Source organism: Boleophthalmus pectinirostris, unplaced genomic scaffold, assembly GCF_026225935.1.
Source record: "Boleophthalmus pectinirostris isolate CB_2022bp ecotype Guang Dong unplaced genomic scaffold, ASM2622593v1 HiC_scaffold_22, whole genome shotgun sequence".
In the NCBI taxonomy this organism is placed as follows: Eukaryota; Metazoa; Chordata; class Actinopteri; order Gobiiformes; family Gobiidae; genus Boleophthalmus; species Boleophthalmus pectinirostris.
In genome coordinates this window covers 27,216,099-27,285,517 of record NW_026571190.1, presented here as the reverse complement: position 1 = coordinate 27,285,517, position 69,419 = coordinate 27,216,099, and the positions used below count along the sequence as shown (strand labels likewise).

The 69,419-nt window shown below is 37.5% G+C and overlaps 8 protein-coding genes and 1 long non-coding RNA gene across 11 annotated transcripts; 5 read left to right on the top strand and 4 right to left on the bottom strand.

Annotated features, from left to right (window-relative positions):
- Positions 1-22,468: 22,468 nt before the first annotated feature.
- On the top strand, positions 22,469-24,414 carry LOC110172567 (uncharacterized). Its single transcript, XR_002319128.2, has 3 exons — positions 22,469-22,539; positions 23,575-23,618; positions 23,687-24,414. It is a non-coding gene; the product is annotated as an uncharacterized LOC110172567 (long non-coding RNA).
- Positions 24,415-25,173: 759 nt separating this feature from the next.
- LOC110172570 (uncharacterized) lies at positions 25,174-27,517 on the top strand. The gene is made up of 5 exons (XM_055158552.1): positions 25,174-25,332; positions 25,717-26,133; positions 26,339-26,470; positions 26,653-26,696; positions 26,767-27,517. The coding sequence occupies exons 1-5, from the start codon at positions 25,296-25,298 to the stop codon at positions 26,887-26,889; spliced, it is 753 nt and encodes a 250-aa protein (XP_055014527.1). The 5' UTR covers positions 25,174-25,295; the 3' UTR covers positions 26,890-27,517.
- A 2,514-nt stretch (positions 27,518-30,031) lies between these two features.
- LOC110172603 (uncharacterized) lies at positions 30,032-31,802 on the top strand. 2 transcript variants are annotated; one of them, XM_020938493.2, is made up of 6 exons: positions 30,032-30,421; positions 30,550-30,620; positions 30,702-31,118; positions 31,370-31,516; positions 31,588-31,616; positions 31,684-31,802. In XM_020938493.2, exons 1-6 carry the CDS (start codon positions 30,330-30,332, stop codon positions 31,741-31,743), a joined length of 816 nt encoding a protein of 271 aa, XP_020794152.2. In that variant the 5' UTR covers positions 30,032-30,329; the 3' UTR covers positions 31,744-31,802. The 2 variants fall into 2 exon arrangements, with proteins under 2 accessions (XP_020794152.2, XP_055014027.1); XM_055158052.1 differs by having other exon boundaries at positions 30,490-30,620.
- Positions 31,803-32,761: 959 nt separating this feature from the next.
- Positions 32,762-41,998, bottom strand: LOC110172602 (stromal interaction molecule 2-like). Its single transcript, XM_055158053.1, has 12 exons — positions 41,479-41,998; positions 40,406-40,536; positions 38,620-38,731; positions 38,434-38,524; positions 38,191-38,306; positions 37,704-37,878; positions 37,450-37,627; positions 36,536-36,697; positions 36,358-36,458; positions 36,028-36,275; positions 35,769-35,955; positions 32,762-35,234 (listed from the first exon to the last, which is right to left on the bottom strand). Exons 1-12 carry the CDS (start codon positions 41,594-41,596, stop codon positions 33,800-33,802), a joined length of 3,054 nt encoding a protein of 1,017 aa, XP_055014028.1. The 5' UTR covers positions 41,597-41,998; the 3' UTR covers positions 32,762-33,799.
- A 2,374-nt stretch (positions 41,999-44,372) lies between these two features.
- On the bottom strand, positions 44,373-48,607 carry LOC110172621 (recombining binding protein suppressor of hairless-like). The gene is made up of 11 exons (XM_020938521.2): positions 48,471-48,607; positions 47,911-47,949; positions 47,704-47,799; positions 47,458-47,623; positions 47,199-47,373; positions 46,966-47,103; positions 46,781-46,893; positions 46,555-46,695; positions 46,324-46,479; positions 45,677-45,780; positions 44,373-45,426 (listed from the first exon to the last, which is right to left on the bottom strand). The coding sequence occupies exons 1-11, from the start codon at positions 48,488-48,490 to the stop codon at positions 45,084-45,086; spliced, it is 1,491 nt and encodes a 496-aa protein (XP_020794180.1). The 5' UTR covers positions 48,491-48,607; the 3' UTR covers positions 44,373-45,083.
- Positions 48,608-49,651: 1,044 nt separating this feature from the next.
- On the bottom strand, positions 49,652-55,690 carry hgsnat (heparan-alpha-glucosaminide N-acetyltransferase). The gene is made up of 18 exons (XM_020938519.2): positions 55,461-55,690; positions 54,542-54,657; positions 54,339-54,472; positions 53,370-53,491; positions 53,206-53,275; positions 53,061-53,130; positions 52,853-52,956; positions 52,700-52,776; positions 52,569-52,599; positions 52,327-52,487; positions 52,130-52,245; positions 51,923-52,044; positions 51,446-51,572; positions 50,930-51,016; positions 50,777-50,854; positions 50,608-50,678; positions 50,390-50,502; positions 49,652-50,274 (listed from the first exon to the last, which is right to left on the bottom strand). Exons 1-18 carry the CDS (start codon positions 55,639-55,641, stop codon positions 50,093-50,095), a joined length of 1,962 nt encoding a protein of 653 aa, XP_020794178.2. The 5' UTR covers positions 55,642-55,690; the 3' UTR covers positions 49,652-50,092.
- A 1,294-nt stretch (positions 55,691-56,984) lies between these two features.
- On the top strand, positions 56,985-59,558 carry LOC110172643 (dynactin subunit 6). 2 transcript variants are annotated; one of them, XM_020938548.2, is made up of 7 exons: positions 56,985-57,084; positions 57,266-57,330; positions 58,343-58,448; positions 58,524-58,609; positions 58,694-58,741; positions 58,829-58,971; positions 59,242-59,558. In XM_020938548.2, exons 1-7 carry the CDS (start codon positions 57,059-57,061, stop codon positions 59,332-59,334), a joined length of 567 nt encoding a protein of 188 aa, XP_020794207.1. In that variant the 5' UTR covers positions 56,985-57,058; the 3' UTR covers positions 59,335-59,558. The 2 variants fall into 2 exon arrangements, with proteins under 2 accessions (XP_020794207.1, XP_055014303.1); XM_055158328.1 differs by having other exon boundaries at positions 58,694-58,971.
- Positions 59,559-59,599: 41 nt separating this feature from the next.
- On the bottom strand, positions 59,600-67,537 carry gtf2e2 (general transcription factor IIE, polypeptide 2, beta). The gene is made up of 8 exons (XM_020938538.2): positions 67,349-67,537; positions 66,858-67,018; positions 61,705-61,784; positions 61,137-61,244; positions 60,881-61,063; positions 60,661-60,754; positions 60,450-60,565; positions 59,600-60,160 (listed from the first exon to the last, which is right to left on the bottom strand). Exons 2-8 carry the CDS (start codon positions 67,015-67,017, stop codon positions 60,041-60,043), a joined length of 861 nt encoding a protein of 286 aa, XP_020794197.1. The 5' UTR covers position 67,018; positions 67,349-67,537; the 3' UTR covers positions 59,600-60,040.
- On the top strand, positions 64,601-64,973 carry smim18 (small integral membrane protein 18). The gene has a single exon (XM_020938578.2). The coding sequence runs from the start codon at positions 64,640-64,642 to the stop codon at positions 64,949-64,951; it is 312 nt and encodes a 103-aa protein (XP_020794237.1). The 5' UTR covers positions 64,601-64,639; the 3' UTR covers positions 64,952-64,973.
- Positions 67,538-69,419: the final 1,882 nt, after the last annotated feature.

Genomic DNA, 69,419 nt, shown 5'->3' with positions numbered 1-69,419 from the left:
CTTGCTCAAGATCTGAAGATAGTCCCCAAGATTGCCCCAGTGGCATAATGCAGGGGACAGTTTTACCTACATGGATAATAAAGTGCACGTATAGGATCTTTGCTTGAGGTAATTTCTTTAATGCAATCTTATTCTTCACTTTTGGCCCACTGTGAAGAAAATTTCATGGAGAGGATGAGGAGGCTGATAGTTCTACTGCTACACAAAGGGCATATGAAGGGAGAGAGAGGACATCAGGCATAGTAGAGGGACATTTTTTTCGGTGCTCCCTAATCAAAAACACAAATTTAGTACGCTATATATGTTTCTGTATTTATTCTTATTATTCATGTATTTATTTCCAGTCTCATCTTCTTGCTTGCATGCCTTGGTTTGGTTGGCACTCTCCTCGCACTCATGACCCCAGCCCTGGCATGCCGTGAGAGCGAGCTGTGGTGGCTGAGACCATTGGCATGTGGGCGGACTCCTGTGTGCCCACTAACACTGCCGTCCATTGTGTTAGCGATTGTGCGTTTGTGTGGGGTTTTGCATGAAAGGAGTTGAGTGGAAATCACCCCAGAGAACGATTTCTGGGGGCAATTTGTCTTGTGCGTCTGTGGCTCGCGGATGACGTAGCCCCGGCAGTGAGCTTTTCTGTCCCTTCTCCACTCAAATCTTACAAACAGCAGGATCAAAAAAGTGAATGTGTCTTCCTGGAAGGCTGGTTCCCCGTTGATATAATGTGCATTTTGAAGATGAGGTGGCGAATGCTCTTGAGGCGGAATGAAAAATGGTTACAAATTGACCTTGATGGGAGGGCCTGGTGAGAGGAGTGGCTTTTGGCCTTTCTCCCTGGTCCTCAGAGATTTTTGGCATTGCTGAAAGTTTGATTTGTAGCTTATACCTTATATACTTCTTATGAAATCTTAGATCAAATTGTACCTTAGAATACGTCTGTACAGCAGTTAGTACTTTTATAGTGTGGCTTCATAGTGCATAACTATGTGTGTTGAAGAGTGCTGAATAATTCCAAGTGAGTTTGGAAGTGCCAATTGACCAATAAGAGAGAGAGATACTTTATTGATCCCAAGGGAAATTCAAGTTTTGCTGCAGGAACATTTACACTGTGTGTCTCAGTGGTCTTCATGTCTCAGTCAAAGGTTTCAGTGCAGTTTAACAGGAAGACTGGTCAGTTAGGGTCAGCAGATCCTGTGTCTGTCATAAGGTGAGTTATGATATTGATATGATACCTTGATATTAGATGTCTTCAACATGCATTTCTTTCTGGATTAAGATACAGAAAAAAGTATGTGCCGTGAAAGAGGAAAATCAATATGTAGGTGCATTCAATTTAAGGTCATCAAGTCAAACAACCACAAGTCAAACAATGGTGTCAGTTCATAAAGCATGAATACAGTGATAGGGTTTATGCAGCTTTAATGGTCTAACTGCACATAGTAAACTGAGGATTTCCATACATAAGCCAAAGGAGAAAGTGATCTATAAATTACAATTGTTATTTCAGTTAATAGTCTTAAATAAATGGCATAAAGCACTTATTGTTGTTGAAATCATGGTTATCTCCCTTTCAGAGAAAATGTCTGTTCCAAAGATCCAATGACATTGTTTGAGTTACTCGTAAACCCATGGCCAAAGCATACGCAAATTGCACTGAGGGTTTTCCACTCATGAGTGACCTCAGGTGCCTCAAATCAAACCGTATTCTGCTGCTTTTGTGAGCGGCAGAATTCAGCCATGGAACAACCTCCAGATGCAGTGCATTCAGAGCAGAGCCTATTCAAATCGCTTGAATCTTACAAGGACAAAGAAGCTCTTTCTAACTGTGCATAGTAAAAGGCATTTTTAGCCCTCAAAAGCCATATTGGTAAGACCTTGGTTGCTGGAATGTCATTGTAAAGTAAATAAAAGGGAAAGTAAAAGAGGCCTTTAATCTGAATTGAACGACAGAAAAGCTGAAGGTGACTTTATCCAAAAACTTTTTGGCACCAATTATCAACCCTAGTTTTTGAATTTTAAACACTTTCAGAGTTCTCAGTGTTGATTTTGTATGTTAGACCTGTCGTTTAAGTCAATCAGGTATTTTAACAGTTTTGCTGTTATTTTGAATGGACTCATTTTAGTCAATCAAGGACGATATTTTGACATCAAACTATTTTGTGATGTGGTGCAGTGTAAGAATTATGTTTGTAATTACTTTTGACCGCACAGTTTCACAAAGACTAGCTCTCTGAAGAGCTCATGACACTAAATTTGATGTGTTCCTAACGTATTGTATTGCTACATGAATTGCCACAGCTTGAGCAGAGAATGAATGGAAAGAGCCAAATAACATGACTGCAGTTTGAGACGGTGGCCAGCGCTGCTCTGAATGTAGAAATTAGCCTGGCTTTAATGGAGCTTAACGATGCATTTATGCTGCAGTGTTTTTCTCAGCAGAGGCCACGATTCACGCGTCAAGCCATTTCCGAGGCTGCTGCTTGTTATGTCAATTGTATTGTATTGTAAGGCTTTTCTTTTCTCGCCCCATCTTTCACCGTCAGCACCTGGGAAGGCATCAAGGAGAACTGGATGATTCAAGTTTGTGAAAGGCAGATTTTTCCCCCTTCACAGCAGCTGAATGAGGATTGCATCATTCAATACAGCTATGCACAATATCAAGTCCGTCCCTTTTAGTTAGACATCGTCTCTGTGAGTGATAAGTCATCCCAGTTTTGGATGAAACTCAATGTTCAGATATACCAGATGTTCGAATTTTGCAATGTTTGCATCCACACTTCTCTACAGTATACTCTCTGTGCTTTTTCTGTATATACAACTATACCTTTAAGTTGAATTACAATAATATTTGGTAAATGTGGTGTGCACAGCTTAGTTTCTTAAATCAGTTATTCATCACCAATTTATAGTTCAGAGGTTTTCTCAAGACAGTCAATTGGCACTTAAGGTAATGTTAATCATTTGAATGAAATATGGATATAGAAAATAAGGAGCATGTTATAGCCACATCTGCCCTGGGGCTGAAAGAGCCTGTAGCCAACAACATAACACATCCATATGGGCAAGATTATAGTGATGTTTCTTGCCCAAGGAAAGTTAACATCATAAGGCCTTTTGTTTTTTAGGGTTTTCTCCATTTCTTAGTTTTGTTTTGTTTTTTTGTTTATTTTATTTTATTTTTTTATCAAAAGAATTTTCAATTCTATCAACTGGAGAAAGCTGGAGTGACACTTCACTGGACTGACACTTCACCAAAAACTTTTGTCAAGTTAACAGAATTTAAATTTCTTTTGATGTGGATGCTACCTGACTGAGAGATTACACAGAAGTCTTTTAATATTTATTTCCCTCTCCTTTGGAAGCTCCAGCAAGAATATATATGTGAAATGTACATTAAGTGTACTAGATATGTGTATACTTTCCTTAATCTGTGCAAAATAAATAAATAATGAAATGAAAATGAAATGTATTTAGATTTTGGCTGCATCTTTGTTCTCCTGCTGTTTTTGAATTTAGTGTGGTAACAGTGTAATTTCCCCAATGTGGAACAAATAAAAGTCTATCTTATCATATCATAAGGAACCCAGTATATAATCTAATGAGATCATACTATATGGAAGTGGAAAATGATTAAAAACTAGTATTATAAATATTATTATTATATAATTATGAGTCCGATTATAACAAGTATTCATTGATTGTAGTTTTAGCTAATCTTTGTCGAACAATGCTGGCAATCAGAATTACCAGCTCAGATTCTGCAAAACTTTCTATTGGTTGTGTGTGTTGTTATAATACTGTGTTGGTGCAGTGAAACCATGGCGAATTAAATTTATGGAGCAGAAAGGAGATGAGAAAGATAATAGACAGTGACAAAGTGGAACCAGTAATCAAGCATGACTTATTTTGCCATAACTCTCTCAAACAACTGACTGCTGTGTTTATACAACTCAGAGAGGGCTGTTTTTGACATACAAATATAATTAATACACAACACTTGCTATAGGGCTTTAAATGACATCACCAATGAGGCTTTTATGTGATGGAGTAAACAGGCAAGGGTGAGGACATAGAAGCAGCCACATCGCCATCTAGTGGACGAAGGGGAGAACTGGCTGCTCGAGGATTTGTGTTAGTGTTAGTGTGTAAGTACAATGCAGCTGAAGCACTGACCTTGTGTATGTCATTGGAGATGTAAACATAAATTCAAGATGGAAAAACGGTACCACAAATCTAGTCAGAAAATAGACACTTCCCCTCCTGGCAGTGTGAACAGAAAAAAGTCTACCGAAACCATATTAAAGGTGCTACTTAGAAAATTACACATTGTCAAGTGGAAACAGGCTGTCTATAATTGACAGTATAATTACAGTTAGTAATAGACAAGATTGTTCAAAGTTAACATATGTATGAATCTTTATATTATTTACAATAAGTACACTAATGAATGTCTATTGTGTCTTTACTGACCTCTTGTGGCTATTTAGTATTTTGATTAATGCTGTCATAGGCAATAAATATACATAAATCATAGAATATTATAGTACTGTTTTTTGATTCTGCAGTTTGTCTGGACTGGTGACAAAACATGTGATAAAAATGTAAAACCGCTGTGTGAAGTGAATACAGTTACATCTCAATGCTTTTCATCATTAATATTTAACTGAAGGGGGGGAAAACTTGTCTGGGATCTAGAATACACACTTCTCAAAAACTTTAGAGAGAGAACTTTGATTTAGGTCTAAATGATGGTGACCAGTGAGCTTCTTGCACCACTGAAATAATCTTTTAGCTTTGTACTGTTTGAATTTGGCTTGAGGCACAACAAAGGAAGAGGTGAGTGAGCATCAGACAGACATGAAAAACAGGAAGTGCTCGAGCAAATGCAAGTCAGGGTCAGAGTAAACAATTACAATTAATGATAATAATAATAATAATAATAATAATAATAATAATAATAATAATAATAATAATAATAATAATAATAATAATAATAATAATAATGAATCAAATTTATATTGCGCTTTTTAGACCCTCTTACATATGAAGAAGATCAGATCTGTGGTATCTTGAGCAATAAAAACACGTGTAACTGAATGATTTATAGATCCATCTTATGCCATGGTGCCAAACACTCTAGACACAGTAATAATATAGACCCCCACCCCCTCACCACCACCAGAAAAGTTACATAGTGCACCTTAAAGGCTAAAGTGGTATCACAACTTGTATCAGCTGTAGCAAGGCAAGGCATTTTTATTTATACCTTGCATTTAGGTAACTCAATGTGTCTCACTGAATATAAAAAACAAGATACACAACAAGATAAAACACATAAATTAAATGAAAATTTGTTTTAAATAGTTTGCAAATACATATGTAAACAGGGTTGTTTTTAATCTTGATTTCAAAATACTTGGGGCTGGTCGTATTTCAAAATGCAATGTATTCCTAGTTGCTTGGTAGGTACATTAGACCCTCCACAAAGACATACTTTATTAAATCATGAAATACTTTATACTTTATTAAGTAATGCCATGATTTATCTGTATATTTGTTTTAAGTAATCTTGTATTAACTTTTGCTACTTTTACATCCCCCTAATCCATACTTGCTTGGACTGAGAAAGCGACTTGAATGAGTAGCGAAACTTTGGTCCATTTGACATAATTCAATTTAGTGGATGAGAGATTATACAAACATTACAAGGTGTAGTTGGTTTTAGTTCACAGGTTACAAACAAATAGATAGATGCAATGCCTACTTTTCCCTTTAGCATATACTTTAAATGTGCAACCACCACAGCGGTCTGATGAAGCCATTTCCTGTGTAGTTTCTAGAACAACAGGGTTACATGCGAATAGGTGGTCTGTGGTGGTTGACCAGACATTCAAGGTTTGACTATTACATGGAAACTGTTGCGGTGTGGAGCTGCAAATCATCACCTGGTATCATTTGAGAATATGTCTGAGAATGCATTAAATAGGCACCATGTAACTTTGTCTTTGGAGGCCCTGCTTGATTTTTATGGATGTCATTGCTCTGCCTGGAATGTTCCACAATATGACATTAAACAACTCTACCATGGTTTATTAAATTACATCTGGTTTTATAGCTCAAAAATACCTAGAAAAACAAGCACTCTGAAAGTAAGCAGGATTGCCTCTCCTCAGAACTTGGTCTGGTTTGGCCTCCATGAAAATAGAATGGTTCAATACAATAGTGTGAAAGAGTCTGGACAAACAATAACATCTCCATGGAGAAAACCCTCTACTAGAAAAGTTACACAAAGCACCTTTAACAGTCACAACAACGAATCTCATGCCACTTGTCTATTTTTTAATATATGCTTGTCAAATTTCCAGGCTCTGCTCACTATTAATCACTTTTTGGACTCAGGATGACATAGTGGACTTGGGAAAACTCATTTAGCATATTTAGTTCATTTATTGCATGTAGTAAACAAGTTAATTAAGATCCTATATAATGCTTCAACAGAGCATAAATGAAATGAGTGGCTAAATGTGGGGTGTTTGTGAGTGTGCAAGAAAAAATACAAGTGACTTTTTCTGTCCAAAACTGTGCAATGCCTCACTCTGAACACTTGGTCAAACAATAAAGGACCTGTAAGCAAAGGCTTGACTGCAGGGTATAAGCTGTTAAAGATTAGATGTTCTATAAAGATAGCGCTTCCACTCAGTGAAGAAAACAAAAAGTACACAGGAAACCACGACTGAAGAGTCGAGCTCAGTACCATGAAAGCAACTTCCTAGGCTACTTGAACTTCTTGTCTAAACTTAGAAAAATATATTGTATTGAATTGATGTACACACAAACTGCACTATAGCATTGATACTGGAAGTGTTTCACTACACTTTAATGTAGCTATGTATTCTATTTTGGAAAACTCTGTCAAAAAACAGAGCATATGCTAACCTGACTTTTTACCAGCAGGTCTGTGATTATGTCAGAAATAAAAGTCAACTTGTGCTATGAATCGTTCTGCACAGGAATCTGTATCCATTTTGTTTCATAAAGAATGACTCCAGTGTTCCAATGAACAAACTGGATCTGACAGTCAAATCTCAGATGGATAATCCTGGTTAAATAAAATATAAGGAAACAGCACAAGTGGAGAACTAACACCTGAATCTGATGTAAGTAGACCCTTTGTATCTATGAGTTATGTGCTGTTAGATGGCTGACAGGGCGGAAGTGTGGTTTGATCTGCAAATGGTGTTGCATTGACATGCACATGTAGGTACTGTCATCTACCAGACGGATGCAATAGGCTGTTTCTACTAAAGGAGGACTACTGTGTAGCTGCACACATGAGCTATAGATTACTCAGCAAACTGTCAAACTGTTTGTTGCATTTGGACCAATGATACAAAAACACAGTAACAAAATACTATGAAAATTACTCACTAAGCTCATCTTTGCAAAAGCATCCTTTTTATTCACTTTTCTCTGTTTCCATTTCTACTTCAGATCAGGAGTTTTGAACAAAATATATATTATTACATATACAATAGTGTAAAGGGAATAAATAAATAAATAAATAAAAGCTATTTTGGTTATGAAATGGATGCCTCATGAACTGTTTGTGAAAAGAAATGTTGAGCTGAGACTGCACAAAGATTTTCAGAAATTATTATTAAATACTGAAACTGTATTTTTTCCATGTGAAAACTTGGTCCCATAGCACAATAGAATGAACAATATTAATCCTTATTTTACATTATACAAATAATTACCAGCAACAACTTTATTTTGAGCGATGGAGATGCAGTCAGATAAATAATAAAGAGTTACTCAAACATCTGTAAATGAAACAAAACACAACACCAGGTATGTTTTTGATGAAGTTACAATATTATAACATGGATTAAAGCTCACAAGGGCATTTTGTGTGTAATATAGGATCTTTAACTTGTATTATTACACAGAAATATTTATTGAAATATTTTAGTGTAATAATCAGTTGAATGGAAATTGGCTCAAATGCACATTAGCAAGTTGTACATCTCAAGTGGAGTAAAGCAGTCTGACTGAGAATCTTGATGTAATAACTGTGTCATGGTTCATATTTTGTAGTCGTTGTTTTTGCGTATTTTGATATCTTTTTCCTGTAGTGTGCCTTTAGTGTTTTATTTTGACATTTGTCCAGTCTGCTTGTAGTTTTGAGTTTTACTTCCCGTCTTGATTGTTTGCCCTGTCCTAATGTGTTTCACCTGTGTCTATGTGCTTTTATACCCTGTGTTCTCGTCTGCCCTTTGTTGGTCCATTGTCTCTGTCCGAGTTTCTCCGTGTCTCTTGTCATTGAGTCTTGAGTTTTGGATTTTTTTGATTTGTCATTAAATATTTTGAAGCAGTCCTGCGTTTTGGGTCCTCCCTCTGTTTCCACATGACAAACTGTCAGCTATATAAAGTATACTCCTTGTGACAGGGTGACACTGGGTTGTCTGAGGTGGTTTGACAGGATGGAGACTGTTTTGGTCTGTTCTGCAAATGGTGATACGTTTACAAACATGTGAAACTATGGCCATTTATGTGGATTTCATTTACTTTACTCATAATACCAGATTTATTGATGCAGCCGACTGCTCAGTTCATCCAGTTACTCAATAGAACACAGAAGACTAAAATTGTGTCAGTCCTTCAATACATATGAAGATGTAAATCTGGTCAATGGTGAATCTCCCTGACTTTAGACAGGTGTGACTGACAGGTGGATTAGCCAATCAGGGACATGCATGGTTTGTTTTTATCAAAACAAATATGGCTACATAGGAGAAAAGGGGAAAAAATATCACAGCGGACTGATAAACACTGCAGATTTCTGCAGAAAGCACTAAACTTTGTTAATCTGAGGTGAGAGGAATGTGGTTTTGTTTGTAAATGATGGATGACCAATGAGATCCTTCCATTCACATGCGTCAAAGACAAATTTACTTTCCCATGAGGACAGCTGTGATTGTATCTGCACAAACCCAAATGATCATCATACTAAAAATAGAATCAGGAAACCACTGAAGAAATGCAGACAAGTGTGCAAACTGTGAAGGTGCATAAACATTGAGACTGACAGCTATTGCAATGGAAAGAATATGATGTGCAGTTTTAAATGCAGTCTTTTCAAAACTCACTTGAATCAGGCAGTTATGGACATTATTGTGCAACATGACAATGGGGAATTTTCTTCTTCAATTCAGTTTTCTACTAGTCTACTGGTGACTATAAAAATGAAAAATAGGCTTTTTTTAATAACATATTACTGATGTTAATTAATTTGCACTGCTCCTAAAATTCTAATTTATATTGTTCCTGTCAATGTATGTGGTAAAAGTGACTTTCATTTTGTCATGCCATACTTGTATCATCTGAATTCTTTCAAACTGATAATAACCATCATATTAAGTTCTCTGTACATTGGTTTATACCACCACAGGTTTAACTGTTCCATTCAGATAACCAATCACATTTGTGTTTGGTGAACACAGATAACCTGGCCTCTTATAAGATGGTGACATCTGAGCGTGGAGGGGCATGTGTGTCTTCTGTTTGTGATATGCGGTAAGTTTACATTCAATTTTGTGATATTAGACCTGTGCAATGAATCCAGGTTTTAGTCAAGATAAAGCTTTAGTTATTTGTAATTCTTAGTGATAGGCTTGGATTTTACAGTCAGACTTTTGTTACTACAATCTTGAAATATATCTGTTAAACAGTAATAATTAAAAGTCTGTATTGTGCTGTATTCAGGAAATTAATGCTGGAAAACAACTGTATTTGTTTTAATGACACTCCTGCCCTAATGTGTGTGCTTTAACTCTACCGTGTGACTGTCCTTCAGGAGCGGCTGTTCTTGGTCCGTGGGTTTCTGGGTCAGTTTTGGATGTGACAGGTGAAACCTGGAGAGAACATCACTTTGTACTGTGACTGCACATGTTCTACTGGAGTCTACACAGTGTGGTACCGCAACTGTTCTGACCCAAACCATCTCCCACTGGTTCTGAAAACTAGGAAAGACCCAAGCATTGACCCAAATTATGCATCAAACTGGAAGAATCCACTGCCTCGGTTTGAGTTTGTGAAGGACTCCAAATCTAACTGCTTTAACCTGCACATCACTAATGTCACAGAAAATGATGGAGGCTCATACTATTGTGGAACTGAGACCACTCAAAGTTTTGGATACAAATGAAACGGGTATAACACCTGAAACTGTGTTCACCTATGGAAATACCACAACAAGAATATTATGTAGTAAGTATGTGAAGTATGAACACATTTTAAAGAAAGAACTTAACAGTGAAATATTCCAAGCATAAAAATATTTTCAAAAAAATGGCTTGTATACGTGACTTAATCTTAAAATTCAAATAACGAAGCACTACAGTACTAATTCACTAATTTCAGTATTCTATAACAGTGTGCCTCCTTTAAATAGTTATATAGTACTGAATATAGTTTTTGCCTAATCCAGAGTCCAGTGAACCTACGAAGCCTGAGGAGTGTGGAGTGTGCTGGATTCTGCTGTTTTCTCTGTGTCCAGCCCTGACCCTTCTGTCCACTCTGCTGCTCGTGTTTGTGCTTTATTCAGAATGCTGTAAACAAGGTACATTAATACTACATTTACATACTACAATTTAGTTGTAATTTAAAAAAACACCAACTATATTGTTATTTACACTTCAGTCTGTTATCATGGAACAAATGTATTGTGTTTTGAAGTGTTTTGTGAAAATGTTGTGTATTTTGTAGACATGAAAAGAGCAGAACCCAGAGTTCAGATGAGCCAGAGCGAGGTAACACTTGGACATTTTGACTCTGTTTGGTGTTATAAGTTTTAATACATTTGGTGAATGTCATTTTTAGGATGGAGATGTGTGTTACGCTGCTTTAGAAATCCGCCAAGCATCACAAAGACCAAAGAGAAAGAAAAAGACCCCCGACTCTGATTTCAGCACATATTCTGCCATCAAAACCTCTCAAGAATGAAAAGCAAAGAATTACTGAAAAACAGATTTGTTTCAAACTATATTTCCTCGACCTAATTTTACATTTGTTCATCTGAACCAACCTACACTTTTTTGCATCTTAAAAAAAAATCTATTTCAAACTTTGTAAGCAAAAATGACAATAGTGATGCCACAGTCCAGTATTTATAAACAGTTTTTGTCTAAAAGTGAGGCTATGCAGAGCTTCTTATTTACATTTTTTATATCTGTTATTTCAACTAAACAGTGTGGAGTTTGCAAAGGGTAAATTTTAAAAACATTTTTCAACCTGGATGTCATTTAACCTTAAAATGATTGCTCATTCTGTAATTTTTTTATTTTTTTTTTTTTTTTCAGTTGCAGTATCCATGCAACAAAAGTAATTGTATTGTGCACCCATATCAGCATGGGGCAGCAGCTGGTTGAGCATTTGAGCGCTCGTGCCTGTCCTGGATCCATATTATATTTTACATCATGTCTTCTCCATTGAGACTTGAGGCTTTCTCTATAACCCGATGTATGCATGTTCTATGTTTTAATAAATATATTAGTAATTGTGTGGCTCATTTGTAAAAAAAAAAAAAAAAGAATATTATATAATAAGAATAACAATAAGAATAATTATAATTACATTCATCAGCTGTTTTTGATGAATGTACTAATAGCATCTAAATTTAGCTTTGATAAAAGATAAATACAGACTTCATTCATTATGAACTAACCTAGTTTAGTAGTTAGAGTTAGGGTAATAATTAAGTAGTTATTAATCCTGAGTCTTAATAAACTCTTGTCTTTCTTCATGCTTTATTAAGGCTAATTATGTGTAGTTATTGTAAAGTGTTACTGTTATGGGCCAGCTTTTACTTTGTGAAGAATTTCTCTTCAAAATGCTATGACCTGCTCAAATCGGAGTGAGTGACATAGAATTACAGGCCCTAATCACACATCAAACCAACTTTTACACACTGGAAACATGATGTGCTGTTATAAGCATCAGTATAATCCTGTTGTAAGTATAATCCTTATGATTTGGTAAAATTATATGCTTTCACAGTGTAAACTAACATATGTTAACATTTTAACGTGTTTTTGTATTTGAGTTTTTCCAAATTAAAACATTGACTTTGTACCACTAGAAATAAGCAGATGAATAGCTTGATTCTTGTAAGTTATTTGCTCTAACTACTGGACCAGTCTAACACCTTTTGCTTCATTGTTTTAATGTTCTAAAAAAGACATCCACTGTTCGAATAGACATGTATCAGGTCCAACTTTCCACATTCCAGTAATCATCAGCATCAACATTTGCCACCAAATCCTGTTATTGACCCATTTCATTGAAATTTGTTACTGTGTATATTTTCAATGCATTTAATATATTTTCTGGAAGAATAAAGGGTTAGGGGAAATGTGTGCAATGTCACATGTTTACTGTACATTGTCACATGACCAGAGATGATTGTAAAACTTAAAATTTAAAGAGAAGATGATGCTCAGAATTATCTCAAATAGAGGAGTAGTAAAGTTATTTAAATTTAAGTCAGGACCATGATTTTTGGTACATATCATCTTAAGGGTCTCTAGTAATGATAGATGCATTTACAATGACTCCACTTTATTTTGCTCTGAGTGTAGGAGTGAAAACATGTTGGTGGTCACAGTTTTGACCAGTGGGACTGAACCATGGTATAGGCCAGTATACTATATATGAGCACATAATTGTTTATAGAATAAATGTGTTATGGCTATTTCACCTTTTTGAATTGGTTTATATCCACCTTCTTGTTGTTGATTGGCCTAATATAGTCTGTAAGTACAGATGTCCAGCAGATTATTCAATACACCATACTGTCCTGGTGGAATCAGGTGAGGACAGTGATAATGTGCATCGTTGCTACCTGCTATTGGGACAAGTCTGAGGAACATCCAAGGTCCTCTAGCTGCTACAGTTGCAACTTACAAGTTCATGTACTTTTTGACAGTTTTCATTTTTTTTTTTTTTTTTTAAATGCTTGATCATGCCATCCTAAAAGTACCTTTTCCTACAAGTTACCATCTTTTCCTCCCTGATTTTTTTTTTTAAATCAACCAAACCTGTTTTACCTGAAATTTATACCAGGAGCTTCAGCAACATATAATTTTTAAAAGCATCATTTGCTCCTGCAATGCTAGCCTCTGTTTCTCAAATGAAGCTTGTAGAGGTTACAAAGGTAAATTTGGAGATGGCTGAGTATTGGCAATATCAGACAAACTCACAAAATAAAAACTCTAGGATCATGTAGAGTGGCTTAATATGAACATTTTAAGACCAAACTGACGAGACTCACTGCAGCAGTTACAGAGAGAGGAGCAAGGGTCAAAAGGAGCCGGAAGTGCCCGCATGTTACCCTCCTTTATGGAACGCGGCATGTCCATTCATATAAACACTCTATGGAATATTCTTGTGTTTAGACACAAAGCTTTTTTATATAATCACTTATATTATGTCTCTCATTGTTGATTGGATGAATTACATTTTAAATCACAATACAAACGCTGACAGGAGTGACAATGCTTTGCAAAGCAATAACAAGCCATGGCTGCGATAACTCGCATTAATTAGGCTACTTACCCCATACATTTGGCTGTCTGCAAGCGTTTTTTCCTTCATAAGTTGTTCTTCTAAAGTTGCTGTTTGATGTTGTAAAGTGTATTATATTTATTCTCCGTGGCTATAAACTCAGGTCATCCCCTGAGCTCCTGGATGTGACGCACATTGTTTACACGACTAGTGGTTTTAGAGAACATATTTTGAAAAGGCAGCTTAACTTTGTTTTGACACCACGTGCTTATTGCCTGTGTTTCCCCTACTAAAAAGCTGGAGATGCTCCTTTGATGCTGTAAATGTAGAACTCCTGCCTATCCACATGCGCTAACTTTCTGTCCCAGTATGGACTGTAGTGCTGAGTGCAGGTCGGCCTGTTTGTGCAGAGGAGCAGGGGCTCTGTATGCAGCCGCCTCTCATGCCAATAGAGAGCATAGGAGTTTCTCTATATGTGCTCACGAGGCTGTGATGAGAGCACAGTGGTGGTGCCAGGTTAACGAGTGCATGAAAGCTGTTGCTCTTTAAGTGCGTGCATGAGGGCGAGAAGGGTTTGTGTGTCACCGGGTGGGCACAGGTGCATTAGTCATTTTTATTGCTTATATTGCGTGTTGTGTTTTATTGTGCTTTTAGTTTTCCCGCAGTTCCCAGCTCGTTGCCCTAGCGACCTGGCTATGTGACTTGCAGCCAATCCAAGCCAGCCACAATCAGTGCACCTAGTCAGTAGTGCAAAACAAGGAATAAAGAGACGGAGAGTAACAGAAGAGGACAAGACGATCGGGAAAAAGAGGCAACGGCGGCATGACGTGGGTCCAGTGGGACTGGGACAAGAATGGAGGTAGGTGACTGAGGAGGGATCTCAGCAGAAGTACCCTCTCCAGGTATACACGGTGAGGAGCACCAACTATATGAACCCAGGAGAGCACCACAATGCTGAACACAAGCAGCGACATAGTGGAGGAATGTACTTTGTACATTGTAGTGGTGCTGCCTAGGTGAAGGCCTACAGCCACGGGGTTGGGGTGCGTGCAGGATATGCTGGCCTTGTGCTGGGTGTGTGTTGTGTGGCCATAGGGATGGTAGCGGTGGCGGTCTGCCCGAAAAGAGCTGAATGGCGCGGCAGCCAGGTCTGGAGACGAGAAAGGACCCACTGTAGAGTGTCCAAGGGTGCGAGGTCATAGTTTGCTAATGTTACTGAATGAAATATAATGCGTTAGAAAAATGGGACTGGTTAGTCTCACATTAGTCTCCCTAATCAAACCCCTGACTGTTTTTTACTGGGTGCTGCCTTGAGAGCCTGATATATAAAAATGGATGGATCTGACTCTCACAGAGCATGGAAAGAGGAAGTAAAGCGTTTTGGAAACCAGCAGCAGAGGACACAGAGACAAGAGGCGCTGATTGAGACAGACAACGTACGCTGACAGATAAGTGAAGGGACGTTTGAATTGTCCTCTTTGTGGGCCTACTGCCTGTGCGTGTGTGTATGTGGCGCTGGCTACTGGTTCTGCTTCCTCGTTCACAGCGTTACATGTGACGAGTGGAGTACAGCGTGACTAGACCAGGGGATTTGCGGCGAGTGGCTGCGAGGAGCCAGCCTATTGTAGACCGAACCCACCGTTCAATTGAGACAAGTTAAAGGGACGTCAAATACTCGTCTTAAACAGAGCATGTCGTTGTTGTTGTTTTTTTTGTGTTGGCCGGACAGTGAGTGCATTCTCCTCCCTCACTCTCACAGGGTCATGTTGCGCCAGAGCCCGGAAGTGTGCGAGCCCAGAGAGGACCCCTCCAACACACGAGCTAGCTGGAGAGTGGATACAAGGCCACTAGAACTAAGTAAAAAAGGGACATCCACAGCCTGCTTCCCTACTGTGGGGGAATAATCTTCATTGCAGTGTGGTCGTGTGTCATTCATTTTTTCCCCACCGCTGTTGCAGAGGCCGGAGCAGACTCAAGTACTGCAGAGCCGGTCTGGCACATGGGGAGTGGAGCGGCCTGAGATAGAGAGGACTGAACTGTAGGCCAGCCGGGCGTTCCACTTAGAGGCCACCCCAGCCCACAGAAAAGGACCTCGCTGGGAGGGCCATTGTATTGTTTTTTTTTTAACGAGGCACAAGCACTTTACCGGAAGAATCCATTGGCGACCTTGAGGGACCTTTCATTCTGGACTTGTTTTAGTCAACTTTTTATATCCAAAATCAATAACTGACTCATTAAATAAACTAAAACCTTGTTTTAGATCTAAAAATTCATTATAAAAAAAGGCCTAAAATTCACTGTTCTCTCCATTCTTGAAAGAAAAATACTGGTGATCTGAACCTGTCTACAGTATGACAAGAGCACCATGAAGCAAACCACAAGCAACAGCAGGATGAGGAATCTTGTCCCTTGTGTGAGTAGGCTTACTCTGTAGCCTAGTAGTGGTGCTCCTTAATTGTTAGTAGGGGAATGGTGGCCTGTGGTCGTGCGGTACTGGCTCTGCATTTTGTGTTGCCTTGGTGAACTACGTGCATGGACTGCGGATGCCCCATGTCACACCAGTTTGAGACTTCTCGATCACCCTGAATACTTTACACACGAAAGAATGGATATGCTTTTAGTCACGTGGCTTAGGTATTTTTTATTTTATTTTATTAAATTATTTTATCCTTTTTTAACTTGGCAATTTTTATAGACCATTCTTAGCTTTCATCATTAATCACGTGAATTTCATGTCGGGAACATTCATAGGAGTCAAAGGCAAAAGGCCCCATCCCAAATATAGCGTAAACAGCTCTTTTTCAGCTGGGAGGATGGGATTAGCAGACTTTAAGCTTTCCAAGGCAGTACAGCACTTACCTGGTCAGGTCAGAAAGCACTATTCTAAAATCTTGGTTTACAAACCTCTAAAACTGCCAGCTGATGAAAATAATGCTACCTGATTTAGCTTACCATGATATTTACAACTATCTGGTTAACCGACAGTCGCACTTCATGGAGGCACTACTGAAAGCTTATAAATCTTTAGAGGCTAAATATTTTCATGGCTGGGTGGGTTTCAGACCTTGAACTGTGGAAAGTTAGCCAGGCTGGCGCCATCGAATGCCTCCGTTCAATTTCATTTCTCTACAGCAACTAGGTCAGGAATCAGAATACACTAAACGGTTCACAAAAACCCCAGAAGTTCAAGTTCAGGCACCAGCCAATCAGCAAAGAGCCATATATTCTGTGTCATCAACGATTCCCGAAATCGAGGATTTAAAGCCGGAATAAAGGAATGTTTGGTGAATTTTATCAAGGGGAAAGACATTATTGCCTTTCTTCCTACGGGATTTGGGAAAAGCTTAATATATCAGTTAGCCCGGTTAGCGGCGCATTACATACGTCACAACCACATAGCAGTGATTGGTTAAATGAAAAAAAGTACCTCCCTGCCGTCAAGTGAACAAATTGTAACGCTGCGAGGTCAGATAGTTTCCACGAAGTGACACCAGTTGATTAATCAGGCAAGTGGAAAGTGCCCCAAACTAAGTATTTCATCTACATGTCAAAGGTGAATAGAAAACAGCATAAGCAGCTTATGTTAAAACAATGTAAAAACAAGGGATGTCTCGATATTTTATTTAGGAGTTAACAATACAGTTACTATGAAAAAAAATCACTTTTTTTTTTTTTTTTTTAAATACATAGCCACAAAAAGGGCACAGATGAGGATTGAAATGAAGAGAATCCTGAGATAGTATCCCGCTATCATAAGTATTGCATTGAGTGAATGAGAATAGTGTATTCTGTGCCGGACTAATTTTACTAATATTGTTTTGTTTTTTAAATAATAAATAGTCACTTTAATATTTATCATTTGTTTGTTTGTTTTTATTGGTCACTTCATTCCACCTGTGATATATGCAGCTGCATCTTGTGCCAATGGAGTGCCACAAGATGCTGTGCGTAAAGCTCTGCGCTTTCCACCTTTATTTATGTGATCTTCCCACATGTGCTCACAGGGCTGTGATGAGAGCATAGTGGCATTAGTGGCATTAGTAACACTGTTAGATTGACCTGTAATGACCTAAATAATTACTTTCCCCTCTGCAGTAACACCATTATAATTACAGATTACACATACATAATTACAGATCAGATACTGCTTATTCAGAGGAGCTGCAAAGTTTTTCTGTTGTTTTGGGAAGTAAACAAGAACGAGACGAGGGATTAGAGACTTGAGTGATTTGGTCACATACAGAGCCACTCCCCCTCTGGACAAACCAGTAAAGACAATCTTTTGAAGCACAACAACGGACAGTGGACAGCGGCCCAATTATAAAAAGGAAAAGTTTAAAAATGTATTTTACAAAAAGAAGGAGGTGGGCTGGGCCAGGTAGGTATCAGGCTGGAGACAGCAGGGAGAGGTCAGGATGACACTGGCTTAAGGAGAGACACGTGAAATAATGCCTTAATGCCTGGACTGACGGAACCGCCACATCCTCCTCTTGATCTGGAAAAAGAGGAGGTTGAAAACCCAAAGAAACCATGAACGGGGTTATACCTGTGGCAGAGGATATTAGGGAGTTGTGATTGTATTCAGTCAAAAGCAGATAAGTGCTCCATGTGGCTGGGTTACGGGCGGTGACATAGTGCAGGGCTGTTTCTGGGTCTCACCATTGGATTGAGGGTGGTACCCAGACGAGAGGCTGACAGAAGCTCCCAGGGCTTGACAAAATGCCCTCCACACTGTAAATTGTTGTCCCCTGTCTGAAACAATATCTAGATTAGCAATTTCAGTAGAAGTTGGCAAAAATAGACGGAGGATCAATTACAAAAAGGAAAAAATCATTTATTTTACAGAAAGTAGGATGCAGGCTGGAGCGGGGCTGGACCAGGTAGGTATCAGGCTGGAGAAGGCAGGGATCACTGCAGAGCAGAAAAACAGGTAAATAAAAATATTCAGTTGAAAAATGTAGGTCAAAAAAACTCACTTGTGAGGAGCCAAGAGGTTCACTGTGTGTAGAGCAAAAACAATCTGGTAGAGTCTCACTATTGGGCAGGTGAGCAGGTAAGTAGTCAGGGATCTTGATTGCCAGCAGGTGAGAAAAATCACAGGTCCCAGGAGACCCCCCACCCCCTCCCCACACACACACAAAAGAGAGAGGAGCACCAGTCATAACAAAATCTGCAGCTAGAACAAGGAACTCTGACATTGAATCAATTAAAGGAATGTGGCAGAGGTGTAGTTACTATGCTTTCTATTTCCTTCCTTCCTCTTCATTCATCCAGCGCAATAAAGTTTCTCAGGATCACGAGATACTTTCGCAGGATCATGAGATTTTCTTTATTTAAATCCTCACCCACAGCCCTTGCGGGACTCCGTATTTGTCTGTTCTGGAGGAAACTGTGGACAGTTTGTGTCCTGGTTAATGCTGAGTAAAGTTTTCTCCTCAATGAGGCCTACCACATGTCTTTTAGATTAGAAGAAGAGCTATTTAGATTTTCATGATTTCAACAACTACCGAAGGGTGCCTTACCACAGCTTCACAGCCTTTTACTAAACAAACACCCTGGCCTCTCCGGTACTGTTCACAGATGGTTTACACCGGGGTGGGCAAACTACTGCCCGGAGGCCGTATGCGGCCCTTTAAACCTTTTAATCCGGCCCGCCGAACTGGAATAAATTACAATAATAAACCTTGTTGATGTTTTATTTGTCATGCATTTCCAGCGTTTCCCAGTAGATGGCGCACTATATATACATTTAGTTGCGGCGTATTATGTTGGCCGCAATGATTAATGGGAAAGTGTTCTTACAGGAGTTATTCGGACCATGAGTGAAGTAGTTGGTGTTTAAGATATAAGACTGCACTGCTTCCATTTTGAGTTGGTAGAAATCAATCAAGGAAATCTACGGGCTCTGAGTTGTAATTATTAATGTGTACAACATTTTGGAGTCAGGGTTTTACCACACTCACAGGTGTAAATTTGTAGTTGTTTGGCGTGAGCATTGTTGTTGAGCTGTTACCAGTCATATTCAAAAACGGTGAGCTCACGATATATAGTCACTTGTGGTGTGCAGTGGAACAGGTCTCAACAGTTTTATGTGTTCTGAATCTTTCACAGCAGTGATGAAACGTGTAGCGCGTGTCTGAAGTCCTAGTTAAATGTGAATAAGAATGTTATGAATCTGAGCTCTTAACACGTTAAGTCCTGTCTTCTGTCCGGCCCTTCAGTCAAACTTTAGGACCCTATGTGGCCCGTGAGCCAGAAAGTTTGCCCACCCCTGGTTTACACCCTATCTCACAGATAGAACATTTATCCTCCCAGTTCTATAAAATCACATGTGGTGTGCCCTAGGGTTCCATTTTAGGGTTTGTACTTTTTAACGTGTATGTGGTCTCTCTTGGCAGTGTCATCAGAAGGCATGGAATTAACTTCGTCAGTAATACAGATTATATGCAGCTTTAAATCTCTGCATCTCTTTTTAAATTCCATGAACACCTAAGGACCCCACATGGCTTCTGCAGGCTCCTAGTCATCTCCAAAATCAGGACACACTCACACCATCTTTCTAGTACTTTGGCCCTCATCTGTGGTACAGATGTCGGAAGACCTACAAAGAAATGACTGAACTGAAGGGGCATGTGGGATTGGTTTTAATGACTGTAAAACAATTTGTATCACATTTTTCTATGAAAACCACTTATGACATAAGGGGCGACTTGGGTGAGGTGTTTTGACAATGTGGGAACTGTTGTGGTCTGTTCTGCAAATAGTGATACATTTACAAACATGTGCATTATCGCCATCTATGAGGATTTCATCAGGTTGTTCACAGAGTAAACTTGTCACAACCAACGTTTACTTTACTTACAATATCAGATTTCTTGAAACAACTTGTTCTGATTGTCCAGTTAATCAAGTCTTTCATTAAAACACAGAGTGCTAAATGAAAATATGTTATAGACTTGTAAGTTTGAAAACAAATAGCCATAAGTGATCTAACTAAAGTGGCAATGATAGACAAACTGCTGTCCCATATTGGGGTGGTATTTGCAGAAAACCAAAATGATCAAAGTGTAAAATAGGACCAGGAAATGACTGAAGAAATGCAGACTGCAGGTACACAAAGATTGAGATTGACTGTTAAGACAACTATTGCAATAGAAACTATATAATGTGCAATTTGTAATTACATTTTTGAAGGCTCACTTGAACCATTTCATTATCCATGTTATTCTTCCATGTATGTATCCATGTATTTTCATTATAATTATTTTACAGTTCAGTTTTCTACAGGTGATTTGATAATTTTATTCAGGATTTGAATTTTCTCATTCAATCTTTTCATTCATGTCCCTGGGGGCTCCTTGTCCAATGTGTCTGCGTGTTATTGTCTCCTTATTTTTCCTACTCCTAATATTTTGACAATTTCACTATGTAATTGCTTATTACTGTTTGCATTGTATTCTTCATCAACATCTGTCATTGGATTATGGATAAAAAAAATTGTCTTCTTGGCTAATTCTGGCATACAGAAAACCTAGAGAAATGTTTAATGGTAATTAGTACACAGTGTTCCTAAAATTAAAATTAAAATTGTTCTTGTCAACATGCATTTGTTAAGAGTGTCTTCAATTTAGTTATGCCTTATTTCTATGGTCTGAATTGTTTCAATTTCAGTTGTTTCCACTAGAAAGTGTCTCAAACCACCACAAATCTAAATGTTCCATTGAAATAGCCAATCACATTTGTGTTTGGGTAACACACTTGGCTTCTTATAAGATGGTGACAAGCGAGGGTGGGGTGGCTGAGCGAGTCTGATGGAGGGACACGTGTGTCTTCTGTTTGTGATATGCGGTAAGTTTACATTCAGTTTTGAGTATTAGAACTGTGCAGTGAATCCAGGTTTAGTGAAGATCAAGGTTTAGTCATTTGTAATTATCAGTTTTAGGCTTGTGTCTTTTTAGAGGTCTACAGCCACCTTCACCTACATCTTTTGTCACTAAAATCTTGTTTGGAGCAGATTTCAGACTTTGGAGTAAGAACTATGACTTCTATGTATCAAATGTTTCTTGTGTTAAATAGTAATAATTAAAAGTATGTGTTGTGCTGTGTTCAGCAAATTAATGTTGAAATCTATTTTTAATTTTAATGTTTTAATAAGGCAAAAAAAAATAATTTTGACTAATCTTCCAGCCCTAATGTGTGTGCTTTAACTCTCTGTGTGACTGTCCTTCAGGAGCGGCTGTTCTTGGTCCGTGGGTTTCTGGGTCAGTTTTGGATGTGACAGTGAAACCTGGAGAGAACATCACTTTGTACTGTGACTGCACATGTTCTACTGGAGTCTACACAGTGTGGTACCGCAACTGTTCTGACCCAAACCATCCCCCAATGGTTCTGAAAACTAGAAAGAACTATGGGTCAAACTGGAAGGATCCACTGCCTCAGTTTGAGTTTGTGAAGGACTCCAAATCTAACTGCTTTAACCTGCACATCAGTAAAATCACAGAAAATGATGGAGGCTCATACTATTGTGGAACTGAGACCACTAAAGTTTTGGACAAAAATGAAACCGGTGTAACACCTGAAATTGTGTACACCTATGGACATACCATAACAAGAATAGTATTTAGTAAGTATGTGCAATATTAATTTATATTTTAAAGAAAGAACTTAATAGTGAAATATTCCAAGCATAAAAATATTTTCAGAAAAATGGCTTGTTTACATGACTTAATATTCAAATTAAAATACAGTACGTACTACCCACACTAACTTATTTCAGTATTCCATAATAACATATCTCCTTTAAATAGTTATATATAGTACTGAATATAGTTTTTGCCTAATCCAGAGTCCAGTGAACCTATGAAGTCTGAGGAGTGTGGAGTGTGCTGGATTCTGCTGTTTTCTCTCTGTGTCCAGCCCTGACCCTTCTGTCCACTCTGCTGCTCGTGTTTGTGCTTTATTCAGAATGCTGTAAACAAGGTACATTAATACTACATAGTCTGAAATGCATATGAAGAAATGACTCAACCAAAAAGTATGATTTAAAGTTTATGTTTATTTATTAAATATGGAACAGTGCACATTGATCAACATGTCTTAGTACAGCATGTAAATGTGCCAGAGGTAGCCATGCTGGCTAATTTTCATCTGTAGTACCATTGGCAGGTTGATAGGATATAGGCACAATAACTTTCAGACCATCACACATGACAAAGATATTAAGATCTGTGAATATTACGGAATATTATTGAACTGTATGTAACTCTTTTAATGGGGGTGAAGCAAGATCATGGAGGGTCTTACAGAGCAGAATAATGTCTGAATAAATCATTACGTTTTCCCAATTTAAAAAATTATATTTGCTCAGTATTGTTGTTGATGTTTCCAGAGTTTACTTGTAGAGCCTTTTTATAGGCAGCTGTGTGGTTTTGTTTGCCTGGCTCCAGCTCATCAGACAGTAGTTTATATGAGACAGAATGGTGGCATTTACATACTATTTTTAAACAGCTGTAGTTAAATTTCTTCTAATGTGTTTAAAATTAATTTTGTTTCTCACATTTTGATATGCCTTTTAAATGATAATTGAGAGTCCATTGTGACTCTTGTATTACCACTTGTATGGCTGCCCATCTACCATAACTATTGGATCTCTCTCTCTCTCTCCGTTTACAGATTTCAAGAAAAACATACACATAGTTTTAGTCACATTGAGATGTAAACATTAGTTTTTTAACCAATCACAGACTGTCACCATTACAGATGACAGGTTTTCGGCAGCCTGCTTTGTTTTTGCATACACATACACTATGGCGTCATAAGCGTATAACTGACATGATGCTGTAAAACTCACATCAGGCAGATCATAATAACAGATAAATGATGTAAAAAGTAAGTAAAAAACACATCCAAGTTGTTATTAGTTAATTACAATAGTTAAGTACACTTCAATCTGTTATCATACAAATAACTTGTATGTATTTGAAGTGTTTTGTGAAAATGTTCTATATTTTGTAGACATGAAAAGAGCAGAACCCAGAGTTCAGATGAGCCAGAGCGAGGTAACGTGTACATTTTGACTTTGTTTGGTGTTATAAGTTTTAATACATGTGGTGAATGTCATTTTTAGGATGGAGATGTGTGTTACGCTGCTTTAGAAATCCGCCAAGCATCACAAAGACCAAAGAGAAAGAAAAAGACCCCCAACTCTGATTTCAGCACATATTCTGCCATCAAAACCTCTCAAGAATGAAATGCAAAGAATTACTGAAAAATAGATTTGTCATGTCTTGTTGATGTCTCAAACTGTATATTTCCTTGACATAACTTCATAACTTTACATTAGTTCATTTGAACCAACCTACATTTTTTGCATCTTTTTAACAAATGAATGTAAAACTTATTTGCCACTGCCCAGAAGTTGTGAACAATTGTTTCTAAAAGTGAGGCCATGCAGAGCTTCTTATTTGGATTCTTTATATCTGCTATTTGAACTAAACAATGTAGAGTTTGCTATCAGGGTATATTTTTTTAAACGGATAGTCATCCTGGATGTCAATTTAACCTTAAAATGTTTACTCATTCTGTAAAACTTTTTTTTTTTAATATTCATGTAACAAAAGCAATTGTACTATATTGTGCATCCGTATCAGCATGGGGAAGCAGCTGGTTGAGCATTTGAGCGCTCGTGCCTGTCCTGGACCCATGTTATATTTTACATCATGTCTTCTCCATTAAGGCACATTAGTTCCTGTTTTGTCACCTTGCTTTCTCTGTAACCTGATGTATGCATGTTATTTGAAAATTATGCTATGTTTTAAATACATTAGTAATTGTGTGGCTCATTTATAAAAACAAGGAGGCAAAATACTTGTCATTATAATTACATTCATTAAATGCTTTTGATGAATGTACTAATAGCATTAGCCTTAATAAAGGATAAAGACAGAGATCATTCATTATGAACTAACTTAGTTTAGTAGTTAGGGTATTAATTAAGTAGTTATTAATCCTGAGTCTTAATAAAAACTTGTTCTTCATAAATGAAGTCTTTTTTCATGCTTTATTAAAGCTAATTAAGTTTTAGTATAAGTTTAAGTATATAGAAACTATATAATGTGCAATTTGTAATTACATTTTTGAAGGCTCACTTGAACCATTTCATTATCCATGTTATTCTTCCATGTATGTATCCATGTATTTTCATTATAATTTATTTACAGTTCAGTTTTTTACAGGTGATTTGATACTTTTTTTTCAGAATTTGAATCTTCTCATTCAATCTTTTCATTCATGTCCCTGGGGGCTCCTTGTCCAATATGTCTGTCTGTTATTGTCTCCTTATTGTCTCCTTCTTCTAATATTTTGACTATTTCAATATGTAATTGCTTATTACTGTTTGCATTGTATTCTTCATCATCATCATCTGTCATTGGACTACGGATAAAAAATTTTCTTCTTGGCTAATTCTGGCATACAGAAAACCTAGAGAAATGTTTAATGGTAATTAATACACAGTGTTCCTAAAATTAAAATTAAAATAGTTCTTGTCAACATGCATTTGTTAAAAGTGTCATCATCTGAATTGTTTCAACTTCAGTTGTTTCCACTAGAAGGTGTCTCAAACCACCACAGGTCTAAATGTTCCATTCAGATAACCAATCACATTTGTGTTTGGGTAACACAAATAACCTGGCCGCAAGCGTGGCGTGGCTTTATCCGTAGACACTGATGGCCTGATGGAGGGGCATGTGTGTCTTCTGTTTGTGATATGCGGTAAGTTTACATTCAGTTTTGTGAGTATTAGAGCTGTGCAATGAATCCAGCTTTAGTGAAGATCAAGCTTTAGTCATTTGTAATTATCAGTTGTAGGCTTGAGTCTTTTTAGAGGTCGACAGCCACCTTCACCTACATTTTTTGTCACTAAAATCTTGTTTGGAGCAGATTTCAGATTTTGGAGAGAGACACATTTTTTTCTATTTTCAATGTACATTATGTTTCTTGTGTTAAATAGTAATAATTAAAAGTCTCTATTGTGTTACATTCAGGAAATTAATATTGAAAGTCATTTGTATCTGTTTTAATAAGGCAAAACATTTTTTTGTCCAATCCTCCAGCCCTAATGTGTGTGCTTTAACTCTCTGTGTGACTGTCTTTCAGGAGCGGCTGTTCTTGGTCCGTGGGTTTCTGGGTCAGTTTTGGATGTGACAGTGAAACCTGGACAGAACATCACTTTGTACTGTGACTGCACATGTTCTACTGGAGTCTACACAGTGTGGTACCGCAACTGTTCTGACCCAAACCATCCCCCAATGGTTCTGAAAACTAGGAAAGACAGTTTTGCCCTAAAAGATCAAAATTACATTTCAAACTGGAAGAATCCACTGCCTCGGTTTGAGTTTGTGAAGGACTCCAAATCTAACTGCTATAACCTTCACATCACTAATATCACAGAAAATGATGGAGGCTCATACTATTGTGGAACTGAGACCACTCAAGTTTTGGACACAAAGACAAATGGTATGAAATACACATTTGTGTATGCCAATGGAACTGTCACAAGAAGAATATTATTTAGTAAGTGAAATATTGAATATATTATAACTTAACTTAATATAAGTTAACAGTGAAATATTCAATCATCAAAATTTTCAGAAAAATTCCTGGTTGGTGTAATATTAAATGAATACACTATGTAATAATGTACAGACAGTAAATAATTATACCTTGTACCTCCTTTAAATAGTTATATAGTACTGAATATAGTTTTTGCCTAATCCAGAGTCCAGTGAATCTATGAAGTCTGAGGAGTGTGGGGTGTGCTGGATTCTGCTGTTTTCTCTGTGTCCAGCCCTGACCCTTCTGTCCACTCTGCTGCTTGTGTTTGTGCTTTATTCAGAATGCTGTAAACAAGGTACATTAATACTACATAGTTTGAAATGCATATAAATAAATTACTCAACCAAGTATACTTTAATGTAAAAAGTAATTTTAAAAAACACATCCAAATTGTTATTTACACTTCAATCTGATATCATACAAATAACTTTGTATTGTGTTTTGACGTGTTTTGTGAAAATGTTCTATATTTTGTAGCCATAAAAAGAGCAGAACCCAGAGTTCAGATGAGCCAGAGCGAGGTAACACTTGGACATTTTGACTCTGTTTGGTGTTATAAGTTTTAATACATTTGGTGAATGTCATTTCTAGGATGGAGATGTGTGTTACGCTGCTTTAGAAATCCGCCAAGCATCACAAAGACCAAAGAGAAAGAAAAAGACCCCCGACTCTGATTTCAGCACATATTCTGCCATTAAAACTTCTCAAGACTGAAAAGCAGAATAAAATACTGAAAAATAGTTGTGTCCAACTATATATTTTCTTCCACACTTTTTGGCATCTCTTTAACAAATGAATACAAAACTTGTTGGCCACTGCCCAGTATTTGTAAAGAGTTTTGTCTAAAAATTAGGCCGTGCAGAGCTTCTTATTTGGATTCTTTATATCTGCCATTTCAACTAAACAGTGTGGAGTTTGCTATCAACGTATATTTTTAAAATGTTCAGACTTAAAATCAGCTACCTTAAAAATGTTTACTCATTTTGTAAATGCTTTTCTATTATTCACATTCAGTATCCATGAAACAAAAGCAATTATATTATATTGTGCGTCCGTATCAGCATGGGGCAACAGCTCTTTGAGCATTTGAGCGCTCGTGCCTGTCCTGGACCCATATCATATTTTACATCATGTCTTCTCCATTGAGACACTTTAGTTATGTCACTGTTATGTCACCTTGCTTTATCTGTAACCTGATGTATGCATGTTCTACTTGAAAATTATGCTGTTTTAAATTAATATTTTGGTAAATATTACTCTTTATCATAATTGTTATTAATCCTGAATCATTCTTAATACCATTTATATTTTTTTCTCTTTGTTATTATGTTATATTGTGATATGGGAGCTACTGTGTCCAAATAATTTCTCTTGTGGATCAATAAATTTGTAAACTCTTTGTTCTTTATAAATTACACACAGGGTCATGATCAGACATCAGTGTAACATCACAGGAATCTGACACTAGAAAACAAATAAATAGAGGGTGAGTCGGGTTTCTTCACTTTTAAAACCAATGACAGCTGGTTGGCATGAGAATAATCAGATCTAAAATCTGAACTTGTAATCGATTTCAGTCTTAACTCTGAACACCTGCTTGTTGTAATTGCTGATGTTGATGTTCAAATTGTGTAAGAGTGTAAAGTTCTTGGTCTGATCATATCTAATGATCTACTAACGTTGTTGAGAAGACTTAGCAGCATCCTTCTTTTTGCAGAAAAGAATTCACAAGGAACTTGAAGATCCTGCTGTACTTTTGTTGTTGCACCATTAAAAGCTTTCTGGTTGGTTCTATCACTGTGCGGCTCTGACAGAAACATGTTTTGGAAGAAGTTATCGCTCCATCAAACACCATAGCTTCTTCCCACAAAGTTTTATAAACTTGAACAATGCACTTTGAACTTTGACTATCTACTCTGTGTTTTTAATTACAAATGCCACATAAACTATCCTAACCTAAATGAAGTAAACACTAGAATTGAAGAGGAGTCAACATACCACCAGTGTAAGACTTCTGAGGAGAATAATGGCAAAGTGGCAGGTTTCAGTTGAGTAAGACTTCCCCTTTCTCTGAAGATCTGTGGTTCAGGTTGGCCCCACAGTGGTGTACAAAGCCACAGCAGTTCAAATGTAATCATCTTTCTGGACAACTTTTGTGACAATTGAAAACACTAATCAGTTTGAAAAAGACAGTGAGAGTCAAGATAGTTTTTATCTCAATATGTTTTTTGTTAAATCTGAAAAATGCAGCTCAATTGTTCTATAATAATAATAGTATTATTATTATATTAAGGTATTCATTCATTTACAAATAAAAAGTCATGTTATTCACTCTGTAAAAAAATTGTGTCAAACACACCCACCCAACAATTCAGTGCTCCATTTGTTTGGCTAAGTCAGCATTTACATTTCCTTTAAAAGCAAAAACACTGCATTCAAGATTGTATGTGAGCTGATGTTTGTCTCAGCACAAACACATCGATGGAGATGATTATGATACTTTTGATATGTGGTAATCTTAAGTAATCTTGTGGCATTTAAAGAAAATGTATTTAACTTAATTTGTGCATCTTCTTTCAGGTATTGTGCAGCCCTTGGCCTGGGCATCTGTGGTTGAAGTGAGACCAGGACAAAACCTCACTTTGTTTTGTGATTGTTCATTAGAGCTTGGGACACTCATAGTTTGGTTTAGAAATGCTTCCCATGCCAACCAGACGTCGGTTTTGAAAGTGAAGAAATCCTACTCACCCGGTATGACTGAACTAATGAGTCCACAGCCTCGTTTCCATTTTGTGAAAAATCATTCATCAAAATCCTACGATCTGAAAATTACCAATGTCAGCGAATCAGATCAAGGCTTGTATTTTTGTGCAACTGAGACTCGCAAACTGCGGGAAATAAATAATGCAATATCTCCAACTGATGTGTTCACTTTCGGAAATGCCACAACAAGAGTACAACTTAGTGAGTACTATAATATTATTCACTCTATAATAAGAAGAAAATATGATATTCGTGTCTGTGTTTTTTAGAATCTGCTGTGACCACTGATATGAATATGTCAAAGCCTAACCCAAAGGACTGTGACATCTGCTGGACACTGCTGTACTCTTTGTGTCCAACTTTAGCTCTTCTGTCCTGTCTGATCACGTTGTGTGTGCGCTGCTACCAAAAGAGTAAATATATAATCTAATCATGTAGCAACAGTTTTTCATCATGCATGCAAGAATACTTATGTAGTTTTTGTTTATTTTGCAGACAAAAGGAGCACAGTTGACACTAAATTGAATGAAGAATCAAATGGTGAAATGGTAAAAGTTAGCTCTGAATACTTGAATACTTTGAATGTTCATGCAACTTCTTGTTCAACATACAGACTTGCATCTTTCAGTATAACATGTATGTATTTGCTACTTTGGTTTTGATAGGACATTTGTGGTCAGTCTATTTCCTTTTACCAAAACCTGTTGCTAAATAACAGGAAAGGGTCTCGTTTTCTAAGTAGGTCAACTATGCTGTTAGTGTTTTCTCCATTATTAACTTATATTGTTATTTCGTTCATACAAGCATTTAAACATTCATTCCATTCTACATCTCAATCAATATTTTGGGAAGATTTTATGTTACATCTTTATAACAAAAATTACCCTTGAGTGGCAGTTTTCCTCTGACTTCATACTTTTTACTCAAAGTGGAGCCATTTTTCTTCTTACACCTCTTTTGTAATTTGAAATTTCAGGATGAAGATGTCTGTTATGCTACTTTAGAAATCCATCAAACCTCACAAAGACCAAAGAAAACAGGCTCCAGTGCTGACTTCTGCACATACTCTGCTGTCAAGACTTCTAGAGCATGAAGTACTTTTATACTTAAAAAATCAAGAAGTATATTTATTGTTAAAGTTTGTTTGAATGTAGTTTTCTGCTATTTCACAGTATTCTGAAAGACAAAAATAGTATATGCACACACACATATATTTGTTACTCTACACAAAACAGCATATGTCAATAAATAATAAAATAATAAATCAGACTTATATGGCACTTTTTTGGACACTCAAAGACGAAGATAATAGTAATAGGAAATAAAATAAAGATAAGCGGAAGAAAATGGATGGATGGAAATAAAGTGTTTTCTAATGTTAACTTGATTGTATGTTAATGGACATAATGAGTTTACAGAGCAGACCGGGTGCTATTCTTAATGCACAGCAGGAGACCACCGAAGGAACACTTTCAAGAAAAAAGTAAGTTATAATATATTTCCATTGTTTCATGATCTAAACCTGTTTAACACGGTGCGAGGTTACCACAGCAACCACACAGAAGACCTTTGCATTGGACCAGCCAGTGCTCAGTTTCGTTTCTTTAGCAGCAGTAACACAAAGAGCTCCTCTGTTTGGTACCTCACGAGCCACAAGATGAATGCACTCCTTATATTTATGGGTAAATCAATCCAGTCATTCTTTTTATGATTGTTCTCTGTGCAATCTGAACATAACGATATAGTGATTTGATTCTGTGCAGGGTTGGTGTACACTGAGCATCTTGTGGTCTCTGGCTCAGTTGTGGATGTGAGGGTACAACTTGGAGAAGACGTCATGCTCTACTGTGATTGTACAACAGCAAGTGGGGTTCTGGTGATGTGGTATCGGAACTGCTCCCACATGTACCAGCCCACTTTGGTTCTGAAACTACGGACCAAGTATTTACATGATTTACGGAATGATCCTCTGAGCTGGATGATCCCTTTGCCTCGTTTTCAATTTGTGAAGAACGACTCATCCAATTCCTACGATCTGCTCATCAGTAATGTCACAGAGTCAGATGAGGGCTTGTACTACTGTGGAACTGAAACAGTCACACTTGAGGAAGATGGAACGAGTTATCTCCAGAAAAAGTACAAATATGGTTATGGGAATGTATCAACACAGCTAACTTTAAGTATGTGTTTTTTCCCCTTCAGTTTTAATTTATTCCATGAAATATAAAGGTGATGCATTACATTTAGAGATGTAATTTAATGCATTCACTAATTAGAAAGACAGTTGATAATGATTACTTTTTATTATTAACTATTTTCACATCACAACAAGCTGCAAGGTCAGCATGGCATTGGAAACCCTCTTTTGTTTCAAATTTACAGCAGTGTATTTTATTTATTAGAACATATATTTAGATGTACTTTTTTTAAGTTTCAGAATCCTCTGAAGTGTTAGTGTCCCATAAAACTCCACTGTCTCATCATGACCCTGTGTGGAGGGCAATACTGGTGCCAGGGGCTGTGGTCCTTTTCTGCAATGTGTGCTTCATTCTGCTGTATCATCTTTGTCAGAAACATGGTAAAACATTGTTATGTTCATCTGTTCTGTTCACCAACATTCTTAAACTTAAACCATATTATGTTTTTCAGATGCCAGACTTCATACCAGAGGACTTCAGGTATGTATTGAATTGACTAGAAACATATTGTCTTTACAGTATTAATTTTATTTCTCTGTGCTTTTAGGATAAGGATCTGTGTTTAACTACTGTGGTGTTTGGAGCCATGGAAAGGAAAATTCAGTAGCATCAGGCTGATAATTTATTGTCGTAAATTACAATAATAAACAAAGCTTTTTCACTGTTTACTCATGTACTTGATTGATTTAATTTATACAGAGATAAAAAGATATACAGCATCCAATATATATACCATTTAACAAGAAGAAGCTGTTGGACTGGTTGGTTTTGTAAAGTACAGTTTAACAACTGCAATAATTAATCTGCAAGAACCAAACCATTTTCAAGATCAAAACAAGTTTCAAAACAAGTTAAAATGCTCATGGTTCTGCATTTTGCTATAAAACTGTAAAAACTTGCTTTCACTTTAAACTTTCACTTTCACCATAAAGTTGCTAACACAAAGACAATAAAGAAAAAACACGCGAAAAAAAAAAGATAGACAGAAGCACATCCTGTTTTTGCATATTAAAATGTGTTAGTGGAAGTGCGTATGTGGTGAAGAGAAAGGTCAGGTTGAGCAGAAATATAAACCTTGTTTGGCCTATCTGAAACAAGCCTTACAGACACAGGAAAACCACCTATGCTTTTTTCTCAGCTCCCCACTTTAACCATGTCATATGACATGACATATTCATTATTATGTTTTTCACTATGTGAAGAGATTATTTGTTTCCAGCTATTTAAATAAAGACAATGAATTTATTAATTAACCACTGCATTTATATAGCACTTTTCAAGACACCATAAGCGCTTTACAGTACATTATTTATTTACACCACACTCTGTGTGGTAAGACAGTATTGTAGCCACAGTTGCTATGAAGCAGACTGATGAAAGCCAAGCTGCCCCTCTGACCACCAACACTCACGCACACACGCGCGCGCACACACACACACACACACATCACATTCATACTAGGCAATGTGGGTGAAGAGCCTTGCCTAAGGACATAACAAGTTTTGCAATAGATAGGCCTTTAGATAATTTACAATAATTTGCCATTGTTCAAATTATTCATTATTCAAACTGAATACTTTTTAACAACTGTTTATTGATTGTACAGACTACAGCAAAGTTGCTGCTTTAATAAAAATGTCCAGCAGATGGCATCATTCATACATATAATGACAGGCTCACAGTGTCCAAAGATTGAATTTTATCAATCAAAAAGAAAGAAAGTATGTTCAAAAACAAGTTAACTGCCAAATGTGTAAACTTAATAGAAGTATATAGTGGAGATCAAGTACAGCCTACACGGGGAAAAGTATTAAGGATAAAATACAGTAGTGACAGCTTTTTCGTCTTAAATTTGGGTTAAATGTGAGCAAACAAATTCTTTGAATTGAACAAAGACATTCTGTGTCCAGACACTGAAGTCAAGAGAAACAGAAAATATCCACAGTGTAAAGTTACTGTTTGCAAAAGTATAGGCCACAACAAATCAATAAAAGAGAGGTAGCCTTTACACAACAAAAATAATGGAGTATAATTCCTTTTTTGTTTGTTTGTTTTACAAAAAAACAGTATTGCACTCTGAAATTCAGCTATAAAACTGCCTCTCAATAGTAATTTATCTATCCCTTATTACAAACAGAATTATCTAAGCGTGAATAAAATATTCTTACAAGTCAAATCTAAATAATTTCATTTTCAGTACAAATATAAAACTACATATTCTAAACTAAAAAGGCATTAAATAATACCAAAGACTTACGATGCTAAAATAGCTTAAGTATGAACTGTATCACATAACATAATAACCTTTTCAAATATACAACTGTTGTCTTTCAACAATATTATATGATGTTATATTTGTATTAAATGATTGGATTAAGGAGAGAGTTTAAGCAATGTGGCAGTCTCAAAGCCCTAGTGTAGGCTACAGTAAAGGCACTCATCTGATGCAGCTCACAGTCCAGTGATGTAAAGGGGATAGCAGCATTTGAAACTCAAAAGTACATGCTTGTATTAAGTAAATTGTGGTTAACCCACATGATTGTCTAAGACAATAAATCAAGTAAATATTAAATTAAATAAAGAGCCAAAATTTACAAAACTACAGTCAACATAGTAAACATGGTACTTTTCTCAAAACACTAAATAACCACAATGGGCATGGGTCAGAGCTTATGCAGACCACTCTGAGACTTCTCTGGACTAGACTCGCGTTTCTTTTTAAAGAGATTTTTGAGCTTTAAGGACTTCTTGCCCTTGTCTTTGTCCCTGTTCTTCTCCTCAGCTGTCTCCTGGACTACTTCAGTAGCTGCATGTAAAGCCTGTGTGGCCAGGTGGGCTGTGGACTCCTCCCCGGGCACACCAGTCTGCTGCAGGTTGGGAGTGGAGGCAGAGAGACCAGTCGCAGTGGTGCCCATAGAATGGCAGGACTTCTCTAAAATCCCATCGTAGACCAGCTGGCTCAATGGACCAACACTGAAAATGTCAGCGGAGGACTTCCATGGCACCTGGGATGTTGCTGTTATATCTGGTTGACTGATTCTTCCTGAGAATGTGCTTGCTTCTTCCAAGTCTTCCCTCATTAGAAGATGCTCAGGTATTTCATCAACTCTATCAGCTGAGATTTTACTAGTAGGAGTATCCATAGAACTGTCAACCATCCTCTGTATTCTTCTCCTTAGAGACGGGGCAGACATGTCAGGGTCCTCCCTAACTATTCTTCGACTGACTGGCTCATAAGCATACTCCTGACGCTCAGCTGTAAAACAGGTATCCACTGGTATCTCTCTAGGGATCATCCGAATGGAGCCAATATCAGAAGGATACTCTAGTTCCTCTCTGGACACCTTTCGAGCCGGGTTACGATGCATCTCAATCATTTTGTCCAGGCCAACTTTCTTAGCATCTAAATCTCCTTTTGTCCATGAGATTTTCCTTGAACCTGTATCAAAGGACATCCCCACTGGGTCTCTGCCAATTCTTTTGGGCAGTGATTCATAGGAGTACTCTGCTTCATCTCGAAACAGCTTTCTCGGAACACTGTCAATTGATGTCCCCATCATACCTCTTGTTAGCTTACGTGGAGCCAAGTCAGAAGCTTCCACTTCAGACCAGATAATCTTCCTAACATCTCGTGGATACTCACTTCTTTCTCTTGACAGAGAGTCTGACAAATCACCTAGTGTATCTTGCTCAGGTCTTCTACAGGCAAAATCAGAATCAAACTCAGTAAGAAAGGTTTTTTTGACTGCAGCATCAATAGGAGTTTCACCCATATCCTGAAACATCTTCAGTGGATGTTCTTCTCTAGATGCCCTCAAGGACTGGTTCTCAAGAGAGGAATCTAGGTCTTTGTCCTGGATCATCCTTCTGGTGGCTGAATCCACAATGGTCTCTAGTTCCTCAATAGAAACTTTGTGAACTGGTGACTCTATCGGCTCATCTGGATCTCTGACTTTGGTCAGAGACACATCTGCTGGCATCTCTGGTTCATCTGGGTAAGGTTTTCGAAGAGGCATTTCAAGAGGAGAACTGGGATACATTTTGCCAACTGAAAGTGATGTCATGAAACCTTGGTCAGCATACTTTTCCTGGGAATCTCTGAAAGTAATAAAGAGAGGAAGGTTATTAAAATTGTCATCAAAGATGTTAACTTTTGACTTCTTTGACTGTCACTGAATTTACACAAGTTATACTTGCACTTACTTAAAACAATGATTTATTTTCTTTTTTCTCTACTTCTTAACTATTATGTAAGTGTAGGTTAGTAGCAATCACAAGCAAAAGTGGACAGTGTGAAACAGGGAGGATATCAGCAATGCTTTTCCATTCAATTTCAATTCACAATATAAAATGTTTTGTATGTAACCTACTTATACACCATATGTATATATGCACATCTACAGCCATGTTCAATCATTCAAATTATTAATTATGTTGAATATGCAAGAATACACACATCCTTACACACATGTATATTGTATACACATTATAAATATGCACATGTAAATAATATACACATCCATACACACACATACTCATGTACAGATATATATGAGATCAATATTGCCACCATAAGAAGCTGTGCAAATTTCTAGAATGGGTTCCATGCTCTTTTAGCAAATGTTGACTTACTGCTTTATCAGAGTTTTGCGCAGGAGTACTTCCTCCTCCTCAAAGCATGGGTACGGGGCACGTATAGGAATGAGGAGGTCAGGGTCTGGGGAGATCATGGACACTGGAGGTTGTGTGACAACACCAGAGCGGCGTGTCCTGGACACTCGAGAGGGATGAGTTTGGGGTGAGCACTTCATAGGTGGCACTGGAAATAAAAACATATTCAAACAACCAAACTCCACTCCTGTACAGTCAGTGAGAAGTAGTCAGTGCTTACCTGGCATCTGCTGTATCATAGGTGTCTCCTCCAGAAGATCCTCAATAGATCCATGGGCTGCACTGTGGTACAAGCATCCGGACTGGGAAACTCGTGGCAGACCAAAGGTGGTTGGGTCAGAGTAAAGCTGAGCAGTCAGGTTTGCCAGACCTGGATTCCTCATGATTGGAAAGCCACACAGTCGCTCAATCTGCTGCCAGCGATGAAGACGCTCTCGTAAGCAGGCCGTAACTTCAGATAAAGCATTTCTATGGACAAGATAACCAAAAATAGTTCATTATGACAGATACATGCTTTGTTAGGGGTAGATTGGTAGATTGCATTACTTACTTTGCCTCAAGAATCTTTTGGTCAACTTGATCCAGAGATGAACTGTGTGCCACATGAAGAGTCCCCAGCACAGAGCTTCGTTTCTTCTTAATTCTTTCTGCCTGACAAATTCAAATGATTACACTTATGTATTTGTGTGTTTCTTACAGAATGAGCCTTTGTAAGGAAACAGCCATACTTCTTCTTTGGCTGTTCCAAGCTGAAGTTCAGCACTGTGCTTTTTGACATTGTAGTACTGGACCTCCACTTCATGTGTGAGCTGCAGCCATTGCTGGAGAGCCTCAGAGACCGTCCAGCTTGCCTGCATGTCCTTCTCAGCCTGCTTTAGCACCTCACGCACCTTTTCAAAAGAAATGCAAAAACAAGTTACTATATTACCAAATACTATGCAATTGACAACTCAAGGTGTTCTGTAAAAAAAATTTCCTTTCATCAAAACAGAAATATAGAACAAAAAAGTCAAATGAGATTTTCAGTTGATTTTTCTGTTAATTCAGCACCCTCTTATTTAATTAATTAGTAACTCTTTAGAGTTAGGAGGGTCAGATATCACCTACCAGAATTGTGTGTGAACAGTAGCAGTATTTGGGCGGCAGTAGTTCAGTTGGTAGAGCATTCGCCCACTGATCTGAAGGTTGGCGGTTCGAATCCAGCTCTCAACATAAACATCTCAGGTTGAGCAGTCAGATCCACTGACCCACAGGTTGGCTGGTGTGATTCCAGCTCCCACAGATGAATGCTGTCGTTGTGTTCTTGGGCAAGACACTTAACCCGCCTTGCCCACAGTGTCTGCGTACACTGGTGTGTGAATGGGTGTGTGAATGGGTGAGTGGTTCCTTGTTGTAAAGCGCTTTGAAGCGCTATAGAAAAATGTGACCATTTACCATTTGTGTACTGCTCAAAAGTAACACAATTAATCCAAATAGTATTAAATCAGTAGAAGTCAATATACCCAATATTGATCTGGTAGTTTCTTTTAAAGTGATAAAGTCAACATCCATAAAGAAGATTTTTTTATTTTTTCACTTGAACTGTATACTATTCTTATTTTGGTCCATATACTTAATAAGTACATGTGCATGTTGCTCTGACCTGCTCCAGTTCTTCCTCAGCATATCTCAGGCGACTGAGTTCGCTGACTGCTCCTCGTCGGAGCTCATGCAGACGGTGGGCCTCCTCCTGTGCCCCCATGATCTCATCTCTCATCTTCTCCTCCAGACTCTGCTTCTCCTCTGCTACACTGCGCTTCTCCTCTTGGGCACGCTCCAGCCTGCTCACGTAACAACTCGTTCAGTTCAACAAGTGTGGACACCAATCAACAATGAAGATTACTGGGTTTTACTAACTGTTCCTGCAACTCCATGAGGCTCTGCTCCGCACTCTGGAGGCTCTCTAGATCCTTCATCATCTTGGCAATGTGGATCTTGCTTGCTTTGTTCTGGGCTTGGGCAAACCAGCAACCTCCAATTCCCATGACCACGGATACAATAAGCAGCAGGTCTTTCATGTAGTTATGAGGTCCTGCAATGAGATAGTTTTGATTAATACAGTTAAATGACTTTTTACTTATGACTATACACCAGTCAAAAGTCACCTATGGTGGTTAAAGTAATTTAGCATTTAACACACTACCCACATAGATCAATGACTATGATATTATGGCTGATGGGTGCAAGTATTTTACAATTAAAAATAAAGAATAGATGAGGTAGTGTGCTGTGAAAGGATCTGGTGGTATAGCATTTGCCTGTACAACCCCATCTGACTGTTATATGTGTCCAATAAAGCCTACACATGGACATTAAGAATATATGTAGTGTCATCGACTCTTACTTGTTGGTGGTCCAAAGAGCACCACATCAAGCGCTTTAATGTTGAGCTTCTGCTTGTCCCTCTGGTCCTGGACTTTGAGCTGTCCACTCAAGAAGGATGGCTCATTTGCTGCAATCCTGTATATTGTGTTGGAAAACAGAACAGATTTATACTTTGATAGTTTGATAGTTGAAACTTGTTATTCTGCTAATGGACATCTAGAGCATCAGAAGTGGCAGAGTTTATTTCATTAACTGTTCATACCGTGGGAGTGTATTTCCAGTTACTTTAAACTCTTTAAAGTTCTTTTCATACTGTGGTAGTTCCACAAAATCTTTCAGCCAGCGGAGCACTTCTTCTTGAGTCCAGTTATGAACTGAAAAGTCATATGGATATTGAGAGAAAACATTGCTTTATTTGTACACTTATGTTACAAACACTGCCACACACCTTGGGAAGATTTCCAGCCTCTCCACAGTTCTTCTACTGTGATGTGCTGGTCTTCTCTGTGCAGGTTACTGTGTTTGTTGGTCTGCTGCTGTTTCATGTCCTCAATGATGAACTTTCAAAACACGAGACAAACTCATTAGTTTAGTCGTTTGGAAGCAACAATTATAAAACGGTTGTGATATATGGAAACATGGCACCATAGTGAACATACCAAGTCTGAAATACTGATGAAACGATGGAATGTTTTGAAACCGTATGCACAAAAACAAGACGTGCAACTGAAGGATATTGGGTTACACTGCAATTTTCCAACACATGCTGTTTACTGTTTGAGTAATACAGTTTAGGAGGATTAGGCTGTAAGCATTTATATATTTATCATTTACAGTATTGTGAAGAATGCTAAGAAATGTATTTAATTACAGAAAACTGAATGCCCACATTAAAATGTATTTTGTACATTTTCTGATACATGGCTCAGAGTACAGTATTACAAATACTTAAAATACTTTTACATTGAGTTGCATTATATTTTAGTGTAAAGAACTGACAGATAAAACAGATTTATGTTTATTGTATCTGGCCCTAACCCAGAGAAGGAAAAATCGCACATACAGGCACTGAAAGAACAGTGTTTGCTAAAAATGTTGTCTGATGCCTAAACTGTGTAGTCATGTCCTGCAATGTGTTCCTTTGGTTTTAGGAAAGTAGATTGAATATCACCAAATGAAAGAGTAGCTGTATCATTACTCATAATTAGTACTCTGAATATGTATTTTCAGTACTCATATTTTTTACTTCCTAACACTATTTATTTGAATGTAAAATACCTTAGAATGACTTGGACTTATGCAGTTCTATCTAGTTCTACTGGTGTTGATGTGTGGTGAGTGTTTGAGTGAGAGTGTCTTGGAATCTGTCCTTGGCTGTAAACTGTGGCCTCATTTGATGCTTGAGGATTTTTAGACCATGTGGGATGAGTTGAGACCCCTCCCCTGATGTCTCTATAGTAACGGCAACCTGAGCCCCTGGATACAGTGTCCCAGTCCTGCATTCTCCAAACGCTAAGGCGCACTGCTCCTCTGCTTTGCTCACTATGGAACATACTGTATGGCTACAAGTACATCACAGATAAATGAACTGATGAATTAACATAGTAAATTAAAGGTTTCCTATATAACTTCTCAGATGTAGGGTCAATCACTTGTTCATCATGATGGAGATGTTACTGCTTTGCCTGCAATCCCACAGTATGGCATTAAATATATATATATATATAAATATTTCCATAGAGATATATATGTCACATCTGTAAAGAGGTAATCCAGCCTATACATGAAAACATCTTTTTCAGGGTGTTTTTAGGAGCAAAAAGCCCTGTACTTACAAAAAGATAAAAGACAAGTTAAATGTCCTATTGAGATTTGTTTTTGTGTTTATAATTTGTCTAATTTTGCATAATGTATATAGATTTTGGGCTGATGTGATCTATGGTTTTAGAAAAGCTTATTGGTATGAGTACTCTCTTTCACTCATTCAATTTTCATTTGCTTTTACACCTGTTACTTTGAATCTTGAAGCATTGAGAACCATTCAATATAATCATTAAATGGAAGTTTTATGAACTATATTGTAAAAGCAGTGTGTACGGCAAATATTCATAAATTATATATACTCTCAAAGCTGTGTCAAAGATTCATCCATTGAATTTGGTCCTTGATACCTTTCATATGAGGGCACAAGCTGTTCTCAAACCTGTGATAAATCCTTAGTAGAAATTCTGTACCTCGACACTCTCCTCCACCTCAATGCCTCCGTCCTGGTCATCGTCCATCATCTGATGGATGTTCCTCAGAGCCTCGAGACTGTAGCGGTCCGCTTCACTCATACATGGAGGAGTCACCACCAGGCAGGGGTCTACAAAAAATGGAAATGTTCATTGAAATAAATAATGGCTGCATATTTTTCCTGACACTTCACGTTACACAAGCATTAGAGTGGATATTAGGCAGACAAAGGCCTGTGTGTTTACAAACAAACACGGGTTACACACCAGCCACAGACACTGTTGGCAAGGTGGTTAATACTCTTTAAATTCACAATAAATAAATAAATAAATAGATAAATAAATAAATAAATAGTGAAGCGTTCTTTTGATGTTTCTCTTTCAAGTAGGTTTCAGTGGCAGAAGCAGACTTATGGAATGAGCAGTAAACTGCTATTTTAGACTTATGTTTGTATTACCAGCAGCAGGAATATGCAGGGAAGATGTCATGTAGCTTACCGTCATTTACCACTGAGTGACTCAGGAGCCACTTGTGGTAGCGTGACGCAGTGAGTTCTGGTGCTTTGACTGGTTCAAACGACTAAGGGTCAAAGGTGGGCCAGCTGAAGCCACTTTGAAAAGCAGCTCCAATAACACTGGTCAATTACACTTCACAATGTAAAGAATGGGGCTGCCATTTGGGACTACAGTCAAAATAGTTTAAAGGCAAGCTGTAGCCTACTAATGAAGAAAATCACTCACCACTCTCCAAATGACTTCATTAAAACACTCATGCTCTTACGGATAGCGCATAGGCTGCTACAGTACGCAGCAAGTGTTTTGAGTTTGATGTAGAAAAACTGAAATACACATTGGTACAGTAGCACTTACAATACGAGTACAGAGTACAGAGCACTTACAATACTATTTCTGTACAGGCACTCTATTGGCTGATATATAAAATGTTAGTTTGTTTATCCGTTTCTACATAGATGGAGCGTGCAATATGCAAAAAATGAAAGATCCCAATTTGTATCTGCAAATATAATTTAGGCTCGACCTACTAGTAATTGAAAATCTAATTCAGTCAATACCTGTTGGGTCGAAGGAAGCATGGGGAAGGCTGAAGGCGTGCAGATCTCCAGCGCTTTGGGCCGCAGCAAAAAGTGCCGCTGGAAACACCAGCACCAAAAAGTAAGAGAGAAGCAGCATTCTGGTAAACAACAACACTATCCACGGGATAAGTGTCCTTGAAGCATTGAAAAGTGTCCGTAGGTGCAACACGCGTTTGGGTGGCACAAGTATCTCTTTGCGCAAAGTGTGAAGCGATCCGTGTTTCTATTACGGGTGCAGGCTGGAGTGGAGACGTGACGCCGATGATTCAGTTGAGAAATCCCTTTTACCGGTTAGCTTTTACGTTCGTATAGGTAAAATATGTGTAAACAGATTAGTCAGATCACATTGGTATGCGTTTGAGTAATCCACACATCGTATTAAAAAATACCGGTCCGTGCGTAAAAGTTATCCAAAAGCATTGGCCTATCCAAACGTCTTAGAATAGTATTTATCTTCCTAGTCACTGTTGTTCGTCTATTCCCCGTGTGTTCTCAGTAGTTGTTGTTTAAGAAACTAGAAAGGCAAGTTGGCGTTTTCTTTACTCTACTCTGTTTTCTCTTCTGTCACCTCTTTGCCAAAGCAGCGTGGATTTTCAGATGTGACGTTCTTGCGCACAGTTGGCCTCCCCCCTCTCAGACCCTCTCTAACAAATGGTCACCAAACCACTTTTCCCCAAATGTGAATATTACTGCCCAACCTGACTACCAATTATTCTTAATATTTAGAGCATACACTTGGCAGTAGTCTCCAACTGATATTTTCACCTCGCAGTGGTTTTTGTGTGTTGATTTAACACTGAGTCGTTATTTTGACCCAGTGTAAATAAAAACATAGTTGGGTCCTGCGTTATTTGTGCCCTTTTTAATAGACCTGTGAATATAACCTACTGACAATCAAACTCCCCCATCATAATACATAAAATTACAAAAAAAAAATCGCCTTCCAAGTAGGGATGTAACGATATCCAAATCTCTCAGTACGATATTGTCACAATATGCATCTAAAGGTACGATATTTATTGCGATATTTTTGAGAGGCTGATGTAATTGTAGATAGGACACTTTTTTGCTTTTAAAATACCCTGACAAGAATTTGGTGTGAATTATTACTGCCATAATCCCAAGAATTCAAATAAAAAGCATATTACTTCTTCTCGTCTGCGCTGAAATGAATCATGGGTTCCCAGTTCCCAATGTTTATTAGTTACTGCAGCTGCAAAACAATGTATTCAGTGTTGGGAAGGTTACTTTTAAAATGTATTCCCCTATAGATTACAGATTACATACCCCAAAATGTAGTTTGTAATGTAATCCATTAAATTACTTAAAGTGAGTAACGTAATCTGAATACTTTGGATTACTTGATTTGCTGTAGAGAAGCAAAGACGAGGAGGAAATCTTCACATAAGATGTTTTGTCTGATAAAAGAAAATAAAAAGCCCAGACTTTATTTAACTAAATTAAAAACAGTATTGATAGAAGAAGTTTAGTCTTGTTAAATCCTGTTTGAGACATGGTTTAGACCTGGTTTAGTCCTGCTTTTAGACCTGGTTTAGTCCTGCTTTTAGACCTGGTTTAGACCTGGTTTAGACCTGGTTTTAGACCTGGTTTAAACCTAGTTTAGACCTGGTTTAGTTTCCGGCAATGAGTGGAATTATGGAGAAAAAAAAAAGAAAGAAAGAAAAAGAAAAAAGGGATATAGTCCAAAATGTGAAAACAGGAAAATACCTCTGTGTAATCCATTTATTTTAACAAAGTAACTGTAATCCAATTACTACTCACTGAAACAGTAACTGTAACTGAACACAGTTACTCATAATTTGTACTCTGATTATGTAACTCTGGTACATGTAATCTGTTACTCCCCAACACTGAATGTATTTAAGCAAAGGAACTTGTGATTCGATATACTGTTATGCCCCACAGTATTACTGTGAAATCTTTGACAATACAATATCACGATATTTCAGTTATTGTTACATCCCTACTTCCAAGTCCAAAAGGAACAGAACCACATCAGATTAGACTGAAAACTGTCTTAAACTTGTAATAATTATGTACCTTCCACCAGCTGCTGATGCCCAGTTCTGATCTCTAGTTATTGCTTTGCCTGAAATGTTCCAGAGTGGTATTAAACATTTGAATTACAGATGTTTTATTGCTTGAAAAATAACTTTTAAAACAAGCATTACTGTGAGTGGAGTTGGCTTTCCACAGATCTGACCTTTCACTTGGCCTGGTGGCACGTGACAAGGACATGGGGATAGAATGGTTTAATGCCATATGTGGAACAGCAAATCAATAACACCTGCATGGAGATGCAGGTGGCAGACCCTTCACTTGCACATAAACAGAACTGCCAGGGTCTGCCACCTGCACGTAAGATGAGTCTGTCTTACATGCACCTTAACAGACTGAAATATGGGTGAAACTGGGTGTCAACCAGTCCAAAAGAAGGAAAAGCCTCAAATAAAGCCAGACTAAATCATGAAAATTGTATCATGTAATTGATAAATACAGACAGAATCACCAGAAGGAGCCTGCATTCCACAGTTTGAGAACCAGTGTTTATAGATCTTAAAATGGTGATTCTAATCGTGTACTGCCGTTTGACATTTCTTGGACATCCCTTTGGAAATTTGATTAGACAGACAAAGCCAGCGGTCACGATGCACTATAATTATTGGTTGAAACTTTAAGAGACTTGAGAGACACCAACACACCATGCCACAAGCACAGATAGACAGCATTAGAGTCAGGTTTCATTGCAGCAATACAAGTCCCTGTTTAAAAATAGTTGGGGGTAGCTTTGACCTCTACCCTGTTGAACATGCTTGGGCAGCAACTGACCAAGTGCTTGAACACATCTAATACACCCTTAATATAATTTAATAATGCTCTATGATAAAACATTACAATTTAATACACAGTATCAGCCTCAATATTGGTTGTTCTACAACTACAGATTTTTTGTAAAACCAATGACACAGACTTTAACTAAAAAGAGCAATATCTGACCGGTATTAGAGAAACTGATTGTGGTATGAGTTTTTTGACATAAAGCAATGTAATTAGCATAGCAGTGTAATTTATAAAACTGAAATTGTTAGACCATTTTAGACAATTATTCAACCTGCTAGTTATGCTATTGAGTAATATGCAGAATTCTATTTGGTAACAAAAGATAACTATATTACAAAAATATCAAAAATGTACCTCCATAAATGCTTATAAAATATAATATGTATATAAAATAATATAACAATATTCCTTGGTCAGTGAAATGTTCCCTTGCAGGCTCTTGACCTCAATGGAAAGAAAGCAAAAGCCTAATAACAGCTTTAAAAACAAAGACATGTGACATTGTTAAAAGACGTTTTTAAGTTTGGTTTTTCAATTTAATCCATGTCCTGGTGACTTGTCCATACCAATCCACAAGAGGGAGCTAGTGGGCAAGTCTTGTCCAAGCAGCTTTCAATAAAGCACGTTTTGATCATTTCTCTTTGAGATAGAGTTACTTGTGTGCTGTTTGTGCAGGTCCATGGGCCTCTTTGGGAAATTACTTCACACAAAAAATACATTTACTATGAAGATAGTGACATGCTTGAGCCTCCAGATGATAGGCCTGAGTCACTGCCACTGTAAGCCCCTTGACTTTCCCCCAGACCACCCAGGGAGGAGGAAGGCGAGGAAGAGGAGGCAGGTGATGATGAAGAAGTGCTTTGAGAGCGTATGATGGCTCCAGCAGCACTGCAGTGAGGCCGTGGGCCTGGCTCAGGGGTGTAAGTGAAGGTGAGGGCAGTGGAGTAGATTATTCCATCATTCCGGACCAGAGTGACAGGGACCTGCACTGGCTGTCGCACCCATCGCCAACCCTCCCTGAAGGCTGAGATGTCTGGGACCACACACAGCACACTTTCACCACACCTGAGAAGACACACAGTGATTTAATGTCATTTGATACAGGCAAATAAAAAAAAACTACATTTATATTCTTATACAATTATATACAGTCATATATCAACCATTCTTTTTTTGACTTTCCAAACATGGTGTGACATGGTTTCAGATAAACCTGAACTAACCCTCTTTGCCTTCTATTCCCAATGTCTGATACTGCAATATTCAAAAGTACTACTGTCAGTAAGAATGAAAGTAGTGATAATTATTGTTTTACCTATACATGGTATCAGCCTCCACATCTCCAAACCAGACTCTGAGGTTAGGGGTAAAATTCTGTCCTGTCAGCTCCAACATCGCCACATCCCCACCACCATTCAACTACAAAAAATACAATAGGTTATACATTAACAAGTTGATAAATATATTTACCAGACCTCTTATGCAAGCCATAGCAGTTTAAGTCACCCTCTGTCCACATGCTATGAGATCAATCCCAATCAATTACCAATCCTTTATCAAATACATATTAAACTCTTCAATAACATTTGCCAATAAAAATTATATGTTTAATAATATTTAATTTGTATTCAAATATCATTTGCAATAATGTTTTATATGGATCTTAATATTATCTTTAATTACTGCCTTTGTAAAAAAATAAAAAGTAAGCAAGTAACGTTTTAGCCAAAAACAAGTTTGTTTAATTGTACTGAAAAACATGCTTCCTTGTATCTCCACAAATCTGACTCTTATTTGGTCTAGAGGAGGGCCTCCTCCTGCTTGTTTACATGGAAATGTTCCTTTGCCAATAATATTACAAAGCATAAAACCTATCCATCTCCACAAAGAATGTTCTGAAGCAGTTTTAAAGACTTTTTCAAAATACCACCTTTATAGTAATTGTGACTGATGTTACTGTACCTGTAGACTCTCCACCACAGGGACAGGTGTGACTGGATTTGGAACAGGACCCATGCCTTCAAAGAAAGTGTACTCTGCTTTGTCTGTGCTAATGATGGTCCAAGAAGCCCCATCGTTAATGACCTCTTTGTTAGCTTCTTTGGAACACGGTGACGCCTGGAGAAAAATATGAAGATATGAGAAAATAAGAAGCAACCAATAAGTGTTTGCTCAGAAACAGTTGATGCACACCTGAAATTGAATGATCCGTTCTTGTGAGAGGCAAAGATACATCCTGTCTGTGTCTTTGAGGTAGAAAGCACACTTGTGGAGCTGAGAAACTGGGTCATCTGCATCTAATAATGCATTCTGCTTGTCCACTTTCCGTATGATCTACAAAATTACAACACGAAACATATTTGTCTAAAAATGAAAAAGCAGCAGTTACAAATGTGTCATAAAGGTTCACTGTACATACCAGTCTAGGGAGAGCCATGCCAGTGACAGAACAGACCAGTTTGACCGTTTGTCCATAGTGAATATAGCCATCTCTCACTGCAAACTCCTCCCCTTCAGACTCTTCATCGTCCACTGTCATAAAAGTTGGAAAATATTAGTTTGTAGCACTTGCAGTGGCAGTATAGTGGAGTTTAGATATCCTACAGAGGTGAATGAAGAAGGCCCCCCACTGCTGTGAACTGGCATGGAAGTTTCCCCCATCCACATGAAGATATCTGGTGCTGACTGTCTGAGAACGTAAGCGATTAAACAGAGCCACCTTTGTCCCTGAAGCTATGCACACTGCAAACATGACAGAAGAGATTTAGAAGCAAGATACAATATACAATACACAATACATACTAAATGTTATGGGCTGAATTGAGTGTTTAACATACAGTCTGCGTTTTTAAGAGATTGTTTCTTTTTGGATGGTTTGGAGATGACCTTTATCCTCTTGCTCAGGAAGACGCCAATGTTGGCGCTGTTTCCGTACAACATCTTCACAGAAAGCATGAAGTGTTTACGTTTATCTGAGTCACTGATATACAGTGTTTTTGCAGTGCAGAAGTGCTGAAATAAAAAAGGGTTGATTGATATTTTCATCTGGTAACAGAAATGTCACAATGACAAAGTCTTTAGACATAAATGACAAACCTTTCCCTCCAGATTAAGTTGTTGCATTTCCTGTTCGCTGTTCCCTATTCCAATGAAGGCACAAGGTTGAGCCTCCAGCTCCGTGCAGCCTTCTCTTTCCATTTTTTCCTGCTTCTTCTGCCAGCCACTGCCCAACAGATATACACATGGTGGTGGGCAAAAAAACCTGGGACAAATCCAAATGTTTATGTAAGAAATACAATTTCCTGGAACAATTTGACAAGTAGCTAATCAATCAGCACTTACCGTTTCTCATTACCATAAGACTTTTGGGCTACTTTTGCATGCAGAATTAGCACAGTTTGGTCATCTTTTTCTTTCAAATAATTTCTCATAGCCTCCCTAAGACATAACACAACAAATTTAGCACAAACGCAAATGCCAGTGATCTTCAGCATGGCCTGTGCTCCCTAAAGTGTACAGTATGGTAAGTACGTGTGTCCCCTGGTTTACCTTGTCAATCGTTGAGGCTGCGGTCTCTCACCAAACTTCCTGCAAAACAAAAAACATAAAAGGTTCAAGATAAACTTATGTAGAAGACTGATTTACATTAAATGTCTTGTTGTTGGCTTTATGATTATACTCAATGATTTCACAAAGCAATGCATAATCTGTTTTGAAATTCCTTGTCTTAAATCTCAGCAATACTGTTCTGAATTATTAATGAATAAAGGGGAACACATATCTTTAAAACGAGGTTAGTCTTCTTTGCCTGCACTGTGGTCTGTGTATAATGTAGCAAAGTATACAATATACAGAGAAACTATAGAGTTAACAACATTGAGCTTCATTTAGAGACAGTCAATGGCAAAGAAAGCAAACGTTGGAAAAATAAAGCTTTTGATCAAGTGACCGCACACACATCTAGACAGTCCGATTCTCTCTTTACTACCACTACCATCCGGAATCCTCGGTCAACTGGGGGTCCTCTTAACCACGCTGTAGCAGACAAACAAACCAACTTTTTGATAAAAAAAAAAAAAAGTTTAACTCTTCTTTACTTTTGCACTTACCCCGTAACAACGGGCGCCATCTTCCAAATAACTCTCCCCCCGAAAAGTTCAACAATCGCGAGATCCCTCCCCACCCCCCTGCGCCAAAGCCCAGCGGCACAACGGAGAAAGGAGCAGGCTGCAGACTGAAGGCAAAAGCAAAAGGGGAGAAGGGAGAGAGGGGGAGGTGTGGCGGGGCACAGGGGTGAAGAAGGGGGAGGGACGACGGGCAGAGGGCAGACGCCAAAACAACAGGCGTGGGAAAGTTACAAAGCCACGCGAGAATTAAAAAACTCTCACAATAGACATGAATTATCCGCGGCGCAGGTATCGCGAGAGTACGCTGCAGCCGCACACTGAGCTTTTTCACAAGGTACCCACTGTAACCAGATTCCCACGGCTGATTGTGCAATAATTGTCAGCTACACCTCTTTGCAGTGATAAATGTGGCATTAAATACATGGGATTCACGAATATATTATGTCAGTCTGGCTGTCTCATAACAGGCAATTATTATTATTTAAGCGGGGATTGGTAACACAGAATAAAGTTTAAATAAAACGTTTGACTAGGTTATAAAATATGATGTTTATTGGAATTCTAATGATTTTAACTCAGTCTGATTAATTTATTTATGACCTCAGTTCAAACTAATGTATTGCGTCATGTGGGAGATTGGAGTCCTTTAAAATGCATACATCTCGAATAAGCTATAATGTGTTTGTACAGCTGATGATCCCCCATTGTGATCACAGCGTTTTGTTTTGTTTTGTACATTGTTCTGCATGAGGTTGACAAATAAGGGAACTAAAGCCTACAGTTTGTGTCTAACACCTGACAGAGACTATAACCAAGGATGGGTTCAATATAGCAATTTTAGGAGATAAGGAAAAAAGAGCTACAGACCTAGAAGGCTCATCTTTAAACGTGGTAGAGAGGAGCTACATCATAACAAACCAGCTGCTGTTGTCACACTGGACAAGATGTGAATAAAAAAACAAATCAGTAAATTAACTATGCAGCTAACCACTCTTTCTGGGGCACAAAACAGAATAGACTCCATATAGAGTACATATATTGGGCAAACTTGCTGTGTTGCTGAGCTGTTAGTACTAGCAGATATCTTAAAAGGCAAGATTGACCAGTTACTTTAGATGCTTTTTATCCATCTTTTGTGGTCTCAGGACAATCAGAGGCAAAAATACATCAAGGTGTCCTTTAATTATGGACAGCAGCATATAACAGTAACAATTAAAACTGTATAAAATTACATAAATGTACAGATTTACAGAGTAAAAAATATATCAGCATTTGGATACTACTTTAAAGTAAGTGCTATTGCATTATATGGCACTCGTGACATAAAAAAGAGGGGTTCCATGAGTTTTACAATAAATCTGAAAATGTATGATTCTTAATATACAAGATGATAATATGAGAAAGATACTTTCCACAAAGACAAATAATGACTTAAACATGTATCATATTTTTTCCTGAGTGAGAATTCAGTTTCTTAACAAGTCAAAATCCGTAAAGTCTCAAGAAAATACTGTACTTGTATCCCCGCAGAGTAAGAAAAGGGTATGTGCATTTTTTTTTAACAATGCCATTGTAAACATGGTGATTTAAAGTTGCTTTCATGGTTATATTTTCCAGAAGATCTTTTTCCTATACAATATATAGGAGATAAAGACCCAACATGATGTGGCCACAACATTTTGTATGAGATGTTCCAAATGAGATTGGCTGTTGACCATTTGCCAACGGAAGGGAAAGTATTCCTCAAAGACTTCATGACCCACATACACGAGAATGGAGTTCATACCTGAAATAATGTTCATAAACATTAGAAACATTTCTAAAGCCAAAGCCAAACGTGCGGTGTAAATTCCACAACAGTGAAAATACTGAAAGCATGTTAAAGTTCCCTGAATAATTACCAGGGTAGTAGAAAGGTGCACCAGACCACCACTTTTTCACGTCTATAATATAGTAGATGAGCACTAGCAGCACAAAGGCAAAACAGGCCAAAGTAGTCACATAGGACAGGGACCTATAAATTAAGAAGCAAACAAAAATAAAATAATTACTTCATGTGCATATTCAAGACTATATAAAACTATACAAAAACATAAAGGGACATATAACCATAACCAACCATAGATTCTTATTGACAGGAATATATCCCTGGTCTTTGGAACATCTCGTGAGTATTGCTGATATGACTCCCTATAGGATGCACAATTAATTTATTTGAACAGAAATGTTATACTAATAATCAAAATATAGTTAATGATGTCAGTACATTTAATGATCCAAATTCTTACCAAGAACAACCCCCATATAAGAAACCTTGACATTATGCTTCTGTGTAGATCTCTGTAATGCAGAATTATTTTGCCTGCCTGAAAAGAAAAAAACATTTGTCAAAGGTATAAAAAGTTATTAAATCCAAATTGAGTGATTTTCACATGTCAAACCTGTAATCCAAGATAAGCCATGACTATTGAGTTTATGCTGCCCAGAACACCTTCAGGATCAAATGGCATATGTGTTGCATAGATAACCTATAAGAAAATAAGAAGTGTTAACAGAAAATGGTAAATGGTCACATTTATATAACGCTTCAATGACACACACATGCACAGAGTACTCAGACACTGGGGGCTCGAAAGTGCAAGTGTCCAAAAAGTGCCCAAGGACACAACAGCACCTGTGGGAGCTGGAAATTAAATGCTAACCTATGGGTCCGTGCATCAGCTAACTTATCTTATGCTCTACCAACTGAGCCACTGTTACTCTCTAAGAATATATATAATATAGGCTAGAATATCCTCCTCCTCAGAAACCTATATAGAATATAGGTTTCTGAGGAGTTATCTCAGTGTCTTTATTGTCAATGGGTGTGTAAAACCAAGCCTCCAACAGTGAGCAGAGCGTTAAAGACTAAATCTGCAGTATAGTGGTCTGTTCCAGTTGTTTAGCTGCTCACTAACCCGTGAAGAGGGAGTTTGATAGATGTGTTTCGCTCCCAGCAGCCAGCGGTCAATATATCCAGCAGCTCCTCCAGTGCAGTTAGCATACAGACCCATGTCCCCTATTCCTCCTGGACCCAGATAACCCCTGTTCACACAACAACACCTGATTAATATCTTCTGTGTAGCCATGATAAAAAGCATTTTATTTGTACTTTGACACTTTAATCAAACATCAAATTAAAATTCTCTCATCAAATGCTGAATAAAACATCCTTGAGTTGGAAATAAAAGGCTGCCATGAGTAATTTAGAATAACTTTGCTGTATTTTTATTTTATTAAAAACAAAATGGCACTTTTCATTAGAACTCAAATTTCTCATGCCAATGACTTTGTATTAACAATTTACTATGAACAAATTGCTGTATGAGAAATTATACAGATAAAAGCTTTTCTTGCAGTGACCACTTATTAGACTCAATCACTTTTCAACTCACGTGGGGCAGTCAGGAACAGGAAGTAGAAAAGTAAGGCAAAGCCATAACACTTCTAGAAGGACCACACAAAGCCAGGATGGCCAGTAAAGCAAGATATCGAGAATAGGTGACCACCAAGTATCCTAGAAACAATGCATAAAACAATCTTTTTTATTAAATAATATAGTGAATAGAAGTGAAGCACATCTAGATAAAAGATTTGCCCACCGTAGTAATTATGTCGAGGTGGGCTCTTGCTACTAATAAATCCAAACATGCCACCACCAGATATGACCAGGCCAGACGCTGCAAAACGCCTGGAATTCTCAGGTTATCCCAGGACACTAAAAATAAGCAGATTTAATTTTTTTTTTTATATCAACAACCAGTAAATCATTGCATTACAGGTAAATTTTTTTACTAACAAGGTCCTTGGCAGTAATTTGGGTTGATGATGACAATCCCAATTCCAAAGAGCAACAAGGTCCTCCACACCACCTTCTTCAGTAGAGAGGAACGAGTGGCACCTGAACGCAGCAGCATGTTGACTGACAGGGCAATAGATGTCCCCATGATAAATACAAACCTATACAGAGCAAAATCATATTATTATCTGTGCAAGATTTAATTGGTGTGTGTGTTAAATGATAGAGAATAAGGCGCTTACCAAGGAAAAACTAGATCAGCAACAGTAAGACCTATCAGGGGCCAAAACAAGAACAATGGTATTATCTGACATAACACCTCAATTGAAACCTGCTGTCAACAAATCCAAATAAATAAGCCAATATGGGTTACCATTCCAGCTTGAATGCCTGAAGAACCAATATCTCCCTCCTCCATAGTTCACAAATACCATAACAGTTAACGATATACTGTAAGAAAGTATGTTTAATCATAGTATTACATGTTTACAAATGCAGAAAGTGTACAAATGACATATGCATGTACCCTCTGAAAGTATCTAGTGATCGCAATCTCTTGTTAGGGTTGGGAGGAGGAGGTAAGATGTTGTCAGTGGCTGTAGTAACCGTCCTGCCAGGAGAGCCAAGTTCCTAAATCAGAAAGAAATATGAAATTAACCATTGTGTTCTTGATTACCCCATATATATTTTAGCATTGTCATTGTCAAAAGATTTAGGATCAGCAAGAGACTTACAGAGTTGATCAACCGCTCAGTTTCCATAGAACCTGTCAGCTGAAAGTATACTCTTCTCACTGTCTCGAGTCTGGATACAAAAATACACTTCACTTTGGTATATTATTCTGAATTTAGTTGCATCTGTAACGATATGATACATTACCCAAACACTGTTCTTCCTACAGCAAAAAGTAATGCCAATCCAGAAAGGACAAAAAACGCTATTAGGATTGCTGTAAAAAAAAAAAAAAAGCACACATGCATTTCTTACCAGTAAAGCTATATTTACTCACACAGGCTTAGCCTCATAGACACAGTGTGACTCACGAGTGTAACTGTTCACCGGTTCTCCATCTGTCACTATGGTGCAGTCGGCTTCTGACCTATTGTTCGGATTTTTTATCCAAAGGGAGTAATTTCCATGCTCTCCAAAGTGAAAAGTGATTGCACTGTAAGATTAAAGTTACAGGTAAACCATAACATTTGGCCGGTCACTGTAAATACTAAAATCAACTTTGAAAGCTAGAACAATATGCAGGGTGTCCCAAAAAAATTGACAGAATTTCACAGGCTAATCATTTTGGCAATTCTTGATTAAATAACCTCAAATTTTCACAGAATGTATATAAACAGATCAAGATTTTATATTTGATGTTTATTTTTGTTCTGTTTTCAGGTTGAGTCATGCCATTCACTCCCAACTATAAGTAATTTTGCTTCTTGGAATATGCTCGCACACAGTCACCCAAGACAGTGCAGCGTGCCTTCAATGCAAAATCTGGAAAAACTTCACTAACTGGCAAACAAATTTAGACTTGATACAAAAATTTTAAAGAGGAAAGCTGGTTATGCAGGGCTAAAGGATCTAGTAGACCAGCATCAACATCATCACTGAGCTAGACTTAGTAGTTTTCAAGATAACTGCTTTTAAAATTATGTCAAATTTTTTGGGACACCCTGTATTTTGGAGCTGAGTATGTCTATACGTTTTCTTTGTAAAAATGGGGAGATTTTTGTTATTTTTGTTGTAGTACGATAAGATTTGGGCTGTAGCTGGTGAATAAGTCACTTTTATGGCTATGCTCAAGCCTTTTGATGATACAGTATATTTAAACTGGGACTGTCAGTGGCATAAAGTCATTTCAATATTATTGTTTATCGTTATATTTCTCTATAGTTATATATTGTGCTTTAAGATGTGTTATCATGGCAGGCTTAACATAGCATCTGGTACTATAATATGTTTATATACTATAGCAACTGCCAAAAACGTTCTTCTTCTCCTATATTACTTACTTGCAAAGCTGCTTGGCTGAAGTCGTATTAAGCATTACTGTAAGTCCATGCTGTGTATTCACAACAAAATGTGATGAATTAGGTTGGCCAGGATGGAGCGATGCAGATACCACTCCAAGCTGTTGATATAGACACTAAAAAGGATGTGAGATTATAGATTAACTCGCTGCAGAGAGTAAAACAGCAATTGTGTGCAAACTTACTTGGTAACATTCCTGAGAAGTCCAACTAACGATTACATCAGTGGTCAGCTCATTGCTGACTGTCAGTAATGCCTCATCCATTTTAAGTGGACGGTGTTTCTGATGTTGAAAGTTAGCTGTAGATGAGATGACAAAGAGAATAGACAATTATAAATAGCAAAATACCAGAAATACCAACCACATTAGAAGGGCTGCTAAAAATAGATGCCTCTTCTCCATTGTTGATCACCACCAACCTTATTGCATTCTGCGTAAAAGCTAACTAATAACTAAAAACTAACTAATGGGAACAAAAACAGAGTGACCAGATGTCCCTATTTACCCGGATTTGAGCCCCTGTGTCCCCCGTCCAAGCAGATTTATCCAAAACCATTGATTTGTTTCAGTTTAATAAAAGAAATGTCCCAGGTATCCCTATTTTTGACCTGCCAACAGTAAAAAGAAGCATATATAGTTATTTGATTAAGTAAAATACAGAAAACCGTGCTTAAAAATGACCAAAACACAAAGAAAATGTGACTATACTGACTCACATATTAGTCATGAATGGGCCGAGTGCAGAACAATTTTTGGTTTACAACCACCCCAAACCGAAAGCGTCCCAGTTTTTTTTTTTTTTTTTTTTTTAAATTTGAAGATCTGGTCACCCTAAATGAAAATATAAAAATACTTCTCCTGCATTGTCAGCTGCGCTAGTCCCTAATATGTTAGCACGCTAGCTAACCAAGCGCCGACCCAAAGATGAGGACAAAGCTCAGAAACTATGGCTGCAGTCCCGGTGGTCACATGCGACTTTAATCCGTAAAACAACCCGGGAGGGAAGTTCAAACTGTTCTCAGGAGATCAATGGACCAAAGAGAAGACGCGAACATGAAGCTAACATCGTGAAACAGAGTAAAAAAAATAAAAATCTACTCACATCTGCTGGACATTTCTGCTGTTAATGGCACTACACTTATAGCTACAATCAAAGCAACACTGGATAAATAAAATATCGTAAAACTGTCTAGATATTTCATGTTTTCTTGTGTTGCATGTATGTCCTTCTGTTTCTGTGCTGGCGTAAATGTTGTGGTTTTATTTTGTTTCTTTTTTGACATAGCAAATTCCTCCTCCTCAAATGACTTCCTTGTTTTGATTTTGTAGTGGGTGCGACACAGGACAAATTTAATTGCATCACCTGTTTGGCGCTACTTAAAATACCTAAGATAGTAGATCAAAAAAATGTTTATAATATGTAACACTTTGCCAACGATGTTTGTACAACATAGGAACAGAGCCCAGGAGAAGATAGCGTTAGATTGTGTAGCCATCAACATCCTGCCATTATCTTAAATGAATTTACCAACGCTTATGTTTCATTTGTAATAGGTCTGATACTATGGGCTTAAAGGTTCATGAAATACAGTTATTTTTTAAAACTGTACGTCCAATACAAAGTTAATACCTCGTCTAATGACTATAAAAAGATAACTAATTCTATACCTAAAAACATTTATATTGTAAAAGTAATAATCTCATAGATGGTAATTCTTTACAAATTCCAAAAATATGGATTAATGAAAAAGAATTCCCAAAAGGTAAATTTACTAACTTTGAATTAAGAAAATGTTTTAACAAAATCATATATCCATTCACACACAACCCAAACAATGTTGCCTTTGTTGTTGTTACTTTAAGAACCCAGAAATGATCAAAATTAGAACAAATTATCTTAAACTCCCCATTCCTAAAAAAAAAAAAAAAAAGCAAAAGAAGTTCATTATAAATCTCTGTCTGGTATGTACCCTTCCAATGAATTCATCACACTTTGGTAAAGAATGTAATAAATGTTCCTCCTGTGATATGGACATAAAAACACTAGAGCACCTCTTCTTTGAATGTGTCCATATATTACTTTATGGGAAGATGTACACTTGTGGTTGTTCTCTAAAATACCCCATCTAAAGGAGTTCACCATGACAGACATTATCTTTGGACTTCTATGTAAGGATAAAAAACATTAACTGTTGTTCTTTTTTATTTATTTGTAATTATTATACTTTTTTTTTCATCCACAAAAACTTTTTTTTTAAACCCTTTTTCATAACATTTATCAAAGAGCTCCAACTTTTTTTTCTTTCTTTTTTTTTTCCCCCTCTCACCTTTATGGACAGCAAGAACTCTATCATTCTAAAAAGAACTCATCACTAGCTATGAAGCACCTTATTTAATTTGTTTTACCTATTTTTTATTTTATTTTTTTTTTACATTGTTCCTGTCTGTTCTTGTCATGCTTAATTACTTGACCATGTAACATTGCCAATTTGTTTGTTTGTTTGCAGCCTATAATTTTGCATTCAAAAAAAACAAAAACACGACTGTGACTGTACATCTTATATGTAGAGTTTGTAAAGTGTCGCTGGGGGGCGGTATTGTTCTTTACTGATTATTATTTTGCGCTAAAGAAGGCGGCCACAGGCGTAATAATCGAGTACCGAGCGCTCAAGCGGCACCACCCGACGCATTCATATCGCCATGGATAAACAAAACGCACAGAAAAGGTAATTTAAGTTTTGTTGTACCATATTAACCGTTAACTCACAACTAAATCAATTCTGAACAGTAAGAGCAATGACTGCCTGGGCATAGAAATGTGTGATGGTTAATTACAAAGCATATTATTAACATTATCTGGCTAGCTACTTGAGCTAACTTTTGACTTGGTTTTATTCTTTTTGACAGCGTCAAAATAGCCGCTGGTGCAGTTGTGTGTGTTGAAAGTGAGATCAGAGGAGATGTGACAATAGGTAAGAGTGTTTTTATATATATATAATTACAGACTGTGATGGAGTTTGTTGCTAACATTCTTGAATATACAGATCAATACAGGACGGGGCGTGGGGTAATTCTATCTCGACGAAAAGATTGTGACTCATTGTAATCCCATTAACATGATCTAAATTTCATATGCATATATTTAGGGTTTCACTTAAAATATTTGAACTTTTTGATAGTTTTCAAACAATATTAAGGCAAGGCAAGTTCATTTGTACAGCACAATTCGTACCCAAAGTAATTCAAAGTGCTTTACAGAATAAGAAATACATTAAAGTCACAATACAAAAAAAAATAAAATATAAATAATCATAAAATTAAAAAGGGAGAGGCATTAAATGAGAGAGAAGAATGTAGAATGAAAACCTTTCAGTCATGTGTACAGCTAAACAGAACTGTTTTGAGCCTGGATTTAAACAGTGTCAGAGTAGAGGCGGCTCACATCTTCAGGTTTTAGCTGCATGAATCTGAAACGCTGACTCCTCGTGTTTATATTAAAGTCTTCAAACCCCAAGGTTATGTCAACACTCTTGAAACATTTGATTTGACAATGTTTGATATTTTTGTATAGTTTTTATGTTATAACTAAGTAATATGAAGTGTAAATTAAGAGATGCCACTGAATACTGTAAGATTTTCTTTGGTTGTGCACCAAAGTCACATTTACAAATCTATCCTCAAAGTCTCAACTTCTCCATCCCTCAGTTGTAGGCCCTCGGAAAAGAGGCAGGAGTTTTGTTATTGGCTGTCTCCTCTCTATAGGTGAGAGGAACAGCTCTAGGACCAAGGAGCTGAAGCTTTGAAACAGCAATTTAACATAGACAGAATGCGTCCTTGTTCAGATCAGCCTTATTTTTAAATTTTATATTTATATATATATATATATATATATATATATATATATATATATATATATATATATATATATATATTATATATATATATATATTATATATATAAAAACATATTTTTTTCTGTGTTCAGGTCCCAGGACAGTGGTTCACCCTAAAGCTCGAATCATTGCAGAAGCAGGACCCATTGTCATTGGAGAAGGCAATTTGATTGAAGAGCAGGCACTTATTATTAATGGGTAAAGTCCTTTCTGTGCTACTTTTTACTATAATTTTCACTTTTTAAGAATAACAATTTGTTGTGTTCATTTTAGTTTTCCAGAAAATATCACACCGGATTTGGAATTTGAACCAAAGACTATGACCATCGGCATCAATAACGTTTTTGAAGTGGGATGCAGTATCCTTTGAGAACTTTTTATTTATATTGGCCAACATAGCAATAAACTTATGTAAGAAAAAAAATTGCCTTAACATTCTTTAGCATCCCAAGCTCTGAAAATTGGAGACAATAATGTAATAGAATCAAAAGGCAAGTCTCTTTACTTTTCGCTGAACATTATTTTCATGTGCCACCAAGAGTTTTGTTCAGTGTTCTTCTTGTTGATCCTTTTATTAGCTGAAGTTGGTAGAAACGTCATATTGACCAGTGGCTGCATTATCGGAGCATTTTGCAGAGTCAACACCTGTGAGGTCATACCTGAGAATACGGTTATATACGGCTCAGGTTGCATGAGGAGGGTGCAAACTGAGAGACCACAGGTACGACAATGCTACAGCAGCTGTGTTTACATTCACGCTCAAAATCTGATTGAGATTTAAGACTATTAAAAGGGCATGTAAACAGCAAAATCAACTCATTTATTTCTGATTATGGTCCCTCTGATTACACATATCAGATTTTGTCATTTACATAATCTTAAAAGGTTCACAAATCAGATAATGATCAGATTTTGGTGTGCATTTAACGGCAGTATCTGTCTGGATGTTAGAATGGCATAATGGTGACGATGATTTTTTATTTACTTTTAGCCTCAAACTTTACAACTGGATTTTTTGATGAAGATTTTACCAAACTACCACCATCTGAAGAAGTCTGTCAAAGCGGGTCACAATCCCAGCTAGACCTCACTTTTGGACATTACATGCAGAAAATGTATTAAGTGCATATTGTAAGATAACACAACTATAGTATACAGTATAATCTCTTTATGTGATCTGATAACCCTGTTACCTTTAATTATAAAATATTTTCTTATGCTTCTGCTTTCCTATACCTTTTTGAACTGAGTTTGTTTTGTAAGATTAATAAATGACCTTAAATAAAATTGTTTGCATTATATACACAACAGTGTAAAGATTTAATCAAGCTTGTAATCACTCCAGCTCATACACTTCATAGATCATTTATTTAAACATTTATTTAAAAAGAAATCAAGTCCTGAAATTATAAGAGTATTAAATAAATGTCCCAATAACAGATAATTAAAATTGTGTAATGTTCAATGTAATTAATCACTGTACTGCACAGCACTGGCTGATTAAAGAGAACATGTGACATCTGGTCCTCCAAACAGTCACAGCATTTTCCTCACACTATGGTATATGTATAAAAACAAATTCTAGTGCATTAATAGCATGTGACCTATTGATCTTGCACAGTCTTGTGTTCCTCTCATCTCTGATCCAAAATAAAAGCCAAAATTAACAAACTAAAACCAATAAAGACCAGAGATGACAGATGGAAAAAAGAGAAGTCTGTATTATAGTTTGCGCACATCCAGCTGTTTCCAAAAATACTGTTTTCTGACCCTAAAGGAAGGGAGGCGTTTCATTTATTGGCTGGCACACCATCTGAATAGTCCTCCAAAACACCAGCCAAGTGATTGTTGTGAGTCTTGAACTGCCTTTTCCTCTGTCCACTCTGCTTCTTCCTCTTCTGGACTGGTAACTGGAAGACACAAGAAATCCACTTTAAGAATCAAACAAGATGTCTCATAACAAGGCCTGTCATGATGACTAATTCTATAAAGTGCGATATATTTCTGAAGTAAAGAGACAATAATTGATATACTGAAACCAAACCATCCTCCAAAAGTATTCTAAATGTATAATATTGTTAAAAATATGAACTTCAATAAATGAATAACAGTGTGATTCACAAAAGTTCCTTCCATCATTTACCGAAAGATAGTCGATATAGTATTTATCGTGACAGGATATATATAAAAGTCACTCACCACTTTCTTTGGTCCCGTTTCTTGCATTGAGGAAATGCCTTGTTTCTTTAAATACTCTTCAATTTTTTCTTCATCTATTGAATCAACAGGAACGCTCCTCCACAGCTTTTGAAACTCTAATATAAATGGAGTGATATTATAGAAGGTCCATTATATTCTGTCATATGGAAATACATGAAATTAAGAGGCTACTTTTGACAATAGTACTTACCTTCATCTACAACAAACTGGCAGTGTTTGTCATTGTAAAAAAGAATCTTCTTTTTGTCTGGCCTTGTAACAAAGATGATCTGATCTCCCAAAGCCTGTAAAGACATACATTTGTTTAGTTTTTTCATTCTCAGCAGTGCCCTTGTTTTGCAAGCAGAACACACAGCATGTAGACACACCCATTGCACTTGTATGCAGTAAAAGCATTCACTGGGCATTACCTTAATGGCTTTGGCAGCATTGGGAAGGCCCTCCTCAACATCATCCAGCAGAATTCCCCCCAGTCCCTGCTGTCCATGTTTGTCCAGAAGCCTGAGCAGGGCTTTTTTGTCTTTTAGATTGTACTTTGGTTTGAACCCATATGTGCCATCTCGAACTTCAATTTTTGGGTTACTGACAAGAGCCTACAATTAAAATGATATTATTTAAATGTAGAACAAAACAAAAAACTCTAAACACTATTCAAAAGATTCACACCTCATTCATAAGCCACTGTTTTTGCTTCATGCCGATATCGAGGAGTTTGGTCTCATCCAAAATTTCATCTAATGTCAGGAAGTGGGTGTCACCATTCTGATGCCTCGTCTGATGTGAAGATACAGAAAAAAAAAAAAGAAAAAAAAGCAGGATGCAGAGATGAGAACAGTTTTTCACAGAACATTTTACATCTTAGATCATTTTTAGAACAATTACAATATTTCATACATATAAAAAGATGGTGCAGAAAATGCCAATATTCAACAAGCCGAAATTCACTAGCAAGAGACGACTCAGCAGAGCACCATGCCAACTCTACAGTAATTATAAATGTACAGATAAGCAACACATTTCACTGTCTCCATAAACGAAGACAGCAGCGTGAGGTATATCAGTCTAGTTTAAATATATTCTACTTTCTTCTGTGAGGCAACGATAATATTCTTTACATCAGATGCCCTTTCTTTAGGGGCTGAGATTTGTACAAAACTGAATTATTTGCTCCTTAAATTGGTTGCATTCAAACAACATTCATAGTGGCAAAGAAACATATACAACAGTATTTTACCTTCATGTAATTGACTATTTTGGCCAAGCATCCGAATTTGTACCCAGAACTCGTCTTGATGTTGATGCCATTTGTGGATTCTGTGGAAAAGAAGAAACACCAGTGAGAAAAAGGAATTTGTATTTGGTTGTCCCATATGCTACCGTCAAAAACATATTTGGAGGGTGAAGGGGTAGATTTTAATCTGATATCACTAAAAAGTATCAATAGAAATCAGTTATATTTATTTATGTGCTCATTAAATAATTTTTTGATGGAAAAAGTGTGATATTTACATTATTTCAGCAATAAGGAAAGTGACCTATTGCTCTCGAATTATATAGACACAATGGCAAAGTATGTGATATCAACATCTCAGCTAGATGTTGATATCACATAATTGATTTCTATAAAATCTGTGTAAATTTTTAGTTGGAGGTACGTCACCTGCTTGTTTCTATGGAGAAGTAATTTCTCTGCTTAGAATGCTCCACAATACGACATTAAAATACAATAAATGTAAGGTAAAGCTGTTTATAGTTTTACAGCTCAAAAATACCAACAAAAACAAGTATTATGATTGTGAGCGTCCCCGCTTAAATTGGTCTGGTTTGGTCACCATGGCGATAGAAAGGTTTAATAACATTGTGAAACATTCCAGACAAAGCAATAACATTCCTATGGAGAAAAGCATTTGACCCTCCACCATAAAAGACAATTTTACACACTGCACCTTTAAATGTCTTGAAATGGCAATAGTGGGAAATCAGTGTCCATAAAGTATGCCATTTAGTTTATAGTTTTGTAATCCATGACAACGTATGGTGCTTAGAGCATTTACAAAATAGCTGAGACAGTAAGATATAAAATGCAGATCATCAGATGAACCTAACAAGGCAGGCTCCAGCTGGTTCTTTTTCAGTAGAACAGTGCTCCCCTGTGGTGAGTAGTCAGTCTGGCCCCCAACTCTTTCCAGTGAAAATGGAAAAGGACAGAGCCTCATGAATGATGCAGACTGTGGGCGGGACCCTCTCTGTGACTGTGAGTGTGGTGGGCGGGACTTCACGTTTCTGGCAGGCTGCTGGGCGAATGGCGCAGAGGCAGGACTAAGCGCCAACAGCCAATGGCAGAGCGGAGACTGCACTGAGCGGAGACAGAGCTGCAAGGAGTGGCGGAGGGAGACGTCTACCGCACAAGAGAGTGAGGGTGCATGAGGAAAACAGGGCCAGAAGGGGAGACTGAGGGCGGGTGAGAGTGGACATCACACACAGGTGGAGCATCTTCCAAGAACCAAGACCCACATCGGTAAGAAGCTGTTTATTTTTGGGAAGAGCACCTTTTATTACTGTGTGACTTAATAACAAACTGTGTGGTTTTAGAGGATACAAGCTTATCGAGCTGCGTAGAAAAGGGTTCGGATTTTGGACGAATTCAGCGTTTTCTGTTTGCCAAATTTAAAACAGACTGCAGCACAATTGGTGGCCATGAATCCATATTGTGCAACAGCAATATGCCTGAGAGCTGATAGAAGTCACAAGAGCAGAGAACTAAATACTGTAGCAAAAGGACAGCACGTGTGATTAAATAAACATGCTTCAGTCTGCTCCCATCCTCAAACCAAACGTGACATCACCATCATTATCTCACTGTTTGTAGGATGGACAGGATGTGTGTGAGCAGGCAGATGGAAGGAGACAGACTGGGCCAATACCAGGTTTAATCATTGGAGAAACTGCCTCTTTTACACCTCTCTGGGGTGGGGCTCAGTTGTGGTGAGGCAGCAGATGTTGGAGGCAGGTCTCTCTCTGTCAATAGGGGCAAATAAGCCCTGGGGGGTACCAGCGGGCAAATGAACAGTGCAAATCAAATTGTTGTGATGGTAATAAGTGAGGCTATTGGGCTAATTATAAGAGCTCTGCCTGCTATTACAATAGCGATCCTAAATGAGAAGAGAAAGTGATTGTGCTAAATTGCATTGTGTTGGTGAATTGAAATGAAAACCACACAGATATTAGACGAGACCTTTTGAAATGGAAGGACCTATTTGCATCTATAATCTAATTAGGAGCTCACAAAAGTTAATGTGCAACGCTTCAATAATCATGATTGGATTGCTTTTGCTTTTGCATTTGCCAGTTTTTCACAACAGTGCCCAGGGAGAACAGAATCTGGGATAACTACATAAGGTTCATGTTACGGTTTCAAGTAGCCCTTAAAACAAAGTATTGAAAAGAGAGAAAGTACTGCCTTTGTTTTGTTTTTGTTTTTTTTTATTTATTTAAATTTTTTATCTGCCTTGGTCATACTATTTATTTATTATTTAAATATTATGCTTACTGATTAATTGTGAAATATCTATAAAATAATGGTCTGAAGGTATGTACTGCCAATAGTTTCATTTTAAAGAGATTTTGCTCTTCTCTTGGAGGTATTAAAAATGCATCGACCTGCTGAGTAGTGTAGAGGCAACATGAGTGCCTCTCCTCCTCCCTGTAATATGGGTCACCAACAGTCTGAGTGCAGAATCTTATAAAGTCTGTGTGGGGCAAAACGGATACTGGCGGACCACTCAAGAAGGGACAGGCACCTTCAAATTATTTAGTACACTTTGAAATAGTTAATAGCTTCTTTATATCATAGTGTTGCACGATATTAAAATTTCACTAAGGAATTCACTCAATAGTCGATACTGATTACTATTCCACAGCAAAGATAAAAATGGACAATGGATCTTAGCTTAGCATGACATCTAATGTTCGTTTGGGTAATGCTCAAAATCATATTAAAACAAATGTCCTGTAATATGTGTTTTTTGCAACATTGACACTTGCTCAAATGAGTGTCTACTTTTAGTATCAGTGTTGGTATCGACTATTAGCTGATTGTCGACAGTTTTGACAACTGTTTAATGTCAGAAGTTATAACAACTGCCCTCCTGCTGTTTCTCCAGTACAGAATGGCCAACAGCACAGCCGCGACAACGCTTAACTTCCCCGAGGCAGAGCCCCTGTCCTACATGTCCATGCAGGTCCAGGAGGTGTACCCCTTTCATGATGGCTGGAACGTGGCCTGCTTCGTCATCCTCCTGCTCTTCATCCTCACTGTCGTCTCTCTAGCGGCATTAGCGGTTCTCTACGAGTTGCTGGACTGTGGCTGCTGCGCCAAAGGAAAGACTCACCTGCAGCTTCAGGCCGAGGGCCCCGGGAGCTGCAGCAGGCTCATGTCTGCCATGTGCAAACCACCCGACTCACAGACTGAGATCGTATGAAATGGATGAAGACTATTGTATTTCAGAGCCAAAAGTGTGTATTGCAAATAATCATCATGGAAAAAAGGGAATTTTATATAATTTTGAAAATGAATTTTGTTTTATATTACACTAAGGATCTCAATATTATATTTCATAATGCACTTTTAACCAACTTACAAAAACGTATTTAACATTTGAAGCCTTGCTAACAAAGCACAAATGTACTTTAACAGAAAAATAAAACAATCATGGCATCAGCAATACGTTTATGTAACAAAAAATGCTACAAGTACTGAAACAGTGCCCTTAATGTCTATACAATCACAGTACACACTTACTTAAGCTCACTAAACTGGCATAAGTAATAGGAAGTTATTATTGATTGAAAAATTATTATTGAAAGCTGTGTTTAAATGTTCTAGATGTATTTGTTATTTACTTTTGATTTATCAGAGATATTAAAGTTATGTACAGTATATATTGTTGTGTGTAGAGTACAAGTGCTACACTGCTTCATAAAGTTCAGATAAATTAACTGCTTTGATTACTGTGGACAAGCGTGGTCTCTCATCTTTGCTTTAGTTTAACAACAGAACCCTCAGTTTGCACCAATGTCCATCAGTGCCACATGTCAAAGAGTGATGTGAATTACTATGCCATATGGACAGTGTATGTTTTATGAATCTAACACAAAAATGCCTAATAAATGCCTAATAAATGCCCACAATTAATTGGTTTCTGTATTCAGTCAATCTATTCGAAAGGTACAATAATTTCATAAATTTTATGTTTATCAAGAGTGATAGTCATCGATATCAGGCTCTCTTTTTGCATACAGACAGTAATTTACTTAATTTACTTATTTTTATTTTAAAAGGTCCTATATTACACAAAATGGGAGTTTTAAGCCACGTTAAAATGTTCTTACCTCGTCAATACAAACCCAGAGTTGCGTTTCCTTTCATTCACAAGTTTGAGTAACTATTTATTATAAGACAGTTAGACAGACTCCAAAATGCTCTTTTCCACCTTGTGATGTTATGTGTAAGAGAATTTAAGTAATTTAACCTCCACGTATATCTCAGCTTAACACTGTCTCACAGGAGCTATAATAACACAATCATCTCCTCTTGGCATACCATTATCTAAATTGTGGCATATTGCTGTCTAACTGGTGCTTACTGGCCCCTTAGTCTCACCACACATGTTTTATAAACCTCCCCCTTTGGAAGCTTAGTCAAGGGGCATGAACACTCAAAGATCAGACTATGCTCAATTTTGAAATCATACCATGTTGACTTTTCAATTCCCTCTGTGCCCATATTATTGATGGTAAATAAACTTCTACTGCTTAAGACTTCAGTTGGTCTCCAGCCTTTTACTTCCACCCTTTCTTGGACAAAATTAAAACTTCTACAGCATCAGGTAGTTTTAGTTTTCAAGTTAAGAGCTCCTTTCACCTTTAGTTTAGTTGAGATTGGAAACTCCAGTTCTGAAATCATCCAAATGATTGTAGTGAAGGTGTATGGAGTTTAAAACACAGTAGAGCACTTTCTGTATTAACACATGACATCACAAGGTGGAACAGAGTGTTTTCTGTTTGAGGAAGAACTCAGTCAAAATATGCAGGGTTTGTGTGAATGAAACAAAACATGACTCCAGGTGTGCTTGTGTTGAGGACACATTATAAGATAGATCAGAATATTGTGTAATATGGGACCTTTAAATGAATTTCTATTACAGATCTGGCTTTGATGTCAAGTGGTGTAGTAGTTTGGGTAAGTGACTTTTGAAGTGGGTGTAAAATATGATAACCTGTAGCTGCAATGGGATACTTGGAAAGCAACAATCTTAAGATAATTGTAACTCTAGACAAAACATGCGGTCTTCTTTACATGTACACACAGGACACAGGTTTGCTTACCAGAGCCATGTTTGGTGCCGGAGGAGCTGTCCCTGTCGACTTTAGGTTTCTTCTTTTTGTGTGAGCCTGAATCAGCAGAGGCAGGTCTTTTCTCTACAGCAGGAGTGGAGAGGGCTCTCTTTTTGAACAGCTCCCGCTCCCTCAGCAGAGCGGGGTCCATCCTGAAACAACACCATGATGATACTTTTACATTAAATTTATTTGGCATCATGTTTAGAATAAAAGAATAAAAGGTCGTGTGTATGATATCAGCTCCCAGCAGCTCTCACAATTCGTTGCCACAAATGAAGACAATATTAGCATGATTTGGGATTATCTGGTGAACATACACTCATGAATACAACGAAAGCAATAGCATACTTGCGAATACAATCTTGATGTTCACAAACAAACTAAATCCATACGACATTTTCACGTTTAAATGAGGAATAAACCCACATCGTGCACACACTTAGCTTTCATCTAGCAGCTCTTCGTTAGTTTTACATTACCTGAGAATACGTTCCTAATCCCAAAGAAACGTTTTCGTATAGGAGGATTAAAACAAGAGAATTAAGTAAAAAAACAACAAAAAAACAAAAAAAGAATTTTCTTTCAGCAGTATGATAAACGACAGCTTAGAAGGAAAAGTGAATTGTTCTGTTTCTCACTGCGGTGTCTCATAATGCACTTCCGTTCTGTTCGATCATTCTGTGATCAACTGAAAATCCTTGGACGTCATCTTCGTGAGTAAAAAAAAAAAACATCATTCATTTACGACCATGTTTTAAGATTTGATACATAAATTATAATCTTGACTTTAATAATATTATAAATAGTATCAATTATTTTGGAGTCTCGGATTGAAAGGGATAAGGAAAGACCAGCCCCTGAAGTGAAGTGCCACCTAGTGGCAATTCTATAAAAATGCATCACATCGCATTTGTAATATTAAAGAGACAGTATGTAAAATGTTGTTACATTTCATAAACATGACCTGTGTTTGAAGCATAGACTCGTCCTCAGATACGAGTTCATTTCAAATACAGCTTTTTACTGACTACTACTGTAATGCTTATTCTTGTATATATCACAAAAACAGGACAAGTAAGCTAAATGTTATAATTTGCTGTTACTTCAAGGCTACTATCATGTCTGAAAACAGAATAAACCTCACATGAGTTTCATTTGATTTGCCAGTTTCAATATTGAAATCCAGTTGGTTCAAGTAAAACTGAAAGGACCCCCGTACCTGCAGCCAAGTCAGTGATTCTTGGCTGTACTCTCTGCACCTCAGTGTGAATTCTGGAGGAGTTGAGTTTTTGCAAAATCTTAAGTTTATAACTGAAAAAGAAGAGATGCAGGTTTTTCTTACCATTGCATATAAGCCTATAGGCATATCAGTTGTCTCTAACATTGTAATACTAAAGACTTGTCAATTTAATGAACAATTCATGAGGTATGCTGGGGGATTTCTGTTAGAAAAGTTTGTGGTGCTGTCATCAAAGAGACACTTGTTACATCTTCTGTCTTCTTCTCAGAAATGTACGTATGGTATTCTTCTAAAACTGCAAAACTATGCATTAAACATACTTTTGAACAGTTTCTCTGCATAGTCTGTGTGCTTACACAGGCCTACCACTTTTTAGACTTTTATGAGTCCTTGGCCGATCTCACTTCAGATATAAACTGAAGAGCACACATTTCTGCCACTTTCCCATGTTCTCACTCATGAAACGTGCATCTCCAAAATATGGGATAAAAGATTCAGGAGGCGAGTCAAAGAAGTGCATCATGAATGATTAAATATCTGCTAACCTAATTTGGGGCCTCTTTCATAATGAATGAATTTCAGTCTTTAGTGATTCTGTGCCACTTAAAGGGGACATATTATGCAAAACTGACGAATTAGTATTTAACCATGTTATAATGGGGTATCCTCATGATTTGCTTACTCAAAGTTGTGGTTGAGTGAGGAGTGCCACCTATAGGCCTACTATGACACCATTGTATAGAAAATATTATACATTATATTAAATGATACCTATATAAGATGAATTAATCATATGCTATACTGTATCATAACAGTCATTCTTTATTGATCATGCTTGGCTGAAAACGCGTTGAGTTCAATACGTGCAATGAGCAGTAGATGGCAGTAGAGCTGCAGTGTTCCTCTCCAGTGGTGACTCAGACTGAGCAGATAAAACAGCCCAACCTGCTGCACTGACCTCAGCCTGCTCCACTCTTCTGCTGCCATCCTCTGAGAACCAGCAGCACTATACGGCTGCACCACCATCCCAATGTTAAACCCAGTGGAGAACATCACGGGACAGTGCGTCTGTAATAGAGCAGAATGGGGCTCTGACATGCTGTCATGAGCTAAAACAGGCCAGCAGTAACTGGCTTTGTTCACACACTTTTATTGTGCCCTTTGTATCAACCTTGTATCAAAGAAATCAATGATGTGCTGTTGACTGACTGCCGAGGAGCACAGCGGTCAAGCCAGGCAATCTTTGGCTAAATCTGCCCATTTAAGAGCAGGAAGAAAGGCCTCGGAGGGACTCAGAACACGCTGGCTGC

What these genes read in the sequence shown, in the direction of transcription:
- hgsnat (XM_020938519.2), bottom strand. Translation starts at nt 55,641, where the DNA reads ATGTCAAAAAAGAAACAAAATAAAACCACAACATTTACGCCAGCACAG. An exon ending in TCAGCCAAGCAGCTTTGCAA is followed by an intron (nt 53,492 to 54,338) that starts GTAAGTAATATA and finishes TTAATCTTACAG; the next exon opens with TGCAATCACTTTTCACTTTG. An exon ending in ACCGGTGAACAGTTACACTC is followed by an intron (nt 53,276 to 53,369) that starts GTGAGTCACACT and finishes TTTTTTTTACAG; the next exon opens with CAATCCTAATAGCGTTTTTT.
- LOC110172643 (XM_055158328.1), top strand. Translation starts at nt 57,059, where the DNA reads ATGGATAAACAAAACGCACAGAAAAG. An exon ending in CAGGCACTTATTATTAATGG is followed by an intron (nt 58,449 to 58,523) that starts GTAAAGTCCTTT and finishes TGTTCATTTTAG; the next exon opens with TTTTCCAGAAAATATCACAC. An exon ending in TGCAAACTGAGAGACCACAG is followed by an intron (nt 58,972 to 59,241) that starts GTACGACAATGC and finishes ATTTACTTTTAG; the next exon opens with CCTCAAACTTTACAACTGGA.
- LOC110172621 (XM_020938521.2), bottom strand. Translation starts at nt 48,490, where the DNA reads ATGGCGCCCGTTGTTACGGG. An exon ending in AACTTAATCTGGAGGGAAAG is followed by an intron (nt 47,374 to 47,457) that starts GTTTGTCATTTA and finishes TTTTTATTTCAG; the next exon opens with CACTTCTGCACTGCAAAAAC. An exon ending in GGCCTTCTTCATTCACCTCT is followed by an intron (nt 46,894 to 46,965) that starts GTAGGATATCTA and finishes CTTTTATGACAG; the next exon opens with TGGACGATGAAGAGTCTGAA.
- smim18 (XM_020938578.2), top strand. Translation starts at nt 64,640, where the DNA reads ATGGCCAACAGCACAGCCGCGACAACGCTTAACTTCCCCGAGGCAGAG.
- LOC110172570 (XM_055158552.1), top strand. Translation starts at nt 25,296, where the DNA reads ATGGAGGGGCATGTGTGTCTTCTGTTTGTGATATGCG. An exon ending in TCTTCTGTTTGTGATATGCG is followed by an intron (nt 25,333 to 25,716) that starts GTAAGTTTACAT and finishes ACTGTCTTTCAG; the next exon opens with GAGCGGCTGTTCTTGGTCCG. An exon ending in TTCAGAATGCTGTAAACAAG is followed by an intron (nt 26,471 to 26,652) that starts GTACATTAATAC and finishes TATATTTTGTAG; the next exon opens with CCATAAAAAGAGCAGAACCC.
- gtf2e2 (XM_020938538.2), bottom strand. Translation starts at nt 67,017, where the DNA reads ATGGACCCCGCTCTGCTGAGGGAGCGGGAGCTGTTCAAAAAGAGAGCC. An exon ending in AACAGTGGCTTATGAATGAG is followed by an intron (nt 61,064 to 61,136) that starts GTGTGAATCTTT and finishes TTTTAATTGTAG; the next exon opens with GCTCTTGTCAGTAACCCAAA. An exon ending in CCAGTTTGTTGTAGATGAAG is followed by an intron (nt 60,566 to 60,660) that starts GTAAGTACTATT and finishes CATTTATATTAG; the next exon opens with AGTTTCAAAAGCTGTGGAGG.
- LOC110172602 (XM_055158053.1), bottom strand. Translation starts at nt 41,596, where the DNA reads ATGCTGCTTCTCTCTTACTTTTTGGTGCTGGTGTTTCCAGCGGCACTT. An exon ending in CAAAAGATTCTTGAGGCAAA is followed by an intron (nt 36,276 to 36,357) that starts GTAAGTAATGCA and finishes TCTTGTCCATAG; the next exon opens with AAATGCTTTATCTGAAGTTA. An exon ending in CGCAAAACTCTGATAAAGCA is followed by an intron (nt 35,235 to 35,768) that starts GTAAGTCAACAT and finishes TATTACTTTCAG; the next exon opens with AGATTCCCAGGAAAAGTATG.
- LOC110172603 (XM_055158052.1), top strand. Translation starts at nt 30,330, where the DNA reads ATGTTAATGGACATAATGAGTTTACAGAGCAGACCGGGTGCTATTCTT. An exon ending in ATCAACACAGCTAACTTTAA is followed by an intron (nt 31,119 to 31,369) that starts GTATGTGTTTTT and finishes ACTTTTTTTAAG; the next exon opens with TTTCAGAATCCTCTGAAGTG. An exon ending in TTCATACCAGAGGACTTCAG is followed by an intron (nt 31,617 to 31,683) that starts GTATGTATTGAA and finishes CTGTGCTTTTAG; the next exon opens with GATAAGGATCTGTGTTTAAC.